Source organism: Tubulanus polymorphus, chromosome 8 (genome assembly GCF_964204645.1).
Source record: "Tubulanus polymorphus chromosome 8, tnTubPoly1.2, whole genome shotgun sequence".
In the NCBI taxonomy this organism is placed as follows: Eukaryota; Metazoa; Nemertea; class Palaeonemertea; order Tubulaniformes; family Tubulanidae; genus Tubulanus; species Tubulanus polymorphus.
The window spans coordinates 3,624,189-3,696,277 of NC_134032.1; the positions used below are offsets into that span (position 1 = coordinate 3,624,189).

General features: G+C 34.3%; 2 long non-coding RNA genes across 2 annotated transcripts; one reads left to right on the plus strand and one right to left on the minus strand.

Annotated features, from left to right (window-relative positions):
• Window positions 1–6,103: 6,103 nt before the first annotated feature.
• LOC141910103 (uncharacterized) lies at window positions 6,104–12,521 on the plus strand. The gene is made up of 4 exons (XR_012619833.1): window positions 6,104–6,324; window positions 6,641–6,806; window positions 10,542–10,622; window positions 12,280–12,521. It is a non-coding gene; the product is annotated as an uncharacterized LOC141910103 (long non-coding RNA).
• Window positions 12,522–13,468: 947 nt separating this feature from the next.
• On the minus strand, window positions 13,469–14,713 carry LOC141910179 (uncharacterized). The gene is made up of 4 exons (XR_012619851.1): window positions 14,163–14,713; window positions 14,000–14,063; window positions 13,746–13,829; window positions 13,469–13,638 (listed from the first exon to the last, which is right to left on the minus strand). It is a non-coding gene; the product is annotated as an uncharacterized LOC141910179 (long non-coding RNA).
• Window positions 14,714–72,089: the final 57,376 nt, after the last annotated feature.

Genomic DNA, 72,089 nt, shown 5'->3' on the forward strand with positions numbered 1-72,089 from the left:
TCCGGTGTCATACAAGACGCTTCTAAATCCTTCATCTCCAGGTTAGAATCGATCCCGTCAAACTGTTGCGTCACACTTTCATCCGTTCTCACTTTTGTACAATTTACTACAGAACAAACGAGAAAATGAAGTTTATCAACGCCTTGAAAAATAAAACATATTTCGTAATGTTGTCGATAACGAATTATGTGATACAAATTGTATGTTAAGGATAATATTGTATTTGTACATATGGATCTTGCGAGAACCCTCGAGAAAATTACGAGATCTCGCGATAACATTTGAGAAACGATAAGAGGTCCCGTATCGTTTATCGAAGGATCTCGCGAGATCCTGTATCGTTTCTCAAAGGTTCTAGCGAGGAACATACGAGATCCTCGCTAGAAACTTCGGGAAACGCGACGGGATCTCGTTAGAACCTTCGAGACACTTACGCGAACATGAATCGTCGCTGTTAACGTACGGTTTGACGGAAGATACGAAAAATCTATGGCACCAACAACTGCAGGTGACTGGATAAAGCAAAGCGTTATAACTGCACACATTCCTGGTACCACAATCTGAAAACAGACGACAGAACAATACAACTAGAATTGTTGTTTATAATGTGGATCTACCGACTGAAGCAACTTAAGGAGCTTCAACAAAAGACGTCCACGCAAAATTTCCAAGATTTGACCTCCCTCCCCCATGTCCACAGATAAATGTCTACATTGCACTACCCCTACCTCTGTCCATCGGAGTAAGAAAACGACCAAAGACATCATCCAGTCATTAGAAATAATGTCTTTTTCCTTTATTTATTTTATATTCCCCCGCCCAATGCGTTACTTGAAACTCACCGCATAACTGATATTCTGCGTTGAAGTTGTTGGGACAATCCAGTGAAGGTTCCGCACTCAGCTTTCGTTCACTGTTTTGATGGACTTTCCTATGGGTAAGCAAACATATTCAGGATGAATTGAATTTGCAGATATTCCTGGAATCATGGATCGTCATCTATCAGAATTTAACGAGCCGAAACTGGCTGAATTTCGATGAACTTGAACTTGAACTTTAATTTTATTGCTCCATATAATACACAAGTTACATAGGAAATGACATGCAATAAAATATTAACATCAAGACACAGGGAAAACAGTACAAGAGTGGACATACATTTAAAATCGCTTTTATAATGGATAACATAGGAATAGAGAATATTTAAAAATAAAATATGTTAAACGTAAAACAAAATATAATACTACAGCAAGGAAACTAGGTGGCGATACAATCAAGTGAATATAATATAAATAGAATCAAAGAACGGAGGGCAAGTAAAGAGTTAACTAGGTTACACATAAGGCTGGCAATTTCATAGTCTCCGTTGTTATAGGACATCAAAAATAGGAATTTATCGAAAACACAAAAAGACTCAAACTCTGTGAAACATACAAGTGAGGATAAAATGGAAACTCTGGCAGGATGAAGCGAGGGACACTCGAGTAAAAAGTGGGATTCGTCCTCAACGACTTTATTTACAGTACAGTAGAGGCAAAATCTCTCATTGGCTGGTAAAAATGGACGACAGTGACGCGCCGTCTCGATTCTAAGCCGATGGGAACCGAGACGCAGTTTGGAAAATTCGCGTCTTTTAAGGAGAGAGTTCGAAATAATATATTTTTCTATTTCAAAGCGTTTTTTAAAAAGTTTATAAGTTCTTAATTTGGGGTTGGAATTACTGTCGTTGATTTGAAATAGCCACGAAGAAGAATATAAAAGATACATTTTAGACTGGAGCAGTTTGATAATTTTATTGGGGTGGTTGGAGCCATGATTAGACCAAACACCATGAAGATCAAATGATTTTAGTATTGAGAAAATTCCAGAACACCAATTTGGGAGTGTGTCCATACATTGCACACAGTCCAGATAGGATTTATACACTAATGAGGCGGGATTCAATTTACAAAGACGAAACCAAAATTTAACCATCAGGGGAATAAATGATATAAGCAAGGGGTACTGGCCTAAGTCGCCGCGAACAGCCGCATTAACGGACCTTTTGTTGACACCAAGTAAGTATTTGCCAAAGTTCAGATAAAGCTTTTCGCAGGGCAGAGAGTTACAGGTGTTATAAAAATTAGAAGGTTCCAGCTTGGAAACAAAGAAGGAACACCAGACCTCAGTACAATAACCGATAATGGGACGGATAAGGCTGTTAAAGAGAAAATATGCAGTAGAGACACAATCCCTGATATTAATAGTTTTTAATTTAAATAGGGCCTTAGAAGCACGTTCAAGCAGGAGGTCACATGCATTATTAAATTTACCAGAAGGAGTGAACGTGATACCTAGATAGCAATAGCTGTTGACAATTTCAATTGGAGAGCCTGAATAGAAGAAAGAAAGTTTGCTGATGATCCGACCCCCCTTATTGAATATAATTATTTTAGTTTTGGCAAGGTTAACAGATAGACCCCACATATTACAATAAAGGGCCAGTTTATTAAGGGCACACTGTAAACCAGAGTGGGAAATATGCTAATAATGACAAGGTCGTCGGCATAAAGTAAGCAGTTTATATCTACATCATGTAAGGAAACCGGGTCACATTCGTCAATGATAAGGGGAAGATCACTTATAAATAAATTAAACAGGATAGGACTTAGTACACAACCTTGTTTGACACCAACATTGGAACCGATGACAGAGCTAAAATCACCGTTGCTTTTTACTACATATTTCACATCAGAATAAATATTTTCAATAACAGATAGAAATCTACCACCTATGCCCAGTTGAGACAATTTAGATAGAAGGGCAGTACGTTGGATGGAGTCAAAAGCAGACCGGAAGTCGACAAAGCAGCAGTAGAGTTTTTGTTTAGAGAGTTTTTTGATATATTTGTCAATGATTGTTTTAAGGGTTAATATGTGGTCGGCAGTGCGCATACCTTTCTGGAAACCAATTTGGCACTGAGGGATGAGATGGTTGGTAAGTGAGAAGTCATAAAGGCGTTGATGGAGAACACTACAAAAAAGTTTACATAGATTGCTACTGACAGCAATACCCCGATAATTAGAACAAAGATTTCTGTCCCCCTTTTTGAAAACAGGGTGAAGGATATTACAGCGCCAGGGGTCAGGAAAAACACCGGTCGACAGAATTTGGTTAAAGATTTTATGGAGTACAGGGAGCAATAGGCTATGGCCAGCCTTAATCATTTCGTTACATATATTATCAGTGCCATGGGCTTTGCCACACCTGAGTTTTGAGATAGCAGAGGAGATTTCATTGAAGGAAATCTCGTGGTTCAGGGGCGACGTAGAATGATTATGGCAGGCTAGTATGGATTCAATTCTATTTTCGGAGAGAGGATGAATGTTGCCAAGAGAGGTATTAAGGAGACTAGTGAAGTGACTTGACCACTGGGCTAAACTTATATTAGACTTAAACGAGGGTTTGTCAATGTTTCTTAGGTTATCAAATAAATTCCAGTATTCTCTGGGGTCTTTGGAACGGAGTAGCTCCATCTGAGAGAGAATGAGGTTTTTATAAGACGACTTTTTGCGATTTAGGAGGGTTTTATACTTCTTCTTCAACAAACGGAATCTACAGAGCAAACGGTGGTCATAAGGGTGTTTACGAAGACAAGGAGCAAGGGACAGGATCTCTTTCTTGAGAGCGGAGCATTCAGAGTCAAACCATTTGTTAGAACGACTAGTGAGGTGTGGAGGTCTCGCTTTAGCTTGGTTAGGACGTTTACGCTTATGTAGCTACTAAAGACATGTTGTTCAAAAGACCATAATCATAGCTCGCCATCTATTGGATTTTTCCAAAAATTACTGAATGTCCGGAATTGTTAAGTTAAACGAAAATCCAATAGATGGCGATCATTCCCGAATTAATGATTTGTGTTTAATTAGGAACCAGTCAGAATTTACAATAAATGGAATGGGTTCGAACCTAGGACCTCTCTTATCATCGATTCAGCATCTGAGACCAGCTCGGAATCAACTCGGTTTCGAACCCGGGGCAGCCTGATTATGATAATCTGCTTATTAGCTCGGTTTAAAGCTGTTAAGATTTTTTCAATAGTTCGTGTAGTTGATATTTGTTTAAACTTTGCGTGAGAGGACATCAGTTGGGTGGCCTAGCTCAGCCACTTTCAGTAGAACAAACCTGATAGGTGTTTATAGAACCAGCACAGATTGAGGCAGCTGAACTGAAACATCAACCTTTTAAATCCATTTTACTCTGTAATGAAGGATTACCAAAAAGTCTTTGAATTTGTGGGAATAGAGAAATGCGACTCCATGATTTGAATGTGTTGAACATTTGTAAAATCTGATTTATTCAAGGAAATGGTGTCTCTTTTCTCTAAGACAACCCAATTCTAAAGGAGAATTTTCGGTAATATTTCAATGAAATGATCGATGTTTTAGTTAAGCTGCTCATCTATGATTGTCCCACTAAACAACTTTATCAGGTATGTACTACTGAAAAGACAGCTCAGCCGGCACCCCACATGCTGTGGCAATTTGATATTCACATTAGACGCCAATTCTGCAAGCTCCATGCGGGTGACTACATGATCAATTCAAAACTTGAGTGAAATGCTAAATACCTGGGGGGGCTATGTTACAAACGAGAACGTTCTTTTGCGGTGAACACGCCTTCAGACCGCAGCCCAACTTCATAGAAGTAGCATATTCAAACTAAAGCATTGAAACAAGAAAATATAATCATAGAAATCACGCCATTTTAAGAATCAAATCCCTGACACGATTGACATAGCGCGTTACATCTTGAGTTTGTGGAAAACTTTAAAATAAAACTTTTAAAAATTGAGAAATAAGATAATTAGTTCTTGAATAAACGAATTTGTTTCGGTTTTACAAAACATTTTTTCGAATCGACGGGGGGGGGATGGTGGTATAAGGTCTTACTTTCACCGCATTCTCCGGGGAGAGGAACATCGACAGAAACTGATTCGTCGTTCCGTCACTGAGTTCTCCAGCCGCATCCATGAGAATACCCACGTAGTCACGTGACTCGGCCGCAGTGACGTAATTCCGGTAGTCGTTGATCACCTCATCCGCCATTACTAACACCAACTGATCCACGCGACCTCGACCTGAATCGTATAGATTATATTATTCGATGATGACGTCATTAGGGTTGTAGGGAGGGAGGTCTCATGTTTTATTTCTGGATGGTTGTGTATTACCTGGTATATAGTTCCTCGTTTCGGATGTGACGGTATCGGGACAAGTGGACGCGTAGTTTTCAGCCATACGACTCAATACAGTATCCCAATACTGAAACACAATAACATCGGCAATATCGATTTTACGTGTAATGAGAAGAGAAAATTATCATTTAAGTGTCTAGCTCCCGGTTATTAAATGGTTCCTTACAAAATCGGGGGTTGTTCATAACGCGCGCGAAATGTGCGCATCTTTAAGCGTTACGTCCACATGAACTGACTTCCACCGTCTGTCTTCCACATGCAATGGATTTGACACACAGCACAAAACCTGTCACTTAGAGCCAAAAACCCGCTCTACTTAGGACCTGCGAGTAACATCATTAGTTAACACTGACTACCCAACTATAACAAGCAGCACACACTCTTAGAACAAAGGGTTCTACCTAAGAACCTTGAGGGCTTCTTGGGCTTGCCTCCCAGGGAGAACCCCTAAAGGTTCTTCAAAGAACTTGAAGAACCCCTTGTAAAGGTTCTTTGAAGAACCATTTCGTATAAAGGGTTCTTGTTAGAACCCTTTCAATATCATCAAATGGTTCTTGACAGGATTCTTGGGAGAACCATTCTAAGGTAATTTATTTTTAGGCACGAGTGTACAAGCTTTCAGCTGAATTTGACCTTGACCCTTGACAGTGGCGTACGTGCGCGTCCTTAGTTACCGTGCGTGAACTTGCTGATTATATTTTTGCGCTGCGCTGTGTGTCATAATATGAATTTTCAATCATTGTTCTAAATCTTTAATAGATATTCATTCAGGAAATATGTTTTTGTGGTTTTTAGATTGATAAAATCATATTTCATTATAAAAATACGCAGTGGTCCTCCTGGTTGTGATTTTCCTAAAATGGCCGCCGTCGGCGATGTTTTCAATAATTTTTGACGTCAAATTCAAAGATTTCACAGGATAACACTGGATTATGTGCATACGATATCATATTTGATATTGGCAACAGATGAAGGAAGATAACGATGGCTTAATTGGTGTAAATGCGTACGATAGATGCTGTATTTGCCTCTGAAATGCAATATTTCTGTTCTATTTCCGGGTTCTCGAGTCGACTGACCAGCTGACAGTAAGTACTGCTGATACGTGTGTAGGCTTTTAGTTGACTTTGTAGCTTACCAAAACCACCTGAACCATTTCTTTACGCAAAATGATAAATAGGTATGGTAGATTCTCTTTGTATAATGGCAGATAATTCGACATTCAATAGTAAAATGATACTCGAAAGACCTCCTGTCCTGGAGGACTGGACCTGGTGTAGTAGCCGTAGGTCACCGCAGCTCCACAATACTAAAAAGTTCATGCTGATACTTTGAAATGAAAAGGCCTAATGCACCGAAGCTGTTTCGGCAGAATATGTGACATGAATTTTTATCCGAATATAGGTCTATTGCAGACTGTACCAGGACTGAACTCAGATTGGCTATGCCGTAAAGACTTTCCAGTCGAAAATAAGTGGACCAGAATTTCATGTTTTAAGAAAAGGATGGAATTCACCAACAGGAAAGATGATTTGGCTGATAATGTGGCTGTGGCCACAGTTATATCTCGGTAAGTCAATATCTCATAGGCCTACGAACAGACGTAAGCACGAAATTCTGATTTTTTAACCTCCCTGCCCCATGTACGAAGTAATAACTGGTAAACAGATTATATCTTAATTGTTTACTTTATTCGTATAGGACTATAGGCTACGGCTGACAGTAGAGCGAGCGGGAGGGAATAAACCCGAACATAACTCTATGTTTTAAAAACCATAAAGTTGCCCATTTCCCATCCACTTCTCTACTGTCAGACAAACAGATATATAGACAGACATAGACAGACATAGATAGACAGGATACATTAATAGTTAATAGACTGACAGTAGAGCGAGCGGGAGGGAATAAACCCGAACATAACTCTATGGTTTAAAAACCATAAAGTTGCCCATTTCCCATCCACTTCTCTACTGTCAGACAAACAGATAGATAGACAGACATAGACAGACATAGATATACAGAATACATTAATAGTTAATAGACTGACAGTAGAGCGAGCGGGAGGGAATAAACCCGAACATAACTCTATGGTTTAAAAACCATAAAGTTGCCCATTTCCCATCCACTTCTCTACTGTCAGACATCACGGTGAAAATATTACTATCACTCCGAAAATGCACATAACAAAGTATAGGCCTAGATGTTTGGTACTTGATTGAAAATTTAGCTCTTACTACATTTTTGACATTTTCGTTCATTTTGTTTAGTTATAAAAAATCCACCGCACAGACATTTGCGTGGAACAGTTTCGATACTTAGCGTTTTCGTAGTATATAGACCCTGATTAATGAAGATTAACTTGGTTCGTAGAATATTGTCCCTTATAGTGCAATAAACTCGTCCATCTTTATTGACACTAGCATGTTTAGATTCCAGTCCTTGTTCGCCAAACATGCCAATTGTGTAGCGTTTCGTAGTTAGAATACATTAAGAATTTAGCATGTTTCTTCATCCACATAGTACCTGAAAATACTCACCGGGCGAGTGTGTGCACTCACTCGCACCAGAGTCGATCATAGCGGTAGCGTGATCCTCTTATATGTCCTCAGAGTGTATATATGTAAATGTGTACTTATGTAATAGATGTATGTAAAATGGCGCCGCTACAAAGGGTCCGCCTGTGTCACGTAAACAACGGGAAAGATGTTTATGAAGGGGTCTACGACCACCACAGGAAGTTATGTTTGTGTGTAGAATAATAAATGACTCTCAGGCTTAACTCGACCTAACACACGAGTAAGCAATTCCCGCAACCCCGGGTGTAGATTGCTGATAGATCCAGGAACGTAACGACTGGGTCGATTCGAAAACTATCCTCCGGGAACTAAGGATCGGGCCCAACCCTATGTTAGAACCTACAGATAGCGATGCGCACCCTTCTGTTCACCCAATAACATACGACCTCGTAGTTATACATGAACCCGAATCGACCGTATCACACACCACGTCACCCACCCCCGACGTGGAATTTCCTCGCTTGAGCCTAAATTGGATAGCGGAATAAACAGAAACCGCCCGTCACCCGAACGGGATTGCACTACGTTCCGCTGGACTCTACCATTTCCGAGAGTAAGCCTCTATACAGACCATGGACGCTCCGACCAACTCCACGGTTTTACTACCCAACATCTATTACTAAATCGTTAATACCATTACGTGCTGCGACAGCAGCTTTTATTCGTCTATCAGAAACTGACATACGTCATGCTCAAATACAAGACAGGTTCATACTCCACAAATGCTTACATACTTACAAAGGGAAAAGATAATGCGATTGACACATGCTGTTACGCTTCAAACTTATACAACGAACATATAGACCGCGAACATTATACCTATATAAAATTTATTGAAACTTAAAAGATACGCGCCTGAAAGCTGGTCTTTAGGACCTATATCACACATACATGAAGGCAGAATAATAGTTTGATAAAGCTATAAGCACAAGTAATGGTCAAACCCGTCTCTATATACTTAAGTATAAACGGGGAGAAACACAAGAACCCAAGGCCTGGTATCAAGAATCCATACCTAATACATAAGTATTGACGGATTATATATAGTTCAACGATCCTAAGGACAAACGAGAAACACAGGGCCCGTCAATAATACATAAGTATGGACGGTAAACGTAATGCCCAATGGCTTATGGCCATAGGTGAAGAAATCGTACTATGATTTTGCCGTAGCTTAATGCTTAACAAAGAGTAATACTCAAGACTAGTAACGTATTTACAGTAAGGGGGATTCTGTGGGCCTAAGGCCCTTAATTTCTAACTCAGAAAGAAGGAACAGAGACGAACGGGTACAAGACCCGAAACGCCGCCAGGCGGCGCTGTCCCGGACCGACTTACATCTTAAAGACGTTCTCCGAGTAACTGACTGAAAGAGAAAAACTGCGCGCCTTATATTCTGATATTGCCGACTCCGATGTGTTGCATCTTCACTCCGCGTCGCTTCACTGGTCGCTCAACAATGGCCGCCCCGTCGGATGTGCTTCCTAGGATTCTTCCGAGCCGCTTTGCTGCTGAACTACGTTGTCTTCTTATCGAAGTAATATACCATTAAAAAGGTTGGAACTTGTACTTTCCGATGATATGAAATTCGTGTTAGATAGTTCGGTCGTAAAGACAAGTGAGGTCCCGAAAGGCTGTCGTCATGCGTGACCGCGTTCGAGATCGCAGGTTTAACCGTCGAATACTCATTAGCTTTAAGACACGAAGGTGCCGAAATCATCTTCTAGGTTTGTAATAATGATAATTATCTAAGAACTTAATTTATGTGACTAAATACTAAGGTGATATGTTATGGTGACAGTAACAAGACGTCATCGTAGAAACTTTAACTCTCCCGCTTATCGAGCGGATCATGAGGCCGGACCGGAAGTAAACAAACCGGCGAAATCGGTTCATCTACCAAACTACAACTCGTGTCGCCTAAAAAACGATGACATTAGTAGATGCTTTCACCGAGTCAAGACTTCATAATCCTCTTTCAAACGGTATCGTACATGATGACTTTCGATAATTATTTAGTGTGAAAAGGCGAGATAAATACAGCGGCGGTACTATTTACCACCGGGAACAATTTCGGGACTAAGGAGCCGCGGGTTATCGCCGGAGTTGAAGCAAGGGGAAATGTATCTTCTGCACGGTCGCTGATAACCAAGGGGATAGAGGTATCTGTCTTGAGAAATGAAATTTTGTTACAATTGTCCTCCAGACACGAACAAATTCTGGTACATGATAAATTAGCATGTGCATTTTCGGAGTGATGTTTGTGTCCGGAAACGCGTTCGGATACCACATACCGAAATCATCACAAAGCCTACCTAGTTCTTCAACTTCAGAATTCAACTTCAGAAGGAAACGGTTTGCCGTATATAATGTATAGATTGAGTGAAATTTCTCAAACAAAAGTTGGAATAATGACTGAGTAGCTGAGTAGCTGGGTCAAATTCTAGTGCTTCACATAATTTACGCGGGTTATTGATTCCTTTTGATTCATCGATTTTGAACATTTTATGGATATGATTGCCGACAAAACTATTCGAATGGTAGGCCTGTCGATCAATACCAATCTCAGATAGGATATTGTTGAGTTTTTTTTTGGGTCGGTCCTTGAATACTATTAATTTCTTTGAAAATTTCATTCAGAAGAGATTGTTCCGGGGCTATTTGTGTTTTCAAAGTTGAGATGTCTTTTTTTAGCTTTGTGATGATGATGTTTTGTTTTTTTATGATAGAATCTGCTGATGGTTTGCGACCAGTAAAACATTCTATACACCTAAATTCATCAGGATTCGATACGCATTGTTTATGAAAGGGTAAGTTGCAATCTACGCAGTATGTATATTCATTTGGGTTTGCATTTTCAATAGAGCGAATGAAGCAGATGGATGCCGTGCAGTCAATTACCGATGAACCTTTACGGTGGGAAATTTTCATGAGATTAAGTAATTGGCTGGATGATTCAAAAGACAATTGTTTCGATTCGATTTCTAGTCTTAATTTTGAAACTACTTCTGATTGGTCTTGCCATTTTTTGTTTAATTCAGGGTTCGATTCCCTTAAGTTTGTCTGGTCGTGTTCTTTGCACTTGTTTTCCATCATCTCAAAGAAACGGTGGCCTAATCCTAGGGAAATATGGAGAACTGGAGGAACGAGATGAAGCATGTCTGATGGTTTGAATAGCATTGATGATGAAATACTCAAGGTTTCTGGGCCGAATGATTGTGGTGATTTTGATGAATTTTCGAGATATGATGCGATAGTACGGTTTTGATATGGATGGGAAGATGGATTGTGTGGTGTTCTGTTCTTTTTCCTAAGATCTTCAAGTTTTACTTGGCACCATAAACAGGGATAGGTAGCCGAGGGCCCCTGGTGACCCATGCAGTTACACAGATATGCATTATCCCCAATGAGGAACATCCTAACAGGCAAATCTAATTTTCTATTATCAATCATTGTTGATATAGTGATATCATTAGCATCGATTTCATCTTTGAAAATCCCGAATACCGTTCTCATATTCTCAACAATATCAGTGCCTTCAAAATAGCCAATCATTTCGCTGGCATCTGCACTGTTGTTCCCTTCCCCATTTATAACCGAGTATATCATTTTTGTACTACCCCCTCCCTTGTCAATACCCACTTTGACCCAAACTTCATTGTGAAAATTTGGATGAAAAATCATTTTCTTTCGGTCAGATAGATTTTGTACAGTTCTTTGAATTTGTAACTTCAAATTGGTCAGAGTTGCATGAGGAGCTGTCTTTTTTTCATGGGTTCTCGAATTAACTTCTAATTCTGTTTGGCCTACAGTGATATAGGGGGTGAAAGATTTTCCCCTCTGCAAGATCTCTTGTCGGATTTTGTTTGCAGATGGAAAGATTGGCGTTCCATAGCTTTTTAGAACCCGTTTCAAGTCGAAAAGTCGTCTCATCGGCAGACGCAGAGCAAGTTTTAATTCAACAGATTGCGATGCGGTTAATGGTTTGAGTAGATGTAATTGTTGAGAATGGTCTATTGCAGATTTAGATAATTTGGGATTGTGTGATAGAAATGTTGAAAGCGTGATGCTGCTCTGATATGAATTGATTGGTTTAGCTGATCTTGTGTCTAATACATTTTTCATTGTCAATGCTCGAGCATCTAGTTTGGGAACTTGCCGCTGATGATGGGACATTAGGGATGCTCAATTTGCAAAACTTTTCAGGGCGAGACTTCGTTAAGTGACGAGCATCGAAGATGCTATTCATATTTCCTCCGCATATTTCTAATAAGCTTTTATTTCTGATTAGAGATTCATATTGTTCGTATTGCAATATCTGATTTTGTAACTCTTCTAATTTCTGATCTTTAATTTTGATTTGCTCTGCTAAATTTACATTTTCTGATTGCAAAACCAATTTCTCACTTTCTATCTGTCTCATTTTCGACTCAAGTAGTTTGATCTTAATTTCTTGTTTATTTTCAGTTGCAGTGTTCTCCGTTTGACAGCTGCGATCCTCTTTGAAATGATAGGTCGGTACAGATGTTTCAACGTTGGTACTTGGTACATACATAACAGGGGACGTAAATGGAGTACTGGTAAATGGAGGCTGAATATTTGATTCTTTTTCGTCAAATGAAGTTTGCGATTGAGGAGAAAACTGGCTAGACACACTTTCACTCAATAGGCTCGTATTTCCCCATTTTGCATTTCCTATTGAATCAATAGATGGTAAAATACAATCAATTTCAATGAATCATGCATACGAGTCCCTTCATTTATAAACCAATGTCGATCATTATCAGTTGAAATAAAAGATCAATGGAAGTGTACATATGGTACTAATTAATTTAGTTTTGTTGTTTTCTCATTAATCCATATATTCATAAATAGGAAGTATTAGTCACCAGTTAGTAAATATAATTCAACTTACCTAACCATTTTTATCATAATTTCTTTCCATTTCAAATATAAGACCCACAATAACATTATACGTAGAACATTGTGTCTTTACACTTGCTAGGGTTCATTTGAGTTCTTAAGTTTGTAGTTAACAACAATCCAGATAAATGCCAATGGAATAGTGGTGAGAGTTCTACCCTTTTGTTATTGTGGGTTGTTGTCACTCATAAACCCTCAAATTCTCAGTCTCACTCACTGGCAGTCATCATAATATAATTACTTCACCTCCTTTTTCTGAACAATTCTTAAATATGAACATGTGCATTGTATACATTGTAAACCTGAGGCCTGTTTTCCAAGAATACATACGAGACTCTTATTAATGTTTCAATACTGATGTTGGCTTAGGGGGGAATGGGTTAATAGGCACAACAGGAGTAGACTATACACGAAACACATTTATTTGAGAATTGCCATTTAAGATCTTCATGATCCCTAGATACTTTGATTCAGAGCATGTTTAGAAATCAGTTCCTTTTTGAAAAATAAATCAGAACTTAAAAAGTCAGAAAATAAGTCAGAAAATATAATTATTGTTTTTATTCAATCAGAAAATAAACACTTAATTTAAATAACAAATTCCAAACATACTAATAACAAATATACTTACAAATCAAAAATCGAAAATGTATACCTTATTCATGAATAACTAACTTGCCAGCAAAATGCAATGGGCACAGCCGAGGTATAGGCATGATTCATAGTTGGCATTTTGGGAGTGAAGAATGAAACTACTGGGACATAAAAAGAATTGTATTGATATACGTACTTGCTTCGATCATTTTTTTTACTTTAGCTTTATTTTTCTTACTTTTCTGGTTGGACCCATAATAAAGCTTACGTTTGCCTTGACCAACTTTCCTGTCAAAATTTTCTGCCATTCTGAAATTGAAATCATGCCAATTCAAGTAACAAAGTAACCGCTTATTTGTAAGCATGAGATGGTTTTTCAACTTAGCATACGAAATTAAATTGTTGGTTTACCTCACCTGACTAAATTAAAAATATGGCCAGACTGCAGTCTAAACGATATCAATATCAACACTTGCGGTTGGACTCTTGACACTGCGAATCTGAAATTATAAACAAAAAACTACAGCTTAATCAAGGAATTTTTAACTTTTTGGTATAGACTGACACTGCGACTGCGAAAAATCTGAAATTATAAACAAAAGTACAGCTTAATCAAGGAATTTTTAGCCCGAGGAGAACTTTTTAGTATGAAATACATTTTTCGGCCTACCTCACTAGACGATATTGAAGGGCCCCACCCGACGGCAGCCTGCCACTGAAGGACCACGAAAAATCTGAAATTATTGAAGTTACATGCATGATTGATCAATTTTTTTATTTCAAAGTCCAAGAAAAAGTTTTCGATTTGAAAAATGACTGATTTTTGAGCCTACCTCACGAGACGATATCTTATTTTATGAGTACAGTAGGAATTTAAACGACGAAAAATATCCTGAAAGAGAAAAGTGGATATTCGAACAGAAAGTCTAAAAGGGGACTACTATTTGATTTGGCTTTGCTTTTGGACATGAATCAGGCCTCTCTACTATTGAACATACGATTCAATATGAATTATCTCTCATGGATATCACTAAATTCGGTGTTCAAATGAGGCAAGGCCTATAAAGATAAAGATACTGCAAATTTGAATGATGATCGAAATCGACTAAAACTTATTTCCGGGTTAGGAGCGACACGATTTCTCAGCGATACGGTTACAAAAACACCACTTATAATATATCAATTAAAACTAGATAAGCTCACGCTCAGCGCTATGTTTACAGATATAATTATTCTTATCCTCAGATTAAGTATTTCCTGATGTATTTGGTGGTATACTTACACATAGGTCGTCCGATTATCGCTAGACTTTCGAGCCGGACAGGCGACAACGTCGGGGAAATTTCAAAAAACGGCAAATTTAGCGCGGTGGAGCCAGGCCAGTTGAATGTTATTTGCAATCTGGCAGGGGACGATTATGCTAAATAGCGCAAGAAACATGCCACTAAAAACCGTAGATTTTCCTATTCACTAGCATTATACCTCGTGACGTCATGAAGTCACGCGATCAGAAAGTTAAAAATAGCGCGCCCTTGCTTAACTACGCGCTCACATTGTTAGTCGTTATTGCCTTATCGCGTATCGTCGTGTAGGGTTCCTCATTCATTTTTTGACTGCTCAAGCTGTTCATGATTTGTCCATCCTCTGTTATGTTTGACTGCTCCCTTAATCGTCATGTGGATAAAAAAAACTGATGATAAGAATCGCGTAAAATTAATATCATATAAACCTTTTAATTATAAAATCTCATGAATTGAAATATCAATGATACATATGTTTACAATAAATGATACAAAACTAGTTTTACTAATTGGTTACCCCGGTACATGTACAATAAGATTGAAAGATGGATAATTTTTTTCAGTGCACTTATCGCTTGGTATCTTAAATCGGTTGGGATTTTTTCCACACTAAGTCTAAAACATAATGTTCTGAGAATATCAAAGTGTTTTAAAAGTTAGTGGGATAAGATGTAAAATGATATGCTAAACGTATAATAGGCCGACTTAAGGCAGGCCACTCCACTTATTGAGAATCTGTCCACTTTCAATTAACTATAAGCCATCTTCTTAAATAAGTTTGTTTCAACGCGCTGCCACCCTCGCAACCTTTCAACCGCAGCATCCGGATTATAGTTGTATATTTCTTGAAATATAAATAATATTGAGAACAATTAATGGTGTAATAAAATCGATTATGTTTTGCAATAATGCACATTCTGCGAGCAAATGTAAACACTTTCTAGTATTACATGCATAAGTTCCAAATACATTTATCAATAGAAAAGACAAACGGTTTAAGTTAACAGTGGGATTAGATTCAGAAAAATACGAACCTTTTTAACGGTTGTCAGGTCTTTTGCATCCTGTCTCAAAATCCCAGGTAATACGTGAAGCTCTGCTGTTCTCATCACATCTGAAAACCAGTGAATATGTAGATTGAAAATGATTATCTTCTATCAAAATACAGTCACACAGTAAAGGCTCATTGAGTCAAGATTTACTAACCTGTATCTTCAATTTCGCCACTTCGAAGGAAAGAAGCGGCACGATTGCCAAATGTACAGACTTCGTACATTTTTTTTTAATTTTTTTCCGCCATAGGTCCGAGATTGGAAAAACATCTTTTGCACCGCGATCTCACACAACTTCCATGGAAAAATTTCTATAACAAAAACAAAAGTAATGGGAAAGTTTTAAATAATGATTATGGCTGATCTGATTCTGAGTTACTCCGGCTTTATGGCCTATATTTCATATGTTTCAAATATCACAAATGCTATACACATTCATTAAATACTACTTACCAGAGTTAATTGACATTTCCAAGCTCCAGATATTCATCTTACAAAACAACGAAAAGAACGAGTCGATATACTATATGCATTATGCACTGAGCGAAGTTTGTATGAGTTGTTGTGGCAGATAATTATACAACAGTTAGTTGCATGAACAAAGGAATAATTGCCTGATCATGTACACATGGCTCTATAGGCACGAAACTACAATAGCATGATAATAATTAGGCACAAATTTCAATACTTTGAATTTCCACTATACTCTATGTTTTTATTCAACAAAAACGTGACTTAGACTGAATGTTTTGATAGAAATTGAGCCGAAAATACACACATTTCTCATTTTTGAGTTGCATTTGAACTTTGAATTTACTAGTTCTTTTTAAACCGCACTGTCTATTCAGAAACGCAAGAGTTTAATTGTTTTTTAAAGCATTAAATGTTCTTTTCCCTGTCGTCTCTCCATAAAACGTAGTCGATGTCTCAGACTAGCAAATCAAGTTATTCAGTCTCTACATATTATTATCACACGTTAAAGGCGTTCACCACACATTTTAAACATACGACTTTTTTAGATCTTAAATGACGAATTAAAATAAATTAATATTCATTAATTTTAAAAATGCATCCTTGTCGCACACGGTCACCAATTTTTGAATATTGTGATGATACATAGTAAATTGTTTTCAAAGTTACCCAATTCTAATTTCCAGTCAAAATGTTTTGTTTATAACTACACCACATTGAAAATCAGTTATAATTATCAGCTATACTAATTATTCCCTGTTGCAGGTCTACTTAATTCTTAATTGACAATTGTGACCACTTTAGGGTTCTTATAAGAACCCTTGTGTCTCTAAGAACCCTAAAGCCTCACCAAGAACCCCCGAAGAACCATTTGTTCTAAGAGTGCACACGTGCACTTCGATCAGCTAATCAAGTTTCACGGTTCCTGAACTTCGCTGAAAAAGCTGAAACACTGAAAAGCTGAAACGCTGAAATAAAAACGCTGAAATATCAGGGAATTTCTGAAAAACGCCGAAATTTCAGGGAATTCCCGAAAAACGCTGAAATCGTGCTAGGTACCGACAATACACGTTTTGAAATGTCTTCCGGGCCGGTATCCGCTGCCGAGTCCTGAACCGTGTTTTATGCTCTACCTTCGGTTACAGAGACATGCCTTAAGGTCGTCGTCATGTTCAAGATCGATTGCGGATTGCGTGGATTGTTAGATGTGTTTTATTGCCATAGTTTTATGTGCATATACCGGTACGATCTAACAATGAAGTTATCACTTCATTTGAATAAATTCTTAATTACAGTAATATTAATTCACAATATTTATTCTTATGTTTGGTGATTTCTTGCAACTTATCATTGCCAAGTCTCATAAAAGTAGTAGCTGAATGAAAGTGCAGTTAGGCTGAACCTGATAACCCAAATTAAGTGCTAGCATGGAACTTATTATTGGAACTTATTAATGGATTATTTGATTCTATTAGCGGTGTCATTGAAATTCGTTAATAAATGTTCAACGGTCATAGTATACTGTACTTAGCATTACTACGATTGGCTGCCATATTTCTACAAGGAGGAAGGAGTCTTGAAGTGTATTTCGTAAACGGGTAGGGTACGGGGTAAAACCTGGTTTACTTTCTCTTTCAACTTGCTGGAGACTACTATCTGCAATGTATTGCATGCTTTGATTTGTCTGGCTTATAGGAGTCGAACGACATTTTCCCATACACAGGCTTGGCGTTAGTGTAAATGAAGGCTAGGCACTGCACATTGTGGATTGACTGGAACTCTAAACTCACAAAATTGAACGAATCAACAAGAAAGATCCAATAATTGGACGTTTGTCTAACTATATTATTTATTCATTCTAAGCCTGAGTCTAAAAATAGAAAAAGGTGCATTTAAGTAGGAAATAAAAGAATAGTGGCTAATACACCCTGGACTATATAGCCTATGGGGTGGGCCTAGTTTGAAAGCACTGAGGTCCGAGGGAACAGCACTTAGTAAATAAATACTGAAATTAAACTTACAAAACACCCAGTACTTGAGATGATGTACTTGACAGGAAGTATCTGCAGCTAAGCAAATCAACTTTGTCTATGACTCCTCCTTTTATAGATTCAGTAGTAGTCTTAAAATAAGAATCGGTACATTTTTCTAACAGTTGGTATGTCATTTCTTTAAAAAAAACTAATTATTATCACACCACAGCAGATAAATTATTAACAGTTGTTGAATGGTTTGCCCGATTTATATTAACTGGTTGACGCTAATCAGTATGACCCATACGTAGGGGCCTACTGCATGCCATTGGCGTCAATCCATTCCATTCCACGGTGAATTAAAAAGAAATTTAGTTAGATCCCTTTTGTCCAAAAGCTGCATCATTTATATAACTAGCTGTCTGATTTAATTTACCTCCTTCAGAGAATACCATAGTCCGTCGCCCATAAACTCGTTGACGAAAGAAAAGTTGCTACAGTTTTATACATGAACGTTCAAATAAGACATTTCGTGTCTTGCAGAGAATATTGAGCATAGTGTTTAAGTTGGCTTGCACGGTTTGTGAATGGGTTTTCCTCATTATGCTGCCTGTATGCATTCAAAATCCGAATTTCAAGCGAATTAATTTGTCCAACAAGTGACCCTCTAGAAGTATACTCCACACATACTGTCCATGCATGCCTCTGTAACCGAAGGTAGAGACTAAAACACGGTTCAGGACTCGGTAGCGGACACCGGCCCGGAAAATATTTCAAAACGTGTATTGTCGGTACCTAGCACGATTTCAGCGTTTTTCGGAAATCCCCTGAAATTTCAGCGTTTTTATTTCAACGTTTCAGCGTTTCATTGATTCAGCTTTTTCGGCGAAGTTCAAGAACCACGAATTCACTGGCGAATTTAATCGTCGCGATCGGGCGAAAAATTACGCTCGTGTTTCCCTACCTTAAAGTATTCGCACACAAAGGCTAATTGAGCCATGTGATTACATTTTGCTCAGGCCTTGTCTGCTGACCTGACATTTATAGTCAAACCTCGATCCAAAACGTTCATGTGATCACGGCTTGTATACAAGAAAACAAGAAATCATTATGTAGGCCTGTACATTTTGCTGTACGAAGGTTTGGTATACCGAATTCTCCAATCTCGACAGATGAGTGTACGGTACAGCTGAACGCATTATTCCAATGGGAATAGGGCCCATTGATTGGGCTTATTATTTCGTGCTTTAGAATATTGAAATAAGCCAATGTTCATTCAAATATCCAACATCAGTGAAAGTTTGAATACTGTATACATGTATATAGGTTTTCATGTTCTATGAATATTTTGCGGTTCATGGGTATATGCTGATGTCAAACACATGAAGATAAATGGTCAAGGGCAGTCAGTCGACACCAACTCTTTTCGACCGATGTTGCATCATTTACGGTCTGAATCGTTCAACTCAAGCAAAGCGATTAACACAATCGACATAACACTGGAATAGTTTGCAGTGACTAACAGTTTATTAACTAGTGGAATAGCTTTGATATTTACGCACGTGTTGCAAGGTTTAAATTGTTCATCAGTATAGAATTAGTAATCCATAAAAGCCAAAATCAACATCGGCCCAATACCCAGACCAAAGCAATTCATAATCAATCGATTGAATCTACAATACAATATATGTATTTATTCAAATATTTCAATAAAAAGATTAATTCCTTGAAACTTATTCTAAATCCTAATACGTTACTATATCAGTAAATGTATTCAACACCTATTGAGTCAGCCGATTCTTAAGATGGTTTCTTAATAGAACAGATCTATTTTAAGCGTGGTGATACAAAATAAATGCTTGGTCTAATCAATTCATATTTATCGATTTTACGTCCACGTAAGTACGGTTTCAAAACTGAATAACATTGGACGTTGACACAGTGGTTGTATATTAGGTTCGAATCTGTCAATACATTATATTTCATGTATCGGCATTTAAATTTTCAATAATTTCTATCAACCTGAATGGCATGGTGCAGATTTGCAGAAAACCCGTTGTCGCTGCTTTGCAGCTATATTTATAATTGTTATTTTTTCTGGGGACATTTTTTCTCGGGTCATTTCTTCCGTATACCGGACCTGACACTTCGACTCTGGAAAACCGACTGAACGGACTATAGGCAGGCAATATACGATATTAAAGTGGAGGTTGGTTATGGAATGAGAGAGGAACGCGCGTGTATCATAAGAAATAAGGTCATATAGGGGCCGTTGGTCGGTACAGTAATTATTAGCTCGACGATGAATTCATGAAACTGTTTTAAAGCTTTATATTATCTTCGCTGAATAAATCAAAACTTGAAATGGATGGTTATTTTAATGAATTTCTACAGCGGATTTTCATACAGAAATATTCACGAATTTCTTGTCCCAGTAAAAGGTATATGTAGAAATTGATGACATAATTACATGATTCGAACTGGGAGGAAATATCTATGAGGAAGTCTGTATGTTCCGGTGAGATTTGTAAAAGTACGACCAGCGAGTTTGGCAGTGTAAAAGTTGCAAATGCGAGTGAAACTGTTAGAAGCATTATTGTTGTACGTTTTGATTTTGTAGTTTTCTGATCGGACGAAACCATTTTTGAACCCCTGAATAACTGAATTATTATGACAGAATTTGATATTATTATGAAAGTTAACGGTACAAGAAAAACGTATATTACACATATCATAAAAAGTAAGGTTTGGTCCCAAGACTTGTAGTAACATCCGAAAGGAAAAATAAATTTCATTGTTGCTACTGGATGAACACCAATTACGAATGCATTTATTGTGGACATAAAAGCAATGACGCATCGGGCGAATCTGGGTGTACATATCAAACGAGATGTGAACGGGAAGAGAACAACTGCCGCACGTTCTAGAGATATCGCTACTATTAACCAGGCACTATTGGCGCCCATCGAATTTATTAAGAATTCGTATATTTGACAACTGATCAGTGAATTTACCAAGATTATTTGAGCAGTATTTAGACTAAAGTGAACAAACTGTAAAATAGGCATCAGCGTAAAACCAACACAGAACACTAAATCACTGATAGACAAAGCGATCAGGTAGTTAGCGTAAGATAAACTGCGGAATCTGCGACTTATCATTATCAGGAATGTAGCCGAATTTCCAAACGCTCCTAACAAGAACATGACAAGCAATATGACCAATGAAACTGTACGGTAGGTGCCAGACTTGTTCACCAATGCCATTAGAACGATGTAACTGCTGTAAGGTCGTCCAACTAAGTGCATCTCAGTATAATTCATCTCGGATCAACAAGTAGCACGTTAGAAATTACAAATCTATTAGAAACTTCTAAATGTTATATCCTATTGTAATTTCTTGTTTGCCTTCAAATTCTAGCAAATCAAATTAGCATCCAAATCTTAATCCTCATACTTCCATGTAATATTAATGGATGGTCGTCTCCGCTGCATGGAATGGCTGCATTCTCTGATGAATCGATAAATTAATTTCACGAGATAGAGATCCGTGTGGTTACAAAATGTCTTATTTACAAGTCTTACTGGTGATAGCTATTCTTCATTCATTAGAGATACTGTCAAACTATTCGCCATATAGGATTGATGGTATCATACTGTTTGCACGCACTCTCGCATATTTGTATAATTAATTTGATAGGAATACAGTCTTATTCTTGATAGCTATCTACCGTTAGAGAAATAAAGTTACTTTATGGTTGACACAATTTGGCACGAATAAAATATCAGAAATCTTACGAAATATACTCACATCTATCATCCACTTATAGTTAAAACGGTCGGAATAGCTGAAATTCGGTCCGCTGGAAGAAGATGAGAAACAAAGCTAAGGCTTATCATTTATCAAAGGCTTATCAAAGAAAAAAAAAACATGAAAAATATATGTTAATTTTGAAAAATTTAAGGTGGTTCGTCTGCTACCCCGAACCCTCGCTCGTCGCGGTCCTGCCTTTTTATAACCATGACATCACATGAATATCTGCTCTATAAGATGCTATGACCATTGAATTACATTGCATAGGCTCCCTTTTATAATGAATGAATTTCCATCGGTAACTTGATCGTAGCTTCGGACATTTATAGATTGAATGAATGGCAAGTAATGTCTGGCTGTAACCAATCCCCTGTGTAATATACCCATCTCGCTTTTACATTATTATGAAACTATCTACCCTGCGAAAATCGTTCATCAAATTAGGCAAGTCTCTACTCGGCGTAAAGAAACGCTCTGTTAATGCAGCTGCTTGTACCTTCTTGCCACTACGGTCAAATACTGGCTGCGCTCTCTAAAATAGACATTTCGACAATGGTATGTAAAGCATATCATGAAGACCTAATGTCTATGCACTCTACCCAGAACTGGTGCACAAATCTCCACTCACTTCTAGGATGCCACGACCTCTCAGGTGTTTGGTTCAATCGGTTTAAACCATCCCAACAAATAATTAATCTTCTGTAATCTAAAATGAAAGCCCTTTATTCATCTAGCTCAAAGAAATGAACGACTCAAACAATAAACCCAAAACACCAATCCTACAAACTATTTAAATCACGCTTTATTAAAGAAATCATTTTCTTGCCAAAAACTTCACAAATCGCCGCGAATTCTCCGAATTACGCCTTGGGTCCCGCCATCTTCGTTTTGAAACTGGACGATATCACAGTGTCCGAATATGTGAACTGGGTTATATTTCACTGCAGGAGATACGTAACGGCGAGGGGACTGAAACAGTATTACTATAAATAACCTGTCTCAGTGACACACGCATTCTTTCTTTTTGAATTTATTTTTCTTACCACTTTCATACGGGAAGCCTCTGACACGGTAGGTTTTGATATTTTTAAAGTATGTTTCATGCGTTAAGGATAAAGTTTAGATATATTTCTGGATCATGTTTCTTTACGTCAATACAGTGCATCCATTGACTGGTAGCCCCGGGAATATCACTTACAGAAAAATAAAATTTTCTTTTGCAAAATTTAGAAACAAGTGAAACTATTGGTTAGTTAAATGACATGAAATATCTGAGTAATGCAATTCAATGTGATTGGTTCCAAAAAGATAATCGAACCCCAGCGATTGATGGCAATATTATACAAATTCAACACAATGGGACAGATGAATTATTCCAAGTAGTCCGATTGCACGCTCGTAAAGACAGAAGGAATAATGTTATTCTGTATACCTATGCTTGTTTTAGTTAAACTATGCTTGTACGGGAAATTCAGATTTTTTTCATGTACTGCGTACAGGGATCATTATATGGGAGATAATAAGATTTAGTATGGAATTTGCAAAAAATATAAGTGGATTTCTGAAAATATATAATTGTCCATGAATGAGAATGATTGACCTGGAGAATATAGGCATTCAAATTTTCAAATTCATACTTTTGAAAGGTTCAAGCATCGTTTAAAAAATCACGGAACTGTCTGATATTTACATATAGTGTTCCATCAACTATCGGTATTTTGTAAGGTTTTACAAATTATTCTATGTCATGGCAACCCTGTATTCAGCGGAGAAGTGGCTCATTCCAGATTTAATTAAGTTTTAGTTTTACCTTCCTGAGAGCGCATTGAGGTTTTGCCTTTTTTCAAAAAAACCTTTTGTGTAAGTTGCGATCCTAATGCAGCTAGCAGTTAGAAAGTGTAGATGTCGTCAAAAACGAATATTATCTGATTTTTTACACGAACCCGTCATAATCCAATGAAATTTGTTTGCTAAGTTTGTCAATAAGCGAAAGTTTTCTTTTAAGGTAAAACATACGGTTTTATGTCCAGATTCTTGCCGCAAAAACAGAAGCTCCGCCTTAATGTCCGGCAAACGAAGATGAACCGACGTCGTGCGTGCGGTTATTTTATACTGGCGGGAGTGACGAGCCAGAGACACGTCACACGTACATCTGATCGGGTTGCCACGGCTCCTGCGTGTCCAGACCTTGAAACAAAAATCCCCAAACTTCCCCTAAATTCTCTGCCTCCTCTTCTTTTCATTGTCTTGTCAAATCTTCTATTGCTTTTCTCGATTTTTTCATGTTCCCTCATAATAAAGTCGAATTTTTTTGTGACACGGTTTGTGCTTAAACATTTTTATACCCACGCTGTCTTGTGAAATAAAATGAAAATTACAGCGTTAATTCGTTCGAGCTACCCCGGAATCAATCTCTTTCCTCGTTTTTGTAGAGAGCATCTTACGATTGCAAAATGTGATCAATTTTTAACTTACTAATTTAATCAAAAACTTAACGAATCAGTTAAATAGAGCTACCCCGGAAACCTGAACTTGGTTTATTTCTACGATATGTAATCTTGCATTAGATTATTTTGTTAGAATGTGTTCTTTTGGTCATCTTTCCTACGCGCGTAGTACATGTATTGATAAAGAATATTATACTGAATTCATGACGAGGGCCATTTCATTAAAAAGTTTCATATGTCATGTACTGTAATACGAGTCGCGGCCACTAATGGTAACATTTTAACCGATGTTGAAGAAGCTAATTCCCACGGTCAATGTTATAAAATAAAAACTGATTTCAACTGCGTTCACTGTAAGAGCTGTGGAGATATTTAACAGCGTTCAGTTGAAATCTCATTATTTCTATTCAGTTAGAAGTGTAAAGATCGAGGTCTATAATGATTAAGGCGTAACCAGGAGGTCACAAATATTATAAGCTGATTCACGGCTCAAGGAATGCATCCACCATGCATTTGCCTTGTGATATAAATGTGTTTGTTAATATTCACTTGACCTGCGTTTCGGGAACAATACTTTTCTACCTGCTTGTAAGCTAATTTTGTATGTCCCGATTCCAATTTTGTCAAATAAATTCGAACCTTCAGCTAGACTCCTGACTCGTCATTTTTGGTCTCTCGGCCATGACTATGACAGTGTTCAAAACCTTACTCGATTCACTAAATTCAGTTATTTGTCTACAGTGCAGTACATTTTTATAGGAAAAATAACTTTAAGAACTGACTGACTTGTGTCTTTCATGTGTCTCAACTCAATCCTTAGGCACATCAAAAGAAAACCCTGTTTCTCGGGCCCGACCGACCCAATATTTTGTCATTTGAAATAACCATTTTCGAAATAAAATAAAATTGCCTACCGACCCTATTTCAAAATTGTGGATTAGATGACTATTTTCAAAAATATATATGTGGCCGACCGACTACAAAGCTCTCCATTCTCGTAAATATTTTTTCTTTTTCGTGAAATCGTGATGTCGGCACCGAGACGACATGATAAAAATATCTTATTACATCGGATTTAACAATCTTATACTGGATATAGACAACGATGCTCATCAGATATTGGCGACCTTGGATTGTAAAATTCCAGGAATTCCGTATACAATATATTATACGCCTATTCAAGATTTTGATGTTTTCCTTTTTATAAACAGTTTCCAAGTGTGAAATATAATACAAAAAACATCAACTTCCCTTTATTATTGTGGTCGTCTAGCTGCTAATCCTACTTTTAACTGGAAATTTGGTCCCGTAAAAATTATTTACGGCGACCTACCCGCTGTCAGAAGAATACCCGAAATATTTTTCTATACAAACAAAAAAAAATTCCCTACCGACCTACCCATTTTTGTGATTGCCCAGCCGAGAAACATGATTTTTTTGTGTGGCCTTATGAGAATTCTTGGAGGCAAAACGAAATACGTACGTATTGACACCGTTCGATATCTTTATACGTCTTTAAATTTTTTGACCTTCATACGAAAAAAGACCGAATGAAAACATGTATGAATGCAATGGCTGGCCATCTTACAATATTCTGACTTCGTTGAGAATTATTATTATCGAGCCAAGTGACTTGTCAAATTTCACGCTCCAACACTCACCTATCAATAGTGAGTTAAGTGTAAGATTTTGATTGGCACTTTCATCTAGGCGTGTCATAGATTTCCAGGTATTGTTGTCGGTACGAACTGTGGTAATAATTATTTTACCACGGTTCCCTCTGAGAGGGCTGGCCACTTAAAGGTGATATCTGACATCAATGTGTTTCATGTAAACGTAGTACCGGTAACAGTCTAAATTTGAACGAGAAACACACGCTCGGATTTTAAGATGAATAATAATCCGTTAGTAAAGAAATTAACGTTTAGGCAATAAAGAAATTATATGTAATCTAAAAACTCTGCTGATCAGCTGGATGTCGAATTGGTGACGAGTTTTATACAGTTGAATTCATACCACAGAATACGATTTAGACCGGACCTCGTGCCAGTTCCAACCACAGAATAGTCCGTTCAAAAATTTGGATCGGACCTGGGTTCGCTCTTTTAGGTCCGTCAAAAACCGGTCTAAAATGGAAAAGGCAAATTCGGAATGGATTGTTTGCTCGTGTGAACGCTTGGTCTGGTCAAACTGGACCGGACCAAGTTTAGGCCGGTCTTAACGATGTCGAGTGAACACCCCTTTAAACTTCACTCGGGGTAGACTATCTTGCAAGTCTCAAATTTACCGAAGTATAAGACATGTATGGCTCTCATTCGTATGACAATATGTATGGTTTTGAATTAATTTGTTTGTAGAACAATTCAAATTACTTTCGGGAATAGCATAATCGTCGAGCAGTGAATAAATATTGAACACAAAGATTCGGTAATTATCGAGAAACGAGAGCAGACGCGGGAGGGAAGTTTTGTTCCCGAATGACAAAAACAAATACCAGTAATGCAAGTAAATAAAGTAAGTTTAATTAAAGCAAGTAATATGCATAAAATCTTTTTGTTCATGCCTTTAACCAAGTCCACTAGCCGCTCATAAAAAACCCTTGCCAGGGACTACGTTTGACTATGAACTCCCATTGAACTCTATTTTCAGCCAAATAACTAGTATAAAATAACTACTTTTACATCGGCCAATGAAGTCTTGAATGAGATAATTACTCGCATGCGGTTGCTACTATTTTCAGCCAAATAACTAGCAACCGCATGCGAGTAATTATCTCATTCAAGACTTCATTGGCCGATGTAAAAGTAGTTATTTTATACTAGTTATTTGGCTGAAAATAGAGTTCAACGGGAGTTTATAGTCAAACGTAGTCCCTCGCTCAAAATAGTAAAACGCTCAAAAACGAAATACTCCGTCTTAGCGCGGTAAGATTTGTTTCTGCGCGCCCGCAAAAACAAACTTTAAGCGCAAAACGGAATATAACGTTTTTGCGCGCTAAAACTTTGTTTTTCGCGGTCGTCAAGTAATGCGAAAAAAAAACATATATTTAGATAATTTACGCGCGCTACTATGATGTCACGCTGTCGCCATCTATTAGATTAAACGGTAACTTAAGAAATGATTAATCTATGTAGTTGTATTAATTGATTTCAAAGAAAAACTAACTTGATTCAAGTTTACGACCCCTTGATGAATAAATATATGCATATATCGTTTGTTATTATCGTCTTCGATTGATCACAATACAATGAAGTTTTATTGTTGAAAATACCGATAGTTGAATATGATTGACCGGCAACCAGTCTAGCCCCATCATATATTGATAACGTAGGCACACCAGCCAACACACAACGATATTAATAACGCGTGGTAGTTATTAATGCATGTTAACATATCGTATCGGTTTTTACGGTGTCGCAAAACCTTTCAAAATACTAAGAAAAATATCGGCATAACTTTCTGCTAGTTTTCTACCTTAAATACAGATATTTATCTTCATTTCTGAAAGATTCATTTTCTGAGAGACATTTCTAGCAGAACATTGAATTGGAATCTGCAGCACTTGGTCCGAACGTGTTAGATATAAATACCGTGCACGTTATATTAAAGTAAAAAAAAACAATTCCCATATTAGACCATGCGTTAGATTTGTAGATACAGAATTAGTAAAAATAAATGAAATTTGACGTTTTTCGTTTGTTTACATTGCTTTACGTCGTTTAGATCTCTATTTGTCCTATGACTAACCCTATTGAACATTTTGTAATGTTTCGCCAGTTGGGTTAAATAGTAGGGTTAGATTGAAAAAGCTATTTTCAGATTTTTCTACCAGTTCCAATTTATATTCAAATCGTATGTTAATGAGGGGTGGGACTAGGTAGATCTAACAAGTTATCACATAGAAACTGTTTGATCTAATAGATGGCGACAGCATACCTGCAGGCGTAATATTTTTTAAGTTCACGACCGCTGGCGATTAAAAAAAAATATTCGGATTATTTCGTTTTTGCGCGTCTTAAGTTTGTTTTTGCGCAGTAATATTTGTTTTTGCGCGGTCAGATTTGTTTTTGCGCGTTTTCGTGGAGGACGAAAAAAAAATTTACATGTCCCGAATCAGCCACCATAGCTCGACCGATAGGTCGACACATATAAAAGGCAAGCGTAGCATTTCGATTCACTATGACCACACTTTATCACAAGAGGGCCTAAGTAATCTAAATCCGTATAATCGAAATATGGGACCGATACTACTCGACTGCTAGAACCGATACTGCTCGATTGCTAGGCAAAGGCAGATGTAGTGGAAGGTTGACCCTGAATACACTTGCATTTAAAACATGGCTTTAATTACGTTTTAACGCGCTGTCTGAGATCTGGAATTCAATAACGAGTTCGCACATCGGCGATGGTAGCATTTACACGTAGATGAAAATTCAAGAATGTGATCTAGAAATCACCAAATCCACAAATTTTTGATACTTTGGCAACGAAATAGGATAGGTCTCTTTGCCAAATCAGAAATGTCAGCATCGTCGATTCTGCCGTTTGAATGTATTATTCCATCGTCACCGATACATAACTGTAAGTTTTCAATCAATCTATCAGTAACTGGAGCTCAATTATGTAAGAAAACTATTATACCAATATCCGAGTAAAAGATCGAAAGTATTTGTATTTGATGATGTTGTGATAATAATATGGATTCGGGAGTCAAAAAATCCAGTTCAAAGTTCAGTGAAAATGAACTAATTTTGACAACGGATGACCTACTGCTCTTCACGCCATCTGGCGGGATAGCTGGTTTTGCGGGTTGTTAGATATTTGTATTAGGGGAAACCTGCTCTGCATGCTGATGCTAGTTTTTAGAAGTAGGCATTGCATAATCGGAAGTCAAAGTATTCGCATCTCCTATTGAATTTTATTACATGGATCAGTATTGTAGTAGAACAGTTTTATAAATAGTCTTCTAAAAACTTGTAACGTACCGAAATATATGAAAAAGTTTACGCAGAACAAGACGTTTCGAAATCCGTAGAATATTCCTTCGAATTCACGCCACAAAACTATTAGGTAAAACGTTCTAGTAGGGGATTCATAAAAATTAATACGATGGTTTATCCAGATCACATACATGAGAAATTCGTTGAAGTTATGCGTGAATTTAGTGACAGTGTTGGGTAGAACACAAATTATATAGACTAAAATGACAACTAGAAGTGTTTTACTGGTCGATGACCGAAAGCGTTCTGCCCCTGTTCTATTCAACATGGTAGATTTCTAAGCACGTGATAAACCAGTTAGGATTGATGCTATGATGACCGCAATGGCCGGAAATATCTCCTGAAAGAATACGCTTGCCATTGTTATAATGACATAATGAAATTGGTTCATCCTATCAGACTGCTTGCAACTGAATTGAGTGAAGGTTTCGTAATATCTACGAGCCGCATTGCGATAAATGTAGATGCTTTTACTTGAAGAATCGAGGTTTATGATGTAGGAAAACACTATGACACCACATACTATGACGACACGCCGCTTGTAGGTGAAATATCTCATATGAAAGAATGGAAAACGTATAGAAACAAATCTTTCAACAGCAATTGCTAAGACTATGTAGTGTGATACTGCTATTGCTTGGTTGTAAGATATGTTAACCAACAAGCATTTTGGAATTAATTTGTTAGGAATGTACTGAAAATAATAATAGAAATGGTACAATGATGATGAACACAGTTTGCCATGTTTCGACAATGTCATATAGTTATCTCCACATATTTTCGGGTAAAATTGGAATTTAACCAGGATGTATTTCAAATAATATGGAAAGTTGCTCAGCTTGATAAATAAAACAATTTGTTCCGAAAACGCGAGAGTTATGAGATAGGGGAACGTGTAACGAACAGTCTGGTATCTGCGACATTTTATCAGTAGAATTATTGTCAGAAAGTTGAACACACTTCCGAGTGAAAACACTAACAAAGTAAATGTGTAGAAGTTGAGAAGATAAGCGCATCTAGTAAAACTTCTAAAGGCTGTAATAAAAGCTGGTGTCCTAGCAGCGTATGAGAGTCGCTGGGTTGTAGTAACGGCGATGATAGTAACATTATTCATATATGATACCAGTTGTTTAGAATCCGAATGCTACTCGGTGAACTGCGCAGAAACGCACACGATGCACCCGTCTATCAACTGTTATCATTTCTCAACAACCGATATGAAATTACAGTTGAGATGCTCGACATCAAACTCACCGTATATAATTATGAATAAAACGGCACTTCTAATATTACTCACTCTGGTCCTCTTTCAATCTCAAACAAAGGTTTCAGTCCTCATAATAAACTCCTTTTAAATTGTCAGTACGCCAGGACCCATAACCTAACTATGCGCAGTGATTCGTGTTATATTTTATTTTCGGACGAAGAAACAAATCTTTAGTACTACGTGTCATAGCAATGTGTCGGATTTTCTATTGCAAATTTTGTTTGAATTTTAATCCATGTGTCCGTAAATAAACACAAAAATTATATTGTGTTTGTTTGAAACAGTAAATCACGTAGGCCTAAAAGTAGCACAACTCAATAAACACTTCAAGCGGCCAAACGGTCTCAGATCACCCGCGGTATCGGAAATACTGAATCCGAATATCAACTGATATCCTGATACTAGTTCAGTCAAAAGTGTTGTGTAATGGATAGATTATGTATTTGTAAAATAGCTTACACTTCGATTGTATAAGATGGTTACAAATTCCTAAACAAAATCAAACTTGATAAATTTAGATTTAGGTTAAATTTTCCTTTCAGCTATCTCCGCGTTTGTTCGGCCATGTGATCGTTATCACCGAGCCGTCCGAGTTCAGGAAACACCGACAGTTGCTTCGTTAGATTCTTCTCACGTGACTCCAGTTCATCGCTACGCACGTGTTATGAACCGTGATACATTCTGCAAACATGTGCAGGAAATGTCAGTTTATCAATTAACAAACAGAGTCCACCGTTGTTTAGGGGAAGGACCGTCTGAACCATACTTGAAATCAGGCATTGTTATTTCTCTGAACTCATACAGCCAATCTCCGCATAGAAATATTCGCGAATTTCTCGTCTCAGTAATAGGTATATGTAAAAATTAATCACATAATTACAGATTTGAAACGGTGTAAAAATGTCATAAAGAAAATCTCTCTGTTCTACCGGGATTGGTAAATATGTAGTAATAGTGGACGGAAGAGTGAACATTGCAAAAGCGAGTGAAACTGTTACAAGCATTATCGTTGTACGTTTTGATTTGGTTGTTTTCTGATCGGACGAAACCACTTTTGAACCTCTGAATAACTGAATGATTATTACAGAATTTGATGTTAGAATCAAAATCAAAGGTAGAATGTTTACGTAGACAACGATCAGAGAGAAATATGTTATTTGCTCAAATGATTCCCCGAAACATCCTAAAAACTGGTCGATGTAATGCATCGACAAAACAGGCGTGAGATATAGAACCAGTAAATTCACTGCAGTATTTATCAATATAGTAAATCTAGCGAATCTCGGTGTACATATCAAACGAGTTGTGAACGGGAAGAGCACAATCGCCGCACGTTCTTGAGATATCGCTACTATTAACCACGAACTATTGCTGCATGCAAGAATCATTAAAAATTCATATATTTGACAACTGATCAGTGGATTCATCATGAATATAGGACCGTCTTTAACTTGATAGAGAACAAACTGTAAAACGGGCATCAGAGTGAAATTGATACAGTACATAAAATCACAAGCAGACAAAGCGATCAAGTGGTTAGCGTACGATAAACTACGGAATCTGCGACTAATAATTATCAGGAAAGTAGCCGAATTTCCGAATGCTCCTAACAGGAACCAGACGGGCAAAATGACCAGTGACACAGTACGGTAGACTCCAGACCTGTTCACTACAGACATGAGAACGATGTAACCAAGATAAGGTCGACCAATTTGCATCTGAGAAGAATTCATGATTCACGCGGATCAAATGATGGTGTATTACTATCTGAGAGTGTACTGACTGTCTGAGAGTGTGCTGACTGTCTGAGAGTGTGCTGCCTGTCTGATAGTGTCTGTCTTAGAGTGTACTGACTGTCTGAGAGCTGTACTGGCCTTGCCTTCAATCGGACCAAACTTTGTCCCGACTTTTCGATAGCTGAAGTGGAGAGCTGGACTGAAAATCAAGCGGCCAGGAGTAAGTACAGAACCGAGTCGATGACGATACCACCTGGGTCTCGTTCGAAGAAGGCAAGCGTGCTAACCCGTAGACCAATCGAACCAGCCCAAGTCCGATAGATATGAGCTTCTAGTTGTCCGTCGATTTACATTTTTACTTTAATAAGATCACTTTTAATAGTGACGGCATTCATAATCAAGATACCTTTCGACCATCTTCGCCCAACCTTCTTTGCTTTTATTCGGATTGAGAAGATTGCGATTTTGAATTTTATAACCGTTTTCATTTAGGGCTCATTCCCGCAGACTACGGATCAACGTGGCTTAACTTCACTAGACCGTTTACAATGGTGAGTCTATTTGGTAGTTAGCAGCTTTTCAATGTAAATTGATTAACTGGTTATATATATATTCAAAAAACCGTATCAATGTTGATTTCGATGGCTTTATCAGGCGCCCTCGAGGGGTCCACTTAACTAGACATGGGAAAAATGAATTACGACATTTTAGCTAGATAAATTTTGCCACCAAGACTTTTCAGAGACAAATATTTTGTCAATGATTCTTACAAACTAGTTCATTCATTCCATTCATTGAAATACTCCAGCACATTAGCATTCGCTAGTATTGTTGGAGCGTGCGCGTCTGTGTTAAATAATAATAATAATAATAAATTTATTTCCACAATAAAATTACAACATGTCATAAAGAGATATACAAATATGAAATGTTTTAATATAATGTGGAGGAGATTAGATGAAGCCAATGAAGGCTTATAAAATCTCTAATCCCCTAGCATACACCGATTCACTCAACTCATACACACATGCAGTCATACACCTTCACCCAACATGCACCCACACACGTAGTCACTCAGGCGGTCAATCACACTATCTTTCATTCACTCTTACAATCTGGTAATAGATGGCAGATACAGACAGATTAATTACAAATTCATTAGATACAATTTAAGTTTTCTTTTGAAAGTATCTATACACGACAGTCGTTTTAAACTTTTTGGCAAATTATTCCAGACAACAGGACCAGATATTTTTACTGTGAATTGTGTTTTGTTAGTCCGAAATCTGGCAACACGAAAAGAATTCATATTTCTGGTTGAATACGAGTGTATATCAACATTCTTTTTGAAATACCGATTAAAGGAATTTGGCAATTTTGAATTATTGAATTTGAACATAAATAGACTTAATTGAAATTTTGTAATATGTCTAAATTTTAGGATATTAAATTTCTTGAAGATAGGGTCAGTGTGTTCTAGGAAATGAGACTTATTAACTATTCTTACTGCTCTTTTTTGTAGTAAAATTAGTGGATTAAGCTTGTTTGCATAATTACTTCCCCAGATTAAATTACAATATTGTAAATGAGGATAAACAAAACTATAATAAAGGGTAATAAGGATATTTGATGGGAAATGCTTTTTTAATCTGGTTAAAATTCCAATGGAGCATGACACTTTACTGCAGACATATTTGATATGGACATCCCAATTTAATTTGTCATCTATAAAAAGACCAAGAAAATTCGTACTATGTACACGTTTGATTAATTCTCCATTTAACCATATGGAAGAATTAAAGTGATCTACACGACCAAAAATCATAAAGTGGCATTTCGCAATATCTATTGAAAGTTTGTTTACTTGATACCAGATGCCAAGTTTCGCCAGTTCAGAATTTACTATGGAAACCAATTCTTTGATATTAGAGTTACTATAAAAACAATTCGTGTCATCGGCAAAGAGGATAAAATGGAGTAATTTGGACGCATTAACGCAATCGTTAACGTATAATAAAAAGAGCAAAGGGCCTAGAATAGAACCCTGGGGTACACCAATTGATACATTTAATGGAGACGATAAGGTATTGTTGAAACTTAAAACTTGACTCCTGCCAGTCAGGTAGCTTTTAAACCAATCATGAGGAACACCTCGGATTCCGTAATAATCAAGCTTCATTAACAAAATGTCATGGTTAACGGTGTCGAATGTCTTAGACAGGTCCAAGAATAATCCAATAGTAATATTCTTATTTTCCAAGGCTTCAGAAAGATTATCAACAACCTTGGTTAATGCCAAATCTGTTGAATGTTTTGAACGAAAGCCAAACTGGTCGGGAATTACAATATCCTGTTTGTTACAAAAGGAAACCAATCTGTTGTAAACTAGTTTTTCCAGAATTTTTGAGAAGCTAGGAAGCAAAGATATGGGTCGATAATTATTTAAAGAATTAGGGGCTCCGGATTTAAACAAAGGACAAACTTTCGCAATTTTGAGTTCATTGGGAACTATTCCAGTCTGAAGACTACGGTTAAAGATATGGGATAAAGGGAACTTAATGATGTCAATCACCTGTTTTATAACAAAAATACTCAAACCATCGACACCGGCACTCTTCTTTAAGGGGAAACCCGAGACCACATCACTTATTTCATGAGGTGAAGTCGGAAAGAGAAATAGACTTTCATTGACACGTTTATTCATATATTGATGAAAGGATTGCCCTGTATCAGGGATTTGAGAAGCAAGCCTTTCACCAATATTTGCAAAAAAATTGTTAAACTCGTTGGCGATGTTTATATTACCAGAAATAACACGTTGATCAGAAGTAAAAGAATTAGGCATTTTAGAAAAAATGTTTCTACCTAAAACTGTGTTCAACAGTTTCCACTTTTCTTTCATATCATTTCCAGCAGCGAGCAATTTTTCAGAATAATAATTAGATTCGGCTTTGTTAATAAGCTTTGAAATGAGATTTTTGTACGAGTTGTATTTTGATTTTATTTTTTCTGAACGTGTTCTAATAAATTTCCTATAAAGGTTGTTTTTTGTTTTAATTGCTGCGATAATACCAGGAGTTATCCATGGTTTATGGAATGAGGGATTAATATGATTAACTGGTACCAGAGGAAAAACTTGATTGAAAACTAAAGAAACTTTTTCAATGAAAGTAGTGTAAGCAACTGAGGGATTATCAGATGAATACACTTCACTCCAGTTAATATTCATTAGTAATCTGTTGAAATTAGAAATATTGCGCTGCGAGAAAATTCTAGTTTTAAAAGGTTGTCTGTCAGACAGAGGCTGATCACCACTGCAGATAGTAAATATTGGGTAATGATCCGAAAGGTCGGTCATAAAAATCCCAGATTTGTGAACATGTCGCAAATCGTTACAAAAAATATTGTCAATTAAGGATGTCGAGTCACAAGTTACTCGAGTTGGCTTGTCAATCAAAGGTGAAAAAGAATGAGAAAATAAAGATTCGAGAAATATTTCAGTATGTTTGTGCGTATCATATTTCATGAGATCTATATTAAAGTCCCCCACCAGGTAGCAAAGTTTGTTCTCGCGAGTAATTTCTGCCGTTAAAACTTCAAATTCATCTTGAAAAGTTGGTAATTTTCCTCCTGGAGGTCTATATATTACTCCAATAATAATATTGGATTTTTTATCTAAAACAATTTCGATGAATAAAGATTCGAAAGTATGATTCCTAGTTGATAAGTCTGTCCGTACTTTGAAATTGAAATTTTCCTTTAGGAAGAGAGCTACGCCGCCACCAAGTTGACCATTGGCGCGGGATTTAAAAATACTCGTGTAACCGTTAATTCTATACAAATTGGAGTTAGAATTATTTGAATTAGTCCAAGTCTCGGTCAAACCAATGACCGAAAATTGACCATTACAACAATTCAAAAAATCAGTTAAACTGTCAAAATTTTTGTTGACACTTCTGATGTTATGAGAAATGATGGATAGACTTCCCCGTTCAAGAGGAGGATCCTCGTCAACATTAAAGTACAAACAACTGTTGTTTGTACAAGGTATATCAGTTACTGAGCTTTTCATACAAATAACAAGTCATGGTGTTTGACTAATATTCAACGTATTGTTTTTTCCTGGTTTTTTCTATTGAAGGTGGTGTTCCGGATAGTGATCTCTCCTTTCGTTTTGCCGAGGTCGGTGTGCAGAAAGCATCACTAGTGACGCCATCTATTGCCTCGCAAAAGTGTTTAAGCAATGCAAGCTTGCCGGTTTCACTGAGGTGAATACCACTTTTATCGGTCGGCGAATAAAAGTGGTCCAAAGCTTTACCAGACGGTTTAAGTTTCAATATAGTGTCATTATCAATAAACATGATATTCTGTTCCGCGCATAGTTTCCCGATATGGTTGTTAACTGCTATTGCAAGGCTGTTGTACTCTTTTACGTTGTTGGAGTTACCTTTTCTTGGAATGATACTAGAGAAGTGAATCTGGGCTTCATTGAAATGTTCCGTTGTTTTGGCCATGGCTAAGGACAGATTCACCACTACAGTGTCACTGTCATTTTTGTTGTTACTTATATCGTTTGTACCTAAGTGGAGAATAACGTCAGTAATCGACGATCGATCTAGAATCTGATTGTCAGCTTTATTCAGAAGCGATGAAATCTTTTCACCGCTAGCACCAGGCTGGCAAATAACCGTGCCATTCGGAAACTCGAAGTCACGGAGGTTAGAATCACCGATTACTAATACATTATTTGTAATAGTATTGGACAGCGGTTCGCTTGACGTTTTCTCGCAATAGTCACGCGCTTCGTTGGATATCGTGTCGCTCAGAGTCACGGTACAATCACGAGCTTTATGCTCTGCGGCGCCACATTTGAAACACTTAAATCGTGACGGACAGTCAGCTGAGCGATGATCGCCAAGGCAATGTTGACACCCTATACCCTCACAGTACACTCTTACGCGGAATCCATCGATTGATGTGAAGTTTGGAATAACTTTATTAACTTGTTTCAATTTCAAATATCTGGTCCCAGTATATATTTGAGTGTCCCTTATCACGCCTTTTTTTACCGATCCTTCAACATAATCACCATAATTTTTAATAAAGTTGACAATGGTCAGATCCGACATCTCATACGGAGCATCGACTATTTTCACAGACAAAAGGAAAAAGAGGAAGGAAAAGAATGTGCATAGAAAATCTAAATTAATAATAATGATAAAAGAGATACTGTACAATATCTTTAAAAACACTCAACAGGATTTCGGAATAAATCTAGGGTTGTGCCACAGATACCAATTTGCTGAAGGATTTGGGTGACTGGGCATTAACAACTGATGCAGAGAGATTATTCAATTGGGCTTTGGAAATAGTTTTTGTGCGTATAGCAGTGTTTGTAGTTTCCTGAATGATTAGAAACGACGCTATTTTCAAAAATCTTATAATGGGAATAATTTATGCTTTTGATTATGTGGTCGGAAGGCGTCCATTATCGTATTCGAACATAAATTCATTGAGGAATAGGAAGTTTTGACAATTTTACGTCGAGCCATTTTTACTACCGGCCACACCTGCCAGGAATGAAACGGGGTGTATTCCTGAAATAGGATAACGAAACCAACAGATGTATTAGATGTATTGGATACAGGTTGATTCTCTTTTTTAATCGATGTGCTGGACACTTCGGTTTCTTTTTGGATCGGATAAAAACCATCCTGGACAAGGAAGTGACCTAAATGGGGAAATTTTTGTCCGTTGCCTAATCTAATGCCGACAACTTTACCCCGGAGAGTGGGACATCATACTACTCCGGAACCTAGCTCAATTGTCTTTCTCGTGCACATGACGTCGTGGTTTGTTCGCCAAGCAGTCGTGGATACTTGTCATACTATCTTGAGATAACTACATATAATAACAAGACCCGATAATCAACATACTTGGTTATTTATGACCATGACCATAGGGAGAAACTGACCCCAGCCAGATACGTGTGAAATTTGGCCCATGTCAATTGAAAAGGGCACAGTATTCACCGATTCGCATTCACACGAAGATTCATAATTTGGCACGTGCCTGGTCTTACGTTTTGGTCGGACTATATTCTTCCCGTTTCAAACAGGCATGTGTCCGGCACCTCCACGCCCGGGCGCATTTCAGAAATTATCGGTGATTGCAATGAATAATGGGTTTATCTGTAAATATTATGCATCAATTTGTTCAGTAAGGAATTTGCATTCAGAAATAAATCATGATGTGGCATAGATTTGTTTGTGTTTTTCATCTATCAGCGAAAGTTTACCTAGCATACGTTCGCGTAATGCTGAAAAATCTGCTTTTATGCCCCGTCACGTGGTGGCACCTACTGCATTTTGATATGCTAATGAGCAGGTGATGACGTAACTGTAACGTTTCCGAGCGTCCGGTGAGCTGATTTTTAAGCATTACACGAGCGTATGCTGAGTATGCTGAGTAAACTATCGCTCATAAATGAAAACAAAAACACATTTAGTAGAAATTGTTGATTATTTCTGAATGCAAATCCCTCACTGAACGTCTTTCGGAGAGCAGGTGTGATAGACAGTAACTGTTTATTCTATTGGAAGTCTGTTCTAATCATCAGTTTTGATACCCAGGTTTATCTTGAATTTATTTTCTTCTTGTATTTTAGTAACTAAGTCGGTTTGTTCCTTATTTTCTCGAAAATGTATCCTTTTGCTGGAGCTCAGTTTCCTTTGGTCTCTTGGTACAGGCAGCACCCTCGCTCTTCGGTGTTGTCATATCGCGGAAAGACGGAATCGCGGAATTTTCCAAAAACGCGGAATTTCTTCATTTTTACTTTAAATAGAAAACGGGTTTTCCCACGGGGATACCCGTGCCTAATATAAACATATTATCCGCAATTGCAAGTAGTCGTAGAATGTAATATGTGGTTACTTCTGATTTAAAACGATATAGAATGACATATGTGTAAATATTGAGGAAAATTCCAGTGCTCCAAATTGCAGGTAAACAGTAAACATACACGATTACGATGTTAAAGATGACCTTATTCAATGAACAGTGTTGTTCAACTGTAGAATTTTCCATCGTGCCATTTGAGCCGTTTCTTATTGTCGTCCTTGGCAGTAACATAACTGGCGAGAGAGATTTTACGGCATTAAGAAATAATCGCTGAATGCTATGGTAACAGATTCTCAATAGATTAATGATGCTGTCGGGCACTACGTAGAGTTACATTTGAACACTGCGCTGGCATTACACTTTCAGAAGTATATTATGAAGTAATCAATAACACTGCTTCTATTTGAATCACATTTTACTAATAGAAGGAACATGATATTGCGTAAGTTTTGTTTGACAAATTGAATAAAAAAATTAGTCATAAACATAATCCATTTAGAGTATATGAATACTAGCACAACCCGTCCACGGGAGGGTTTAGATACGAGCTATAGCTACCCGTTACCTCAGAGGAGATTTGCTAAAATATTGTCAGCGGAGGATTCGGGATTTCGGTTAGGGGAGGACAAAGCAAAGTTTTTGGTCTGGGAGTTCCCCCCGAAATTCTTTTGAATATAAGATGCGCCTGAGCGGTGTTGTCATATCGCGGAATCACGGAATCGCAGCATTTTCCAACAACACGGAATTTCTGCATTTCCACTATACATAATAACCGTGTTTTTCCGCGGGATATCCCTTGTTGGACCAGGCACCGGACGCATGTTTTCATTACCGATACCTGGTAGGCCTATGTGATAATCTATTACCATCGTCACTCAACAAATTAATGATACTTCCAAACGAAAAAATGGAGAATCTACGTGGGCAATTAATCTATCAACATTGACTGCTGAACCAATCACAGTAATTTGTGCATCGGGCCTGTACTCAAGGCAGTGCGTCGGGTGAGACGAGTTCTGTGAATGTTACCATTAATAAACCTTTATACTAATTCAATAAATGCTGCATTGTGAAATAGAAATAAAAACGATGGTTATTAAAACTGCACTGTTTCACTGGTCGTATTATGACCAAACGAGGTACGTTTTCATACGGTCAAGAGAAATTATCCCAAAATGAACGATGTCAGACGAAAACAGATACACATTATGCATATTCTGGCTTTGGACTTTTAATGCGAGTAAATTGTGATTGATGCGGGTGTGGTGTATCTAGAAGAGCTAATAAAAGTTGAATGATGTTAAAGATTATATATAAAATGGTATCTTTTTTTAACTCCGTTATTCTTGAAGCGAAAGCTGTTACTTAGTTGATTCCGTTATTCTTGAAGAGAAAGCTGTTACTTAGTTGATTCTCCGCGTTGATTCCTTGAGTCTAAATACGTATTATCGGTACTAGACGGCGGTTTCTATTGAAATAATATTCATGGAATCGCGGTACATGTTTGGTAGTAGCACATTTCATGTTTGCAGCCATCTGAAACTACGAACCAAGCTAGAGCGACTGTGCTCAAATCTACTTGAGATCGCAAAAAGTCGATTGACATCGATAACCGAAGTTTGCCCTGGTGCCAATCTCTTTGTCCGACTACATTTTGACTGCAGATGAACGGTATCATAGAACAACAATGTCAGATTGCGTGCTTAATAGTGTGATTCGAAGCTAACTCAGTGCATCGATTGGTCAGGTGCCTTGACCGACACAGGGCATCCCCGCGGGAAAACATGGTTACTATTTATAGTGAGAGTGAAGAAAATCCGTGTTTTTAAAAAACTCCGCGATTCAGTTATTCCGCGATATGACAACACCGGCGCCTCAGATGCATCTGTGACACGGTTGGAGTCCAAAACCATGGACTCCAAAAACCAAGAGATTGTTTCGTGAGGAGGTGGTGCACATGCTAGAAGTGCACCCCTGCATCTGTTGCTGATGGAAATATTGTCGTTTCATTAAATCTGAAATGAGCCACTTCTCCGCTGAATATAGGGTTGCCATGACATAGAATAATTTGGAAAACCTTACAAAATAACGAAGGTTGAACCTTTCAAAGGTATGAATTTGAAAATTTGAACGCCTTTATTCTCCAGGTCAATCATTCTCATTCATGGAAAAACCACTTCTATTTTTTGCAAATTCCCATGTAATGATCCATGTACGAAGTACATGAAAAAAAACTGAATTTCCCGTACAATTAAAGCATACGGGTTAACAGGCATGCAGAATAACATTTTTCCTCGTGTCTTTCCGAGCCAGCAATCGGACTTCGTGGAATAATTCATCTGTCCCATCGTGTTGAATTTGTATAATATTGCTATCAATCTTCCTGCTGGGAGTTCGATTATCTTTTTGAACCAATTACTTTGAATTGCATTACTAAAATAGTTCACGTCATTTAGCTAACCAATTGTTCCACTTGTAATTATATTTTTCTATAAGTGATATTCCCGGGGCTACCAGTCAATGGGTGCACTGTAATGACGTAAAGAAAGCATGGTCCAGAAATATATCTTAACTTTATCCTCAAGGCATGAAACAGATTTTTTAAATATCAAAACCTACCATGTCAGAGGCTACCCGTATGAAAGTGGTAAGAAAAATAAATTCAAAAAGAATGAATGCGTGTGTCACTGAGACAGGTTATTCATAGTATTACTGTTTCAGTCCCCTCGCCGTTACGTATCTCCTGCAGTGAAATATAACCCAGTTCACCAATTCGGACACTGTGATATCGTCCAGTTTCTTAACGAAGATGGCGGGACCCAAGGCATAATTGGGAGAATTCGCGGCGATTTGTGAAGTTGTTGGCAACAACATAATTTTCGTTAATAAAGCGTGATTAAAATTCGGCTACATTCCTGATAATGATAAGTCGCAGATTCCACAGTTTATCTTGCGCTAACTACCTGATCGCTTTGTCTATCAGTGATTTAGTGTTCTGTGTCGGTTTTACGCTGATGCCTATTTTACAGTTTGTTCTCTTTAGTCTAAATACTGGTCAAATAATCTTGGTAGATTCACTGATCAGTTGTCAAATATACGAATTCTTGATAAATTCGATGGGCGCCGATAGTGCCTGGTTAATGCTAGCGATATCTCCAGAACGTGCGGCAGTTGTGCTCTTCCCGTTCACATCTCGTTTGATATGTAGACCAAGATTCGCCCGATGCGTTGTTGCTTTTATGTCCACAATAAATGCATTTGTAATAATTGGTGTTCATCCAGTAGCAACAATGAAATATGTTTATCCTTTCGGAAAATCTTCGACAATCTCCTACAAATCTTCGGACCAAACCTTACTTTTTATGATATGATGTGTAATATACGTTTTTCTTGTACCGTTAACTTTCATATAAATATCAAATTCAGTCATAATAATTCAGTTATTCAGAGGTTCAAAAATGGTTTCGTCCGATCAGAAAACTACAAAATCAAAACGTACAACAATAATGCTTCTAACAGTTTCACTCGCATTTGCAATTTTTACACTGCCAAACTCTCTGGTCGTACTTTAACCAATCCCACCGGAACATACAGACTCCCTCATAGATATTTCCTCCCAGTTCGAATCGTGTAATTATGTCGTGAATTTCTACATATCCCTTTTTACTGGGACAAGAAATTCGTGAATATTTCTGTATGATAATCCGCTGTAGAAATTCATTTAAATAACCATCGATTTCAAGTTTTTGATTTATTCAGCGAATATAATATAACGCTTTAAAACAGTTTCATGAATTCATCGTCAAGCTAATAATTACTGTACCGACCAACGGCCCCTATATGACCTTATTTCTTATGATACACGCGCGTTCCTCTCTCATTCCATAACCAACCTCCACTTTAAAATCGTATATTGCCTGCCTATAGTCCGTTCAGTCGGTTTTCCAGACTCGAAGTGTCTGGTCCGGTATACGGAAGAAGTGACCCGAGAAAAAATGTCCCCAGAAAAAATAACAATAAAAATAACAACAATATTTTAACATTTGATTACAAATAATAGCTCTACTTTGATTTGATCATTTGTATTATAACTGTAACATCTCAAATTTGACGTATCATGTAATGAGTTCATATGATCTCAATAAGCATATTTAATGCCAAAATTCTAGGCCTATAATTCTCATGGTCACTCAATGCATTTTTTATGGTTAGTGTTTGTGCTAACAAGTTTGTTCTCTGGTATTATTTTTGAGTTTTTGACTTTCAGTTTCAAACACTGGAGTCCTCTGAACGGGACAAAAGCTGTTGGTATTCAGTTCTGCAATACCACAGGCACTTGAATATGGGCTTTGATAATGGATAAATATTTGATGATAATTTACCAGCGATACGTTAATCCTACTTCGATGGATCCACCATGTTTGATAATGAATTTACCCATGATGCAATGCGCACCCGTCGTTTAACTATACTAAACAGAAAGGCTGGAAACGATGCTATCTCCGTAATGCTTAAATCTACCCGCAATTGTCGGGACAGCGGTGACATCACAACCCACCGAAGAGCCATGTCGATGATGTCCGATTGCGACTACGGGAAAGTTCTGGATTGTTCGGACCACATCGGATTACAGGAAATATGGCGCGCTGATTGGGAACACAGCTGGGATGTATTACCACGTAATTTTACTGCTTTTACGCATGTTTGAAGGCCTTTAAAAGGAAAGTACACATAGTTATTGCCGATGACTTGCCTAGTTGTTTATTTTCCCATTTATTTTTATCATGGGATGGAGGGGGTGCCGTCAAAACCTGTAGAGTGCAGTACCACCGAGCCAGCAGCATGAGGGATTCGATGGCATATTTGTCCATAATACTAATAGTCCTTTAGTTTGAAGTAATAATTCATAATGTTGGTTCTCTCACATTCCAGTAGGCCTTTACATGCCCATTTCTTGAATTCGGCTGATACTTTCCACGAATGTTCGACTTTTGGCCTGGTGTATTTAAACGCTGATTCTGGTTTGAGCTTGCCTTATAGAAGATGGACCCACATCTTTTTTGCCGAGTTCTTATCAAATTTAGTTTGGTTTTTCTTGCATTGTCCATTTTCCGAATTGGTTTCGTATCAACTTTTCACCGTGCCCATGTAGACTGAGCGGGGTAGTCTTTTAATAGTGTATTAAGTGCATTTACTAATGCGTTAGTGAGGTTTGGCCAGGTTTATAATGTTTCAAACAATTCATTACATAGTTTATGAGAATGGGCTTGTGAGCAACCCATTGAAGACTAGGTCACAGGCAGTTGCTGTTATTGCATTCACTTTTCCGTTTTTGAGATTTTGCAAGGTGTGTTAATGTTTCATTACCACACTGGGCTTGTAATGGGCTTGTGATCTCTCTATAGAAGGCTGGGTCTGTGTACTTGCTGTTATTGCATTCACTTTTCCATATTTGAGATTTGGCCATGTGCTTATTGGTTTTTAAAAACATTGACTCGTTAATGCTTTTTCTCGTTTCCATATGACAAATTGCTGAAATATGCTTAATCAACAACAATCAAACATCATTTTCTTAGCGACCGCTGGCCATAGCCTATGTATTTGTGGTCAAGCAGGTACTGGCAAGTCGTTTTGTTTGCACCATATATATAAAACCATGCGTAGAAATGGTAAGGCGGAATCCGTTTGTGCGAGTACTGGCATAGCATGCCTCCAGCTCTAGCAATATGAATGCAAAGACTTTACATAGTTGGAGTGGTATTCAAGATGGACGATATTCGAAATCTGAATTATCTCATCGGTTTTCACATGATTCTTCATTATCCAATGTAAAGTCTGCTATATCTGAGACAGAGGTTTTGATCATTGATGAAATCTCGATGATATCCCGTCATGTTTTCGAACAGGTGGAGTATGTTTGTCGGTTAGTTCGTAATAATGATAGTAATTTTGGAGGATTGCAAGTTATTCTTAGTGGTGACTTCTTTCAGCTCCCACTTGTTCCAAATCCATCCTGTTATGATGACGATAAATACTGCTTTATGGGTGATGTTTTCAAATTCCATCACGTATGTATTTTGGAGCAAGTAGTTCGTCAAAGTGAAATGAGAAACAGAATTCAATTAGATTCATTACCTGGAGAAATTAAAATCTACAAGTCATCCAATGAATTTGGTTCACTTTCAGACATCAATTCACTTTCAGCTATTCAGAATCTATATTAACGGAAACGTATTTGGAACCTTACACGTCTCTATCTAACAATACGGATTGCAGTAAATCCCAATGCATTTCAGTAAACCACACCAATCGGTTACTTGGTTTTCCATGAGGGAATAATAGCACATGAAAAACACCTCAATGTTACAATACGGGTTTCGGCAAATCTCATGAAATTCAGTATCTACGGCCAATCGGTAACTTAGTTTGGAATGCGACATTTGGAATATTGTCTGTACAGCTATAAAACCATTGCACACTGTTGCTGACTGAAAGTATCGAGATGTCAGCATGAACGCACGAAGATTCAACGCGGCATCCGTCGAGAAACTGTATAAGTCGGCCTACAGGGTCAAATATTATTTGGAAGACACTCTGCCGGAGGAAACTCTTCGCTTTCTAGAAGTTTTCGAAAGGGCTTTTAACGTCAGCAAGACATTAAGTTTGTCGGTTATTATATCCACCACAGCTGCATAAATGGGGCCCAACACAACGATTAAAGTTGGACCACACCTGTCGACGTCACTGAATATATTCATGACAACAGTTGCAGCATCGGGGGCGGGCAAAAGTATTGCCTTCGACAAGTTAATGAAACCGGCCTTTAATACTTTTTAGGCTGCGAAACACGAGTCTCCAACAAGTCACCAACAACGTTCCGGCGGTTATGGAATTATAACATCGGACGAAGGAGGACGAATCCTTAAAGCAATCATCCAAAAACAAAGCAAAGGGGAGTCTGAGCAAGCTCTACTTTGTTAACTATTGGGGGGAGGGGGCGGCGAAGGAGATGCCGTTAATCTATCATCAGGACAACGTGGATTTGACAAAACGGTCAAAATAGTTTCTCCATGCACATGATAACTCAGCCAGACACCTAGCTGACTGAATTGGTGCAGATTCAAGGAACGGCGGATGGTTTTTATGACAGGTTTATGTGTATGGTGTGCAAGCCAAAATATTTTGCGGCCGAAATAAACAACGAAAACGCCGCTCTTTTTATAAAGCTGATGTCATTAATGATAAATACGATATAATATACAATACGCACAGCCGGCCGGGGGTTTATACCCTCGATGCAGCAGCATCGACAATGTACACTACCCTCAAAAACAACTTTGCTGCATATATGGCTGCAAAATATGCATCCGACTCATCAGACGATAAGTACAATTATTTCTTTAATGACAGTTCACGTTATGTATTGATACAATTTGCAGGCAATCTAACGTGTTACGTTACATTGTTTCAGACGATGAAATGGAGATACTGATACTGAAATGGAAACTCCGATCCTAAAATGGAGGCATCGCTGATGTCCACGAAAGACCCGATGCACGTGGTTAAACTTGTAGCAGTGCTCAATGTGTTTTATTCGGCACAAACTGGAGTTGACATCCCACTAGTCATTCATGAACCGATTGGAGCGTAGCAGCGTCATTACTGCACGGCTCTAAAAAGCAAAAGGCAGTGTTCACAGAGGTATATACACACACAAAGTATATATATATATATACCTATTTGTTGTCAGTGATTTTTTAAGTTTCTATACTAACCGTTTCATTTACTTCCAGGCAGTATCTTCCCTTTCCAAGGCCACGATCAATGCGCCTCGTGTTTTTTACTTACCAACAGAAGGTGGTTAATGTCATTTTGTAAAGTGACGGCCTGATTATACCTGTAAGAGCTATACAGAAGAGAATTCGAGGTAATACAGCACTCACACTTAAAAGTAAGCAATTGTTTTCATACTCCATGCTAATCATTTCAGAATAGATTATGTTATAGATATTCATGTTAAATACCTTTCGCATTGCGGTCGAATTGTCGATCATTTGTGAACAGATGCGCTTTTGCAATTGGGAGAGGTTAAAATGCGGCCGAACATTTCGCGAGGTATTCTACAAGCCACACCTCGACAGTTTCGATGCTACCCACGCCGCTGTATTAAATAAAAACTTCAACCACGAACGGTATAGAGAACGTTTCAACAACTTCGGAAATACAGAGCAATCACTAAAACAAATCGCTGCAGCGCACCATCCGCATGCGCATTTATTAGCCGATTTGTCCGAAAAAGAAGTTACACAGGATGTTAAACAACCTCAGGAAGAACGGCATGAAAGCCAGGACCCGCAACCGACCCAAACCGACGAACCACAACCTTCGTCCAGTTGTGGAACCCGGCACGGACAGAAACGGCAGAAAGCGAGCGCTGCCGTTGGAGGAGCTTCTGAAAAGAAAAGATAACGATATAGATAGCTATTGTATAATTTTTACTTCTAAATAAATACGTGCTCTTAATTGTTAAAAGGCAACTTGTCCATTCTTTCACGGTGGTTTCTATGACTGTTAATCCCCTGATGACATTTGGAACTGAAATCATGCAACGAAATTTCGATTGGTGTTCTTACATAAATCACAAAGTACAGCACAGAAGGGGAAGTACGAATGTTATGTTACAACTGGTTTATTCTATACCTTATACGGAATATCCTTCGACCTACAACAATGACCACAGTAAGGGTTCTACACCACACGATCCTGCTGTAAAAAATTAGTAGGTTATCAATAAATAGTCAGCGAGTCGAAGATGACAGAAGCGGTCGTCTATAACCAATTACAGTACACTCACCGTTCGATCACGCAGACGCTGTCCACGACCGGTTCCTGAACTTCGCTGAAAAAGCTGAAACACTGAAAAGCTGAAACGCTGAAATAAAAACGCTGAAATTTCAGGGAATTTCCGAAAAACGCCGAAATTTCAGGGAATTCCCGAAAAACGCTGAAATCGTGCTAGGTAGCGACAATACACGTTTTGAAAATCATTCTGGGACGGTGTCCGCTGACGAGTCCTGAACCGTGTTTTATGCTCTTCCTTCGGTTACAGAGACATGCCTTAAGGTCGTCGTCATGATTGACTTGATCGATTGCGGATTGCGTGGATTGTTAGATGTGTTTTTTGCCATAGTTTTATTTGCATATACCGGTACGATCTAACAATGAAGTTATCACTTCATTTGAATAAATTCTTAATTACAGTAATATTAATTCACAATATTTTTTCTTATGTTTGGTGATTTCTTGCAACTTATCATTGCCAAGTCTCATACAAGTAGTAGCTGAATGAAAGTACAGTTAGGCTGAACCTGATAACCCAAATTAAGTGCTAGCATGGAACTAATGATTTATTTTGATTCTATTTTCGGTGTCATTGAAATTCGTTAATAAAGGTTCAACCGTCATAGTATACTGTACTTAGCATTGCTACGATTGGGTGCCATATTTCAACAATTTCTACCTGTAGGAAGGAGTCTTTAAGTGTCTTTGTTCCCCGGTAGGGTATGGGGTAAAACCTGGTTTACTTTCTCTTTCGACTTGCCGGAGACTATTATCTGCAATATATTGCATGCTTTGATTTGTCTGGCCTATAGGAGTCGAACGATATTTTCCCATACACAGGCTTGGCTTTAGTGTAGATGAAGGCTAGGCACTGCACATTGTGGATTGACTCTTAACTCACAAAATTAAACGAGTCAACAAGAAAGATCCAATAATTGGACGTTTGTCTAACTATATTATTTAACAGCTTGAAATAATACATATTCTGCAAGAGTACACAAAGGCAATCAGTTCTTACATTAGGCTATATCAGAATCAATAGTTCGCTTAACTCTGGCTAGAATTCTGGTTCCATTGCTTCATATTCTAATGAAATCCACTAGCATACCTTAGAATATCGCTTAGCTTAAGACTAAAAATTAGATACCAGGAAACAGGGAAGAAAAGTGCGTGTACTGTACATCCACAATTGACTTATTTCTCTCTGGTTGAATCAAGTTATTATTGAAATAGCATTCGAATAGCCATTTTATTTTTTAAAATTGTGTCGTTCAGCTATCCTGCTGCAAATTTCGCAGTTGAAGTTTACTGGTGCCATCTGATTTCTCAGTATCTCAAAGAATTTGCACATTCTAAGCCTGAATCTAAAAATAGAAAAAGGTGCATTTTAGTAGGATATAAAAGAATAGTGGCTAATACACCCTGGACTATATAGCCTATGGGGTGGGCCTAGTTTGAAAGCACTGCGGTCCGAGGGAACAGCACTTAATAAATAAATACTGAAATTAAACTTACAAAACACCAAGTACTTGAGATGATGTACTTGACAAGAAGTGTCTCCAGCTAAGCAAATCAACTTTGTCTATGACTCCTCCTTTTATAGATTCAGTAGTCGTCTAAAAATAAGAATCGGTACATTTTCCTAACAGTTGGTATGTCATTTCTTCAAAAAAAACTAATTATTATCACGCCACAGCAAATAAATTATTCACAGTTGTTGAATGGTTCGCCCGATTTAGATTAATTGGTTGACGCTAATCAGTATGACCCATACGTAGGGGCCTACTGCATGCCATTGGCGTCAATCCATTCCATTCCACAGTGTCAGTGAATTAAAAAGAAATTTAGTTAGATCCCTTTTGTCCAAAAGCTGCATCATTTATATAACTAGCTGTCAAATTTAATTTACCTCCTTCAGAGAATACCATAGTCCGTCGCCCATCAACGTGTTGACAAAAGAAAAGTTGCTCCATGTTTTATACATGAACGTTCAAATAAGATATTTTGCGTCTTGCAGGGAATATTGAGCATAGTGTTTAAGTTGGCTTGCACGGTTTGTGAATGGGTTTTCCTCATTATGCTTCCTGTATGCATTAAAAATCCGGATTTCAAGCGAATTAATTTGTCCAACAGGTGGCCCTCTAGAAGTATACTCCACACATACTGTCCATGCATGTCTCTGTAACCGAAGGTAGACCTAAAACACGGTTCAGGACTCAGCAGCGGACACCGGCCCGGAAAATATTTCAAAACGTGTATTGTTGGTACCTAGCACGATTTCAGCGTTTTTCGGGAATTCCCTGAAATTTCGGCGTTTTTCAGAAATTCCCTGAAATTTCAGCGTTTTTATTTCAGCGTTTCAGTGATTCAGCTTTTTCAGCGAAGTTCAGGAACCGAATGTTGCCAACATTTCCTAGGTGATCACAGCTCATAAGAATGTCACCAGAAAACAAAAACAAAATCAATCGGGTGTTTCAAATGTTGACACCATAAAGCTCGTGACTGTCAGTTAAATCGTGAACATCGTGAGTAGTTAGGGTCTGTCACTATGGGGCCACAGTGGAGTGAGGGAGGAATTTCTTAAGACGTTTGTCTTTAAGATTTTTTCCTTAAGATTTCTTAAGATTTTTTTCTTGATTTTTTTTCTTACGATTTCTTTTTCTAACTAGTGGAGTTCAATAGAACTGGCCAATTTCCATAAAAGTACTGAATCTGTGCATTTTCACTTACAAATATCCATATCCATGTTCTTTAATTTCCACAACTAACTCCCCAAGTCCGAAAGGACAATGGCTTGGCACATCTTTTCCACATATTGTTGCCCGCAATTCTGCATCATTGCACAAGTTTAACACGGCAACACACTTCGGAGGAAACTCTCTCACAAATGTGAATCCAGCCTGAACGGGACCTCGGGATCCACAATCTACAGAATAAAGGAAAATTAATTATAGAAAAATGAATTAGGCCTATAGCACACTTTGACCCCTACTAGACCTAGTCTATACACTCTGGGTTACCTAGCCAGGGGTGGATATAGCTTTTGGGAAAAACTCATGAAATAGTGGGTTACCGTACTTTCAACCATTAACACTGGTAATGATGTCACAGGGCGCGAAGCATCAAAAGTTGGGTCTGGCCTCTGGGGCTCCAACCCCAGAAAATGTTGAAAAATTAGGAATGAAATATGCTCACATTTCACCATTTTCTAAACAAGTCTTAGAGAGAAAATTCCAGATAATTCTATTCATACAGGGTCCATAGGATGTTCTTAACCCGTCGATAGGTGGCTCAGCCAGAGAGAAACTTTCCCGGATCGGGGGCCCGACTCCACCGGGGGATAGGTAAACCCAGTCGGCCGGCCCTGGACTCGTATTTATCAATACACATCAACTCGGCTGCCACCACAGATGACTCGCCAAGAGCGTAAGCATCCTCCTTGGAGGCGGTATCTGAAGCCATACACTCAGCCTGTTTCGCGGACTCACGAGGTTTAGGCATGGTGGCGCCATGTTTGCATAAAACCTTTTGAATGAGCGTGTAGAACGGACTATCCGCCGGTGCTGAAAAGTTGAAACTGGTAGCGAACGAGCCCGAAGGCGGTCGGTCAAACGTTAATGGTGAACAGGAAGTGGTCAATTCGGATAGTGGAATCCAAGGCGACGACTCCCTGAAACCCGGATGAGTGATAAGACCTGCCTCCAAGAAAATTCATCGAAATCCTTGCGGTCAGGATCTCTGTATTCTTCTGCTGCTTTATTATATTTTTCTAAAACTAAGTTATGTCTTTTTCGTACTGATAATGAACCATTTTTATCAATACCCACCACCAGTGAATGCTAAAGCGTTAACAATTGCCGATCCTATAACAGTTATAATTGCAGAAGCCATTTATTTAACAAAAAATATGCGTTAATAAGAGGAATATATTTTTGTTTTTCCAAATAATCAATTGTTAAATTAAATAAAGTAACGGCTAATGTTAATTTTAAAATATCATTTATATCAAATCTTTCAACATTAATATTTCCCATTTTGAATACTTTCTTTAATACCATTGTATAAACAACAGTTCCAACTGATAGTTATGCTCCATTATATAATCGAGTTATCATCCACATATTAACACTCATTAAATTTATCAAAAAATCACCTTCTTTAAAATATTGAGTTATCTTAGTTATAATTATTTCAACATTTATTTCATTACTACTTTTATGATTATCATAAATTTTAGATAATTTATTTTTCAATATCATTGATAATTCCATCTTCATTAAATTCATAATATTCTAAAGATGTTTTAATTAAATCAATTACTTTTTCTTTATTATAATTTTCTTTATTAATCATTGATGCATTATTAAATGATTTACTTTTTATATCAGTAATAACATCATTCAGTTTAATTCTCATTTCTTTACCATGTTTTAAATCAAACCCAAAACATGTACTCGGTCCTACTGTTATATTCATATTAATTATTATAAAAAAAATTAGTAATTATTCTCTACATCTTACAACTAATTCATATATCACAGGAAAGTTATTCAAATCAATTAAGTATCCATTATGATTTCTAATTTCTAACTTACGACTAATTCTTAACTTACTAACTTTCTAACGACAAAAAGGCCCCCGATATATCTGAACTAACCGTAGTATGTGCGGTCCCGGTCCGCTTAGGGGTAAATTTCGGGTTGTTGCCAGTTCGGCGTTGATCTATGTTTTTTCCGCATTTGATGGATTGCGGAGTTGCATAATCACATTCTGCGGAAGCTTATTTAGATATCATTAACAGACATTACTTAACCGTAAATACCGTTATGCGTCTATCGTCAATATTGATGATTACTACGTAACCCTAATTTCGTATGAAAATGATGATGATTATATCGAGTCTAAATAATGCGGCGTGTTTTTGTTCTTCCTGTCTCAGCGGATTGCTACGCACGGATAAACTGCTACTCAACAGGAAAAGCGTAAAGTATTAACTAGTTTCGTAAGGGTTCTGTTTAGCTCTATATCGCGTCGGCTTTTCTATCTCCGTCAAATTCATAATTCCAAGACACATTTCACAAATGATCGATTCAGTTGACTATCTAAAACAGGAATTGATTAATGCATCGTGTATCTCAAACCATGTAGGTCTATTTCAATAAGGACTTCAGTGGCCGGTTCCATAGTCATGGCTTAGACTTTAGACTAGTCTAAAGACAATTTTAATTATATAGCTAATCTAACAGCTTAAGACCTGTCTTAAGATTTAAGACCACTTATAGACTTAAGTCTCGACTATGGAACCGGCCCCTGTTGGCTTAAATTCAAACCTATACTCTGTGCAACTTTTCTTCTTTGTGACACTTATACGAAATAAGATTTAGGCCTACATTAACGTTACGCATCTGAAACCAATGCAGCAGTTCTGAAAGTAAAGAGACAGAGCGAACTCATCGAAAATGTATTAATTTTAACTTAGAGTTAACTCGTACTCGAAACTGTGATACTGAAACCTGAGTTCTGAGTTAACTATTAATAGTTCACTGGATCCTGATTTTAGAGTTTGCTCTCACTCAAAACTGTGGAGTGTGGTACTGGACCCCGAGTTCAAAATTAACTCACTCACAACTGTGGAACTGGGTCCTGAGCTCGAGTTAACTCTAACTCACAACTGTGGAATTGGGTCCCGAGTTCAGAGTTAAATCACTCATAACTGTAAGACTGGATCTTGAGACGCGCTACTGCAGTACTGGATCTGGGTTCAGAGTTAAATCTAACTCCCAACTGTGGAACTGGAACCTGAATATTCGCGTCACTATATTCTTTCAGATAATAAGCATGTATAAGATTAGTTTATCCATCTCGATATTGATCGTGTCTTCGTTCGGTTTCGCGCTTTGTCAAACAGGTAAATATTGCACTCATGATCTAACCCTAACCTAACAAATGATCTACAAAAACTCCGTTCCTGATGATGCTATTATGTTTTATATTGAAAGTTTGTACCGATGGTTCCGGAACTCACTATGAAGGTGGCCAATGGGTTTATAGATGTACCCGGTATACGTGTAGCGCGGGACGAACAGTCGCGATTTCTAGAGGTAACCATTTTTAAGCTTTCATATAACATCAGTAATAGGGGTTTAGTTGTTTCAGATCAAAGGTCGAACGGTCGAGCTCATTAAAAAACAAAATATTAAAAGTAATTAAAAAACTATAATATATTTTCATAACCGCGTGTATTTTATATCAAAACTAAATATTTATTATAAGATATTAATAATATAAAAAGCATATTGTATTAAATCAATTGGTCGCTCCGCTTCGCTATCGCTCCGCTCCGCTTCGCTATCGCTCCGCTCCACGACCAATTGATTTAATTACAATACACAAATTTAAATAATCAAATATATTCAAATGATAATAATTATTCTATTATTCAACCGAAATACACGCGGTTATGAAAATATATTATAGTTTTTTAATAACTTTTAATATTTGTTATTAATGAACTCGATCATTAAACCTTTAACCCGAAACAACTAAACCCCTATTACTCTTAAAATATTCACATATATATGAATAACATTTAAAATCAATTTTAATAAAAAATATAGTATTAAAATGGAAGCAAATAAATACTACTGCCCAACATGTAATATCGATATAGACAAGTCTCAAAAAGCAAGACACAATAAAACTATAACACATTTAGAGAATAAATTGAAACTAGAGTATTCAGAACAGTTAACAAAGGGAAAGAAATTTATTGAATTATGGAATAATGATCCAAATAATGAACAATACGTTGAGGAATTTATTATCAAGGAATCGAAAGAACTTATCAAAAGCAGCGAGGAATGAAAAAGGATGACGTTAGTCGAAGAAATGGAAGAGGATTCTAAAATTATTAACCAATTTAGTAAAAAAATATGTATAATAAATGGAGCCGGAACAACCACAAACTATAAATATTACAAATAACACTGGTGTTATAAACATATACTACAAAAAGTGTTCTAAATGTGAATTAGATAAATTAGCTTTAACAGAATTTAGTAAGCGTAAGATTAGCAAAGATGGTTTTCAAAATTGTTGTAAAACTTGTACTAAACTATATACCAAACAATACCGAGAAGATAATAGAGAAGCTTACAATGATTATATGACAGAATACATGAGAGAAAAATATAAAACAGATCTTAATTTTAGATTGAAACAATGTTTACGGTCTAGATTAACACAATTATTCAGTAAAGACAGTCACTCATACACATTATCTGATCTATTGGGTTGTTCAGATGAATTTCTCAAATCATGGATAATATATCAATTCGATGATAAAATGAATATAGATAATTATGGTGAATACTTTCATATTGATCATGTGTTGCCGATTTCTAAATTTGACATGAATGATGAATACAATAAAAAACTTATTTGGAACTGGAGAAATTTAAGGCCTTTAGAAAAGAAAGAAAATATAATTAAATCTAACAAACTAGATATGAAATTATATTTAGATCAACTGGATAAAGCAAAGACATTTGTTGAATTATGGAACTCAACACATAATGAAAAATACGTTGAATGTTAAACGCTTAGAGAACCGGTTTCTCTCGATCTATGTCAAACCGCCTGTATGTAATTGTATTAGGTTGTTTACAAAAACATCTGTGCCGTATTTCATATTCAGTTGAATAGGGTGTATCTCATTTGAATATTGATCGAATGTGCTATTTCAGTTGAAAAGGATTAATCAATTATATTACAAAGGAAGGAACATCTGTTGCACAGACAGACAGTGTTTAGCTAGTGTATAACTGGCAGTTATAAACGCGCAGCACATAAGCATAGGAACGTATAGGATATTCTCTCTATAAACACAATTTTAGGAGTTTACAGTTATAAATGTAAGTACTGTTTTTGTTGTTATTAAGGCGTTGGAAAACGCTAAACATGTAAAACTTATCCTGGTAAGATGAGCCACAAAATGGTCATGTTTAAATGTTGTAATTAATATTTTACAACTACAACTTCAAGTTAGTTTTATTCTACGTTAGATATTTATCTTTTAGATAACAAAATGAAGGCTATTGAATCAAGAAAGTGAAGATAGATGGATGTGGAATCAGAAATAATGGATATATCAACTCATGAGACTGTAGCAGTTTAGCCATACTGTATAGGCTTCCAATGCATTACGTTTGCCGGAATTTCAATTGCGTCATTCAGCTGTTGTTAATGACACATAGTGACAGATGTTGTATTATACTTTATTGATTCCTGCATTCCACGCATACCTTACCGCTCGGCTGCCGAGCGGCTTGGAATGTGGAAATCGATAATGATTGTAGAATAAAATATATGTGTATTTATGAAATAGTATTTCCACCAGTCGTTTCTTTGAATTTATTTTCAGTTTTAGGATTTATTATCAAGAATCCGAAATGACTTATCTGGACAGTTATAGTTACTGCTCCTAATAGATAGACAATAGTAGTGAGATAATCTAAATCCTAATTTAAATAAAATATAATAAAAAAAACAATTACTTCAACTAGCTAGTCAATTCTATTATATTTTTAATATTTTCTTTTCAAAAGAGAATACTTTATATTTTGAATAGATTCAAATAGAAATTCTTTAAATTCAAATAGCTAGTATCAGTAGTCAATACTAGAATTCTTTAACTTTAACTATCTAGTATCATTTGAAGAATACTTATAATATTTTTCTTATTAAATTTCTCTAATATAAATGTCAAAGAAATCTAATAAGAATAGTATTGATATTGAAAAGACATTAGATGATTTAGGTATTAGTGATAATAAAGATACAGTTGCAACTAATTGTGCTCAAGTTAATAACAATATAGATTATGAATACTATTTATATTGTAAGCATCATCTTGAATTATTAATTGCTGGCGGGAAATCTAAGGACTTCTTAGGAAAAATAATAACTTTTCAAGAACTAGACTCTATGAAACCCGATAAAGTAATTAAATATTTTAAGATTTATGAAGAGTCGAGATTAGCTAGAATAAACGACTCTATAAGTGATGGTATTATCAAATGTTATTCTAAGTTATGTAACCGGCTAATACCAATTGATGATGAAAATAAATTATATAATGATTTGAAAAATGACTACTTAGTTATGACTGAATTACAAAAATGGGTTGGATATGCTTCATTTCAATTAGGATCGGTTATGACGTTGATTTCTACTGGAGTTATAACATTTTCGAACATCAAACCTATGGAATATAAATCAGGTAAGAACGAAACAGATGTACTACAACCAAACCACGAAACAGAAAATGAATCAGAACAAAAATTAACTAAAATAAATGAGTGATGAAGTTAAGAAAAAGGCTAGATCCGAGAAACAAATTAAATGGGCAAGAGAATTAGGTAAAAGATCTTCAGAATTAAAAAAAGCTAAGAAAAAGAAATTAACTGATATAAATGAATCTGGTATTGATTCAAATAATAATCCATCTAATTCTTATAATGTTGGAAGTAATAATAAATTATATATTACAATTGGATTAATCACAGTAATTATATTCTCTGGTGTAATATATAAATATAAATTTAATAATAATGAAAGTGATAATGATAATGATGAACGGAAACTTAGTTATCCGTGTACAGACAGTAAACATATTATACCAGAAAATAAATCAAATGAAAATAAATCTAAAATATTATTAATGGATTAAAATATGATGAAAAAAGAACAATATTTAAGAGAGTTATATTATAACCCAGAAAGTGAAGTTTCATATTCAAGTGTTTCGGAATTATGGGATAACATTAAATCTGATAAAGAAAATGGTGCCGTATGGCACCCACATGGTGACATAAAATATAGTGAATTAAAATCATGGTTACAAAATCAACCCACATATCAAATTCATAAAAAGATGGATAAAAAATATTTAACAAGAAAAGTAATGGTTTCATATATTGACCAACAATGGCAAGCTGATTTAATTGACATGAAAAACTTAGAAGAATATAACAAAGGATATTTCTGGATACTGAATGTTATAGATATATTCAGTAGATACGCATGGTCAATTCCAATCAAAAATAAAACTGGTATAGAAGTAACAAATGCTTTCAAATTAATATTTAAAGAAGCTATCCCAGATAAGATACAATTTGATGAAGGTAAAGAATTTTATAACAAACATTTCAAAAAACTATTATCTGATAACGATGTAGAATATTTTTCAACACATTCAGATAAAAAAGCATCAGTTATAGAAAGATTTAATAAAACATTGAAAACTAGAATGTGGAAATATTTTACCGCTAATGAAACATATAAATATATCGATGTGTTAGATGATTTAGTGAAAGGTTATAATAATTCTAAACATAGTTCTATAAATATGAAACCCATACAAGCTAGAAAAGAAGATAATTCGGAAATAGTTTGGAATAATTTATATGGAGCATTTGTTACACATGATTTTGGTGAACCTAAATTTAAAATAGGACAACACGTTAGAATTTCTAAATATAGAAAAACATTTTATAAAGGTTATACCCCTAATTTTACAGAAGAAATATTTAAAATTAAAAAGATAATATTAACTAAACCATTTGTTTATAAATTGTTTGATTTAAAAGATGAAGAAATATTAGGTTATTTTTATGAACAAGAATTATCATTAGTACCAAATCCAGATGAAATAGAATACAAAATAGAAAAGGTATTGAAAACAAAAACTCTTAAAGGAAAAAAGTATTCTTTGGTGAAATATAAAGGATATGATGATAAATTTAATGAATGGATTTTATCTAGTAAAATTAAAAGAATAAATGAATAAAGATTTATTTATATTTGAACCACATAATATGTTAGTTACTGGAGTAACCAATTGTGGTAAAACACATTTCATATTAGACTTGTTAGAAACTATTTATAAGAATCATTTTGATAATATAATATTATTCTGTCCTACATATGAAATGAATAAAACGTATAATAGAGATATAGTTAAGATAAAAAAGTTTATTATATTAGACCCTAAAACAGTAAAAGAAAATTTAGAAAATTGTATAAAAATTGCATTAGATATTTATAAAGGATCAAATACATTATTTATTATTGATGATTGCGCAAATTTACATGATTCAAAAGTTATGGAAAGCGAGTTATGTTATTTAGCTTTCTCTGGTAGACATTTTGGGATAACAACTTGGGTTTTAAATCAGAAATATAATTCAATTGTGAAAGATTTTAGAGAGAATATAAGATTTCTAGTTTTATTTTATAACAAAGATAAAAAATCTATGCAACAATCATTGGAAGAAAATCAAATTATACCTACTGAATTACATGATGAATATATGAATAAATTAAAAAATAATAAAGGTTCCAAATTACTTATGAGATTACAATTTCCATATGAATATAAATTTATAAAATAAAATCCTAATTCAGAATATTATAGAATTCACTGTATATTGATGGATGAGTGGATGAATTGGATGAATTGGATGAATTGGAAGAGTGGATGAATGGAAGAGTGTAATAATATATAATTTACATATGTTTTTTATTTTTAAAACAGTAAGAGTTTGATTTGAAGATGTCATATAATAATAAATATATTTTTATAAAATAATAAAATGACAGATAATAAATGTCATATAATAATAAATATATTTTTATAAAATAATAAATAATAAAATGATAAATAATAAAATGATAAATAATAAATATATTTTTATAAAATAATAAATAATAAAATGATAAATAATAAAATGATAAATAATAAATATATTTTTATAAAATAATAAATAATAAAATGATAAATAATAAAATGATAAATAATAAATATATTTTTATAAAATAATAAATAATAAAATGATAAATAATAAATGTCATATAATAATAAATATATATTCTGTTAAATTTAATAAAGAATAAAAATATTATATTTATACTCATACTATTCTTCCAATTTATGTGTTAAAAAGTAAAATATATATATTATCATACTCATCCACTCTTCCACTCATCCAATTCATCCAACTCATCCATTCATCCATCAATATACAGTGAATTCTATAATCTTTTTAATTTTAATTTTCATATTTTTCTTTAAGCTTATTGTATTCTAAATATATATCCTTTTGCATTATCTTTGATATAGGTCCTGAATAATTCCCAAATTTATATTTATGGAATTTTATTCTTGAAAATATTTTTGGAATATAATTTTCGATTTCAATTTTAGATGGATGTTTATTTAAAAATTCTCTAAAATCATCATATTTAAGTTCAAATAAGTTCATTGCATAACTTACATTTGGTTTAAAGTTATCTAACTTTTTCAATATGGTAACTATATCATTACTCGAGAAATAATCTATAAATGTTTTTCTATACCACCGATAATCTAATATATTATTATTATTAAATTTTGGATTTATAACTCTTGGATCTTCTATTACATTATCTGTACCAATATGTTTAATTGAGTATTTATGATTCAATTGTTTATCATATATTACATATTCTTTACATTTTTCACACCAAGATTTAAATACTTGTATTGCATGGGCTGAATCATTTCCACTTTTTGTTTTTAATTTATAATGTTTTGCCCAATTAGCCTTTGTTATACATTCATTACAGAAGGCACAATAATTCTGATCCTCTTTGCATTTATCTTTATATATATTGGCATATGTTTTTACTAATTGTAAAATATGTTCATCTTTTTTGATGTGTAATAAATAATCATTGTAATTATCAAAATCTTCTTCACAATACATACATCTGATGTTATCTTTTGGTTGAACATTTGATTTTTCTATTTTAGGTTCAATATTATGTTCTATTTTTGTTTCAATCTTATCATCATTCGATGTAGAAGGTATAACATTATCTTCTATTTTAGGTTCAATATTATCTTCTATTTTATATTCAATATCATTCTTATCTTCTATTTTAGGTTCAATATTATTTTCTATTTTAGTTTCAATATTCTTATCTATTTTACTTATTCTATATTTGAATTGATTAAAGTAATCTCCAAAATACTTACTGTATTCATCATAAGGTAATATATAATATATATCTGATATCATTTCACTTGGAGATTGTATTTCATATATTCCACCTTCCATTTAATATAAGATTTTTTATTAAAGTTAAAATTTTAATACATAACACTATCTAATTGAGAATTTACAATATTTAATTGCGCATCAGATATAATATAAATGTGCATTTTAAAATTTTTAATTCCTTTTTTCTTTGTCATGAATAATTGTATTCCATCTTTTGTATTTTGTAGTTTTTTTCCAGAACCATGTAATGAATTATCTTCAGTTGTTCTAAAATCTAACCATAATGCATATTTATTACCGGTATAATAGTCAATTTGATTAATGTTACAATTTTCAAATGATTTTACTTTTTCATTCATAAAATGTTTTTTAATTTCTACCCATTGATCTATCATTCTCATTCCTTGACAAAATATTTTATTCGCTATACCTTCGATAGTTATTTCTACTTTTGTTATTTCAGGATTATAATAATTATCAACATTTATTGCGCCATTAGTATACGTTCCAATGGTAAAAAATATTAATATACCTTTAATAGATCTTCTAGGAAAGTTAATATTCTCATTAATTATTTCATCATTTGCATTAATAGTTACAGTTTTAAATTTATCAATATAATCATATAATAATGAAAATCCTTGATTGTATTGAGTTTGAATTGTTCTAGCAATATTTTCATCAGTTACTGTATCATATTCTAAACATATATTCGATAATTTATAACTCATATCTTTATTAACGCTAGATATTACAATTTCATTTACAGGAGCAAATGTTATCACAAATATAATATCTTCTTGAATTGCGTATTTATATAAAGGTGCATTATTATTTATCAATTCAAAGTCTAATGGAATTTTATATTTGTTTCCATATATACTTTTTATCAATTTATCTACATCATTTGTTAATATTGCGCTATTAGCTTCTGATCTTAATTTATTTTGGTTTTCTGATTGGATTCCTTGAAATATCATATTATTTCTATTTTCTTTTGTTAACCACAAATCTTTATAATGCATAAATAAATTATAATCATCTAATGAGAAAACTGTTTCTGGACCAATCTTTATTGTTAACTTTTTAATCAAATATCTTCCAACATTATCAACAACATAATTATTATTATTACCGATTACTTTTATATCGGCTGATAAATAAATACTATTTGGAACATAAAAAGTATTTTGTGTTAATCTAGGGATTCTAACGTATAAAGTTTCATCGGGATTAATATTTGAAGGGTTATGAGTAATTATATGATGTGATCTTTCTGCTTTAATAGCATTAGATATTCTATGATTCTTAGAAGGATTGATATAACTCCCACTCATTTATTTAACAAAAAAATTAATTATTTATTTTTTGATATTTTTTGATATCATGGTTTACTTGATATTTTTTGATATCATATTTACTAACCCAAAAATAATAGCACTTACAACTGTGATTAAAAATAAAATAATATGTTCAGCAGCAAAGTTAATAATGTTTCCTGCAGATTTTAAAACAAAACCAACAATTGAAGCAATAACTCCTGGTAATGCTGCAGCAGATTTCTTTGATAGTTCCCATAAATATTTTGCTAATTTCTTTAAACCATCCTTAACTTTATCTTGTATAGAATTATTTCCTGGAGGTTTATCTGGTTTATTGGGAGTGGGAGTAGATTTTAAAGCATTTGATATAGCTAAACCTATTGTTGTAAATAACATAGTTACAGCTGTTAGAATTGAAAGAATTGTTATTCCTTCTAATTTAAATAATAATCTTATTCTGTCTTTTAATGATATTTCAGAATCTGGTTTTATCAACAAATCTTTAAAAATAACTTTTAATTTTTTAATATGATTAAGATCATATGATTTTAATAATATATCTCTTTCTTTTTCCTGTAATATTTTGTTATATTTTAAATCATCTATTTCTTTTTCTAAAGCTAACTTTCTGCTTTCATAATCAGCTTCCTCGATTAATTGAAGATCTCTATTTAATTCTAATTGTTTTAATTCTTCATTTGCATTACTTAATTCTTTTTCTAACATGGTTATTTTAGAAAATCTCATCTTAATATTAGCAATTTCACCAGCTGATTCTTGCATACCTTTAATTTCTCTACGTGCTTGTTCAGGAAATTCTTTTAATTCTTCATCAGTTAAATCAAGTAATCCTTTTTCTAGTAAAGATTGTATTCGATTTATTCCAGTTTCAGAACCAGATGTATCTGATATACTATTCATCAGTTCTTCTGAATCTCTTAATCTATCAATTTGTTTTTCTAATGTTAATTGTAATTGACTTGAATCATTATCAATTTGTTGAGTGTCTCTTCTCGATGTTTCGGGTGTTGAAGACCTTAATTTATCTAATTGATTTCTATGATCTTCCATTTCTGGATTAAAATCAGTAGGATTTGGATTTTTAAATGGTGAATATTTGTTTATATTAATATTAGGAATTGGTTCTTCTTCATTTATTCTATCGATTGCATTCCATATAATTCTGAGAAATTCTCTACCACCTTTTGAACCTTCAATTGTAGATAATGCTTGCATTCCAGGTTCAAAAATATTTTCTTGACCCATTCTAGATAATTGAATTGATACAGTATTCCTATTTAATTCAAGATTATAATACCATGAATCATTTTTAAATTCTAAATTATTTGTGAAATATGGGTCATCTTTAAAAATTTGTTCTACAATATCTTCAGTATCAATTTCATCTATTACAACTTTTGGTAATAATTCGTTAACAATTGTATCTGTTACTCTAGATTTCATTTTATATAATTCCATAGGTTTATCAGGATATTTTTCTTGTTGTTCTACTAATAGTTTCATAAATTCTTTTCTTTCTTTTCTAGTTGAAATTCTACCACTTTCAGGAGCTTTTAAATATTTATTTAATTTTTCACGTACTTCGGTATTAATTCCATCATCATCATCATAATCATCTTCACCTAAATTAGTATTGTATGCTGATTCATCATCATTATCAATATTAGCACCTGCATCATTATAATCATCATCAATATATCCTTCATTATCATTTCCCATTTCTCCCATTTCATAATCTTCTCCACCTTCTACATCCATTTACATAATAAAAAAATTAAAATTTAAAATATAATATTCCTCCGATTACAATTCCTATACAAGTTATAGCTAATTTAGTATTTTCATGGGATTTATTATCATCATTTAGTTTAATTATATCATGTTGAATTTTATCAGTTCTATTATTTTCTGATGTATTGTAATCTTTTATTTTAGAATCATTATTTAATTTAATATTATTAGTTTTAGTTTCTGTTGATTGAATATGTTTTTTATTTTTTTCACCTTCCATTAATTTTGGAGCAGTAATAATCTTTTTATTTATATCATTCAATCCAAATGAATTGTTTATTGTTGCAGTTTTAATTAGATTATTATAACCAATTATATTTCCCATCTTTAATACTAAATCATTAGAAATAATTAATAGATTAGGGCCTATACAATAATTAAGTCTTACATGAGATTTATCTAAATAATTTTGATATCTTATAATGTTTTCTGGAATCGATCTATTTTTATCATTATGAATTGAATCTTCAAATAAAACTTTAAATTGTTTTTGTGTATCGAATGATGTATTCAAATTTCCAATTATCGGTGATCTTGTTTCAACTTGTGATCCTAGAATACATATCAAATAAGTTCTAATATATTGATTTATTCTTTCTATACCTGATTTTGTAAAACCTTCACTATTTTCTAAAATAAAATAAACCCAACCATTATTGTTTTCTTGTTTTAAATTATCATAAAATTTTGGTAATTTATTGAAATTTAATGTTTCTAAATCCTTTGTTTCTATTTTACCATAACCTAATTTTTTATTATAGATATTATAAAAACTATTAGATGGTATGGGAAGTGCACAATATTCTGCAATCTTTTTAGGGCAAGGAAGTGATCTTATTGTTCCAATTTTTATTCTAAAATCAGAATTATTTATATCTATATTAAATTCATTACAAATTTTATAAAACTTTGATAAATTAATATTATTATCTAATTCTTTAAAATATCTAGATCCTGGTAAAGCGCACTCTAATTCATTTAATATTATTCTGATTTGAAAGTATGTATGAAATCTAAATAAACTTTGAATTAGTTTATATTTAGAATTATTCAAATGATCATTCCAACTAATTCCACATCCTGTTGTTGCACAATAAACAGCAAAATTTAATTGGTTCTGCCAATACTTCATATTAGATTTTAATAACCATTGTTTTTCATCTTTCAATTTTTTAAAATTAATCAAATATACATGAAATATATTTTCCATCTTTGCATTAAAATTATTAGTTTCAGTAACATAAATTTCTAAATTAGTTAATGAATCTAAAACTTCATTTCTATATGTAATATCTTTATTAAAATCTATTGCTGGAATATTATATTTAATTGAATTATTATATCGGAAAGCTTTTGGAAAACTATCTGCCATTTATATAACTAAAAAATTAATAATTTATTAATTCTTTTAATAATTTATCTTGTTCTTCAATTGTTATATGACCATTTAAACTCATTATATAATCTAGTGTGTTCTTTAATTTATTAATTTCTTTTATATTAGTTTTGATTTTTTCTTTATTACTTTTTATATTTAATTTTGAACTTATACCAGTTAAAACACTTGAACTTAATCCTAATACACCAATTGATATAGCTAAAGGTGTTAATGGACTGAATATTGCTAGAAATGCTATTACAGAACTAATTGTAACCGAACCACTTATAATCAAATAATATATAATTTTACTTTTTAAATATTTTTTCTTTTTTATCTTTAAGTCACTTTCAAATTCTAATATTTGTTTTTCTAAATATATTTTTAATTTAGTTTTATTTATATCATGAGGAATAATATCAATACTATCAACTTTATCTTCCATTTATTTAGAATAAAAATTACTAATTAGTAAACTTATAAGCAACAAATATAACAATAACAGTTCCACCTAAAATCCAAATTATTTCATATTTCTGTTGTTCTTTACTCGGGGTATAATAATCTGATAATTTAGGTTTGTATAGATGTAATTTTTCTTTATTTGTTACTGCGTTATATAAACTCATAGCATCATCGACTGATTGAAAATCTCTATGTGAAATCTTCTGATCATATAATTCTTTATTGATGTAATCCATATAGTTTTGTCTCTTTTCTCTATATTCTTCTGCAGCTTTATTGTATTTCTCTAACGCTAAATTATGTCTTCTTTGTTCTCCTAATGAACTATTTTTATCAATATGTTTAAATAAATACCCACCACCAGTAAATGCTAAAGCGTTAACAATTGCTGATCCTATAATAGTTATAATTGCAGAAGCCACTTATTTAACAAAAAAATTATGCATTTATATGGGAGGAATATATTTTTGTTTTTCTAAATAATCAATTGTTAAATTAGATAAAGTTACTGCTAATGTTAACTTTAAAATATCATTTATATCAAATCTGTCAACATTAACACTTCCCATTTTGAATACTTTTTTTAATACCATTGAATAACCAACAGTTCCAACTGATAGTAATGCGCCATTATATAATCCAGTTATTATCCACTTATTATCACTCATTTATTTATCAAAAAAATTACTATCATCAAAATATTTAGTTAACTTAGTGATGATTAATTCAACATTTATTTCATTACTAGTTTTATGATTATCATATATTTTGGATAATATGTTTTTAATATCATAAATAATTCCATCTTCATTTAATTCATAATATTCTAAAGGTGATTTAATTAAATCAATTACTTTTTCTATATTATACTTTTCTTTATCAATCATTGATGCATTGTTAAATGATTTACTTTTTATATCAGTAATTACATCATTTAGTTTAATTCTCATTTCTTTACCATGTTTAAAATCAAACCCAAAACATATACTCGGTCCAACAGTTATATTCATTTATATATCAAAAAAATTACTCTCTACATCTTATAACTAATTCATATATCACAGGAAAGTTATTTAAATCAATTAAGTATCCATTATGATTTCTAATTTCTAATCTAAAATTATTAAATTTAGGAATGCATGGTTTGAAATCACATTCTGTTAAATTATAATTTATTTGCGTTCCAAATTCTTTAACATTCTTCAATGGTAAAATGTTTAGTAAACCAGAATTACAAGTTATATCTTTAGTTGCTTCGAATGTTTTTGTAGGATCGATTAAATTGCAATAAATATAAAAATGTGTGTAAGGTATTAAGTTTGGTGTAGTAGCGTCAATATTTGTAAAAGATCCATCTGGAATAATTCCTAACAGTTTAGCTATAGGTTTTTTTACCATAAATTTATGTTTTTCACTATTAGACAACGTTATCTTTATTCTATCAGAACTCTCACTTTTTAAAAATCTAATACTAAACCCAGAACTACTGCCTAATTTGTGCCAAGCTTTTCTATTAATTTCTTGTGCTAATGTATCTAAATTATATAACCCTGGTTTTAAATATATATAGACCCATTCATTTTTATTTTTATTAAAAATTAAAAAAGCTCTATGTTCAATAGTTTTATTCGATATATTGTAAAAAGAATTACATAAACTTATATTTTAAATCTACACAATTCTTAAATTCTCTGTCTAATTGTACTAATAAATTATGAGATTTATAATTGTAAGCCTTCTAGAATCAACAAATATTCTGTATTCTTTTAATTCTACCATTTATTTTACATATTTTCTTATTCGAAATCTATTTCATGGTGTCCTTTTTCATTCTTACCTTTATATACGAAATAGAAATCACCAAAACATAATTCTTCTAGATCTTCACTTGATAATCTATGAAATCTATCTGGTAAATAAGTTCTGAATTTATATTTATTTCCTTTTAATCCTTCATATTCTAAATGAATTACTAATTTATCTCCATATTTGTTAGTAATTGTAACAATATTTGTAATTAAATATTTCTTGTGAATTGTTAATTCTGTTAACTTTTTGAATTTATAATCTACAGATTTTACATTTGTGGTATCTTTAATTCTATCTAAGAATTCACTGTGTACTTGTTTACTCTCCATTTATTATACAAATTTTTATTGAAATTTATTAACACGCTAGAATCTTTTTCATAATTTCATTTTCTTTTGTTTCTTCTCTTTTGAATTTTATATATTCATCTAAATTGCAGCCATAGGCGACTGTGTGTATACCATCATCTAAAATATATCTTTTATCATCAAATGGGTTTAGACTTATCTTCTCTATCTCTTCAATATACATTTCATGATCTTCAGATCTTAAACATTTCATCTTATGTTTTCTAACTTCTTCATTAAATATACAATTGATGTAATCTTTAAAATGAATATTCTTTTCTACTACATTTTTGGTTATTCCTTTTAACTTTTTAGCTTCATGTTCTTTAGTTTTATATGAATACATTTTAGATCTAATACCAATGAACTCTATCATTTCTTCACCACCTAATTCATCCTTAAACTTCCCAGGAACTTTTTTATTATCATTGCTAAACAATTCATGATCTTTAGGATAGTTACTGAAATCAAAATGGTGTTTTAATATTTTTAAGTCTTTTGTTATGTTATCAGTTTTTATCTTTAATATGTAAGAATCTGTATCAAAATATAATATTTCTATATGTTTTTCTCTAAAATGAGGTTGTAATACATTATAATAGAATTCATACATTAGTAATTTTGATAATTCTAAAACTGAAGCGCCAACATAGATTGGTTTATTAAATTTCATTGATGTTCTTCTCATCTTAACTGCAGCTAAATTTTCATCAAATATTCTGTTACCAATGAACTTAGGATATGTTTGTAAATGTTTTATCCTTTTACCATTACTGACTAACTCAATATCATTTCTATTTCTAATATTTTCACAAGTCTTACCATAGAATGCATTATTCATTAACTTGAAGAAATCTTTCTCAAAATCAGTTTTAGCTTCAGTTCTCTGTTTGGTGTTAAAATCTATATATTTTTCTAACCAATTCGATTGACTAAATGAAATATATCTATGTACTTTTTTTAATACCATTCCTTGATTCAAATAAAACTTCAACATTCTATAATGTACTACATAATTATATTTATCTTCTTGAGTTACCATTAACTTTTCAGTATGAATATGATTTTCAGGTTTAATTCTTTTTTGATAATTTGATAATTCTTCATGTTTAACAATTTTATGTTCGGGACAATATGCTAGATTTCTAGATTTGAATTTAATATTTTCAGGATATTCCAAGTCTACAACAAAGAAGTAACCAATATCTGAATCATCTGCAATATCTAGGATTCTTTTCTTCCAATCAAATTTATCAATTTGTAAAACTTCAGTTATTTCAAACATCCCATAAGGTTGTGGTTCCATCATTGCCCAACCATAAAGATTATTTGCATCTATGTATAATAATTTATATCCAGGATTATCATTTACATTGAAATATCTATCACCCAATACACCTGAAACACCTCCTCTTATAGATTTTTCAAATAATAGTAATTGATCTATATTTGTTAACAAATCCATTTTTATATTTGTAAATTTTAAACCACAATCCCATGTTAATCCTGGTGATGAATAACAATGACAAGGATCAATGTTAAAATATTTTAGGTTTACATCTCTAAACCTTTCGAATATATCGGTTAATAATAATACATCTGATTTTAAATATAAATCTACTAATTGTCCATGATTTTTAATTTCAAAATGATTCCAAATATTCAATGTTCTATTATAGACTTCATCTTTAACATATTCATTTTTTAATTCATCATAGAATTGTTCTTTCAATAATTCAGTTATTTTAAAATCATTATGATTTTTATAGAAAGAATATGGAATTGCTCCTTTATATCTCATTAATTTAAAATCATCATAATTAGGGTAATATTCTTTTAATATCTTTAATTCGCCATCAACTAATGATTTTGATAAGTTATCTAATGAACTATTTAAAAATCTATATGAATCTATAAATCTTAAACAACCAAATTGGAATGAAATATAATTTTCAGATGTTTTAGCTAGTATTTTTAATTTATAAGTTGGTATTTTATCTTTTGATCTATTTGAATTCAATCTTTCTATTTCATTATTAATTTCTTCTATTTTATAGCATAACTGTTTGATAAATAAATGTGCGTCATACCCCGATAAATTGTGAAATATAATGGGGACAAAATTGATTTTCTTTGCTTGCAAATTACAATTCTCATGTGCAGCGCCTCTAAATTTACCATTCAAATGATCATGGTCTCTTACTTTTTTATCTTTATAATTAAATATCTTTTCACAATAATAACATTTATCTGCAAACTCAAATGCTTCTTTATCTTCTTCTGTCATAATTATTTCTATATTCTTATTTAACTTTTCATTAAATCTTATTTCATATTCAATTAATAAGTCACAAAAATGATTGATAACATTTTCATTTCTATAATGATAATATTCACTTTTAATAAGTTCTGGATAATCGGATTTTATATATAACCCGAAAGCAGCAGCTGATTGATGAATCTTTTTAATAGTATTTGTTTTTGGTGGTTCATCTGAAAAATCATTTTCATTAGAATTTAATTTCTTTCTTTTATAATATATATCTTTTCTATCTTTATCTGTTAATTCTTTATTTAATGATTCAAAATCTCCATATATTACAAATGGTACTTTATTTTTGTAATCATATTTTTTGAATTCTAATATTTTATCTTTTTCATTTGGTAAAACTAATTTACAATAATCATGATTATCACATAGTTGTTTATGATTTAATAATGCGCCTTCAGTTCTGAATTTATGTAAACATTTTCTACATAGATATATTTTATTATCAAAATCATTTTCTGATTTAAAGAATAAATCGATTTGTTTAATCCACATGTAATGATTCTCATAATATAGTATATCTATAACATCATTTGAATCATAATCTTTTGATAGGTATAAAGGTTCTAATGTATAATGTTTAATATTATTTCCTTTTGTATTTGGTAATTTAATTAAATCAAATACATTTATCTTTAAATTACCATCTCTTTCTATTTTTGGAATATTTTTAATTCTAACAGGATACTTATCTATCTTATAATTATTTTCAAATTGTTTATAATGAGTTAATCTATAAGTATGTTTATTATAATCTTCAACTGGATGTAAACAACTTATTATAGCCCATAGAAAACATTTATCATCTTCATTTTGTACATTTATTACACCATTAGTTTTAAATGGTAGTTTAATATAACTTGTTCCATTTATACTATCATCTTTATAATATGATAAATTATTTTCATCTATTGGTTTTGATTTAGTTAACTTATTATATTTTGTGTTATAAACATGTAAAGTTATAAATATTATCTCATCAAATATTAAACCAGATCCTTCAAAATATTTCTCTTCTATTTTAGTTTTTATTTCATTATAACATTTATTTAATTTATCATCTATATGTTGTTTAGATATAATATGTTGTGAATGAGAATTTATATTATATATTGGTTTATCTTCAGATTTTATAAACTTTACTTTAACTGATATACTAATTTTAGGATATTCAACATCTGTAATTATTTTTATTATTTCTTTCATATTTTCTAAATGTTTTTTATTTTCTTCTAACGTTTTTCCTTTATGAAATTTAAACTCGATAGCTGCTGGGCCAATATCACTTTTAAATGCTTCGGTTATCTCTATATCTTTTTTATTATCTAATGAATTAATATAATTTCTTACATCTTCCATATATGGTCTTTTATTGTTTAATTTATTTTTTATTC